The 61,726-nt window shown below is 51.4% G+C and overlaps 27 protein-coding genes across 27 annotated transcripts in view; 16 read left to right on the top strand and 11 right to left on the bottom strand.

Annotated features, from left to right (window-relative positions):
* The window catches only part of BDZ99DRAFT_550233 (acyl-CoA dehydrogenase/oxidase C-terminal), a 1,372-nt gene extending 7 nt beyond the window's left edge, over positions 1 to 1,365 (bottom strand). Inside the window, exons 1-3 of the mRNA XM_033726979.1 lie at positions 1,297 to 1,365; positions 653 to 1,248; positions 1 to 583 (exon numbers count right to left, since the gene is read on the bottom strand). The exon at positions 1 to 583 is cut by the window's left edge and continues 7 nt beyond it. Coding sequence (XP_033582395.1) covers positions 59 to 583; positions 653 to 871 — 744 coding nt within the window. The 5' untranslated portion in view covers positions 872 to 1,248; positions 1,297 to 1,365 and the 3' untranslated portion in view covers positions 1 to 58. The remainder of the gene's footprint in view (positions 584 to 652; positions 1,249 to 1,296) is intronic.
* A 313-nt stretch (positions 1,366 to 1,678) lies between these two features.
* On the bottom strand, positions 1,679 to 3,791 carry BDZ99DRAFT_459296 (uncharacterized protein). The gene is made up of 2 exons (XM_033719135.1): positions 2,820 to 3,791; positions 1,679 to 2,769 (listed from the first exon to the last, which is right to left on the bottom strand). The coding sequence occupies exons 1-2, from the start codon at positions 3,553 to 3,555 to the stop codon at positions 1,808 to 1,810; spliced, it is 1,698 nt and encodes a 565-aa protein (XP_033582394.1). The 5' UTR covers positions 3,556 to 3,791; the 3' UTR covers positions 1,679 to 1,807.
* A 785-nt stretch (positions 3,792 to 4,576) lies between these two features.
* On the top strand, positions 4,577 to 5,567 carry BDZ99DRAFT_567270 (uncharacterized protein; the record flags this gene model as incomplete). The annotated part of the gene is made up of 3 exons (XM_033727670.1): positions 4,577 to 4,926; positions 4,973 to 5,253; positions 5,497 to 5,567. The coding sequence occupies exons 1-3, from the start codon at positions 4,814 to 4,816 to the stop codon at positions 5,565 to 5,567; spliced, it is 465 nt and encodes a 154-aa protein (XP_033582393.1). The 5' UTR covers positions 4,577 to 4,813.
* Positions 5,289 to 6,256, bottom strand: BDZ99DRAFT_459295 (uncharacterized protein). The gene is made up of 3 exons (XM_033719134.1): positions 6,202 to 6,256; positions 5,814 to 6,148; positions 5,289 to 5,755 (listed from the first exon to the last, which is right to left on the bottom strand). Exons 1-3 carry the CDS (start codon positions 6,237 to 6,239, stop codon positions 5,598 to 5,600), a joined length of 531 nt encoding a protein of 176 aa, XP_033582392.1. The 5' UTR covers positions 6,240 to 6,256; the 3' UTR covers positions 5,289 to 5,597.
* A 230-nt stretch (positions 6,257 to 6,486) lies between these two features.
* BDZ99DRAFT_472700 (uncharacterized protein) lies at positions 6,487 to 7,086 on the bottom strand (the record flags this gene model as incomplete). The annotated part of the gene is made up of 1 exon (XM_033721793.1): positions 6,487 to 7,086. One exon carries the CDS (start codon positions 7,084 to 7,086, stop codon positions 6,487 to 6,489), a length of 600 nt encoding a protein of 199 aa, XP_033582391.1.
* A 2,810-nt stretch (positions 7,087 to 9,896) lies between these two features.
* On the top strand, positions 9,897 to 10,660 carry BDZ99DRAFT_378381 (uncharacterized protein; the record flags this gene model as incomplete). Its single annotated transcript, XM_033715108.1, has 2 exons — positions 9,897 to 10,116; positions 10,497 to 10,660. Coding segments are annotated over 2 exons (384 nt in total), but the record flags the coding sequence as incomplete, so codon positions are not given.
* A 624-nt stretch (positions 10,661 to 11,284) lies between these two features.
* BDZ99DRAFT_495187 (uncharacterized protein) lies at positions 11,285 to 12,452 on the top strand (the record flags this gene model as incomplete). Its single annotated transcript, XM_033723358.1, has 4 exons — positions 11,285 to 11,582; positions 11,701 to 11,857; positions 11,964 to 12,192; positions 12,279 to 12,452. 4 exons carry the CDS (start codon positions 11,285 to 11,287, stop codon positions 12,402 to 12,404), a joined length of 810 nt encoding a protein of 269 aa, XP_033582389.1. The 3' UTR covers positions 12,405 to 12,452.
* A 3,386-nt stretch (positions 12,453 to 15,838) lies between these two features.
* Positions 15,839 to 16,634, bottom strand: BDZ99DRAFT_356688 (uncharacterized protein; the record flags this gene model as incomplete). The annotated part of the gene is made up of 3 exons (XM_033714628.1): positions 15,839 to 15,945; positions 15,999 to 16,336; positions 16,399 to 16,634. Coding segments are annotated over 3 exons (681 nt in total), but the record flags the coding sequence as incomplete, so codon positions are not given.
* Positions 16,635 to 22,539: 5,905 nt separating this feature from the next.
* BDZ99DRAFT_567268 (uncharacterized protein) lies at positions 22,540 to 23,710 on the bottom strand (the record flags this gene model as incomplete). Its single annotated transcript, XM_033727669.1, has 4 exons — positions 22,540 to 22,587; positions 22,649 to 23,382; positions 23,435 to 23,588; positions 23,639 to 23,710. The coding sequence occupies 4 exons, from the start codon at positions 23,708 to 23,710 to the stop codon at positions 22,540 to 22,542; spliced, it is 1,008 nt and encodes a 335-aa protein (XP_033582387.1).
* Positions 23,711 to 25,021: 1,311 nt separating this feature from the next.
* On the bottom strand, positions 25,022 to 26,633 carry BDZ99DRAFT_195605 (WD40 repeat-like protein). Its single transcript, XM_033713195.1, has 3 exons — positions 26,519 to 26,633; positions 26,291 to 26,459; positions 25,022 to 26,225 (listed from the first exon to the last, which is right to left on the bottom strand). The coding sequence occupies exons 1-3, from the start codon at positions 26,576 to 26,578 to the stop codon at positions 25,033 to 25,035; spliced, it is 1,422 nt and encodes a 473-aa protein (XP_033582386.1). The 5' UTR covers positions 26,579 to 26,633; the 3' UTR covers positions 25,022 to 25,032.
* Positions 26,634 to 26,783: 150 nt separating this feature from the next.
* Positions 26,784 to 27,349, top strand: BDZ99DRAFT_516145 (uncharacterized protein; the record flags this gene model as incomplete). Its single annotated transcript, XM_033725047.1, has 2 exons — positions 26,784 to 26,888; positions 26,936 to 27,349. The coding sequence occupies 2 exons, from the start codon at positions 26,784 to 26,786 to the stop codon at positions 27,347 to 27,349; spliced, it is 519 nt and encodes a 172-aa protein (XP_033582385.1).
* A 229-nt stretch (positions 27,350 to 27,578) lies between these two features.
* BDZ99DRAFT_516144 (uncharacterized protein) lies at positions 27,579 to 28,996 on the top strand (the record flags this gene model as incomplete). The annotated part of the gene is made up of 2 exons (XM_033725046.1): positions 27,579 to 27,880; positions 27,976 to 28,996. 2 exons carry the CDS (start codon positions 27,579 to 27,581, stop codon positions 28,994 to 28,996), a joined length of 1,323 nt encoding a protein of 440 aa, XP_033582384.1.
* Positions 28,997 to 31,011: 2,015 nt separating this feature from the next.
* BDZ99DRAFT_435740 (general substrate transporter) lies at positions 31,012 to 32,966 on the top strand (the record flags this gene model as incomplete). The annotated part of the gene is made up of 4 exons (XM_033717496.1): positions 31,012 to 31,399; positions 31,450 to 31,603; positions 31,651 to 32,467; positions 32,520 to 32,966. The coding sequence occupies 4 exons, from the start codon at positions 31,012 to 31,014 to the stop codon at positions 32,844 to 32,846; spliced, it is 1,686 nt and encodes a 561-aa protein (XP_033582383.1). The 3' UTR covers positions 32,847 to 32,966.
* Positions 32,967 to 33,434: 468 nt separating this feature from the next.
* BDZ99DRAFT_459289 (uncharacterized protein) lies at positions 33,435 to 34,562 on the top strand. Its single transcript, XM_033719133.1, has 2 exons — positions 33,435 to 33,820; positions 33,976 to 34,562. Exons 1-2 carry the CDS (start codon positions 33,556 to 33,558, stop codon positions 34,551 to 34,553), a joined length of 843 nt encoding a protein of 280 aa, XP_033582382.1. The 5' UTR covers positions 33,435 to 33,555; the 3' UTR covers positions 34,554 to 34,562.
* Positions 34,563 to 35,656: 1,094 nt separating this feature from the next.
* On the top strand, positions 35,657 to 37,426 carry BDZ99DRAFT_459287 (PhyH-domain-containing protein). Its single transcript, XM_033719132.1, has 5 exons — positions 35,657 to 35,947; positions 36,006 to 36,094; positions 36,439 to 36,903; positions 36,972 to 37,312; positions 37,370 to 37,426. Exons 1-4 carry the CDS (start codon positions 35,749 to 35,751, stop codon positions 37,107 to 37,109), a joined length of 891 nt encoding a protein of 296 aa, XP_033582381.1. The 5' UTR covers positions 35,657 to 35,748; the 3' UTR covers positions 37,110 to 37,312; positions 37,370 to 37,426.
* A 572-nt stretch (positions 37,427 to 37,998) lies between these two features.
* Positions 37,999 to 38,656, top strand: BDZ99DRAFT_516140 (uncharacterized protein; the record flags this gene model as incomplete). Its single annotated transcript, XM_033725045.1, has 2 exons — positions 37,999 to 38,429; positions 38,503 to 38,656. 2 exons carry the CDS (start codon positions 37,999 to 38,001, stop codon positions 38,654 to 38,656), a joined length of 585 nt encoding a protein of 194 aa, XP_033582380.1.
* A 211-nt stretch (positions 38,657 to 38,867) lies between these two features.
* On the top strand, positions 38,868 to 40,678 carry BDZ99DRAFT_409298 (MFS general substrate transporter). Its single transcript, XM_033716540.1, has 5 exons — positions 38,868 to 38,983; positions 39,033 to 39,135; positions 39,196 to 39,263; positions 39,314 to 40,034; positions 40,091 to 40,678. The coding sequence occupies exons 1-5, from the start codon at positions 38,931 to 38,933 to the stop codon at positions 40,514 to 40,516; spliced, it is 1,371 nt and encodes a 456-aa protein (XP_033582379.1). The 5' UTR covers positions 38,868 to 38,930; the 3' UTR covers positions 40,517 to 40,678.
* A 348-nt stretch (positions 40,679 to 41,026) lies between these two features.
* BDZ99DRAFT_567260 (arylsulfatase) lies at positions 41,027 to 43,127 on the top strand. The gene is made up of 4 exons (XM_033727668.1): positions 41,027 to 41,394; positions 41,456 to 41,673; positions 41,749 to 41,818; positions 41,875 to 43,127. Exons 1-4 carry the CDS (start codon positions 41,193 to 41,195, stop codon positions 43,086 to 43,088), a joined length of 1,704 nt encoding a protein of 567 aa, XP_033582378.1. The 5' UTR covers positions 41,027 to 41,192; the 3' UTR covers positions 43,089 to 43,127.
* A 306-nt stretch (positions 43,128 to 43,433) lies between these two features.
* BDZ99DRAFT_495179 (uncharacterized protein) lies at positions 43,434 to 44,334 on the top strand. The gene has a single exon (XM_033723357.1). It carries the CDS (start codon positions 43,512 to 43,514, stop codon positions 44,220 to 44,222), a length of 711 nt encoding a protein of 236 aa, XP_033582377.1. The 5' UTR covers positions 43,434 to 43,511; the 3' UTR covers positions 44,223 to 44,334.
* Positions 44,335 to 44,984: 650 nt separating this feature from the next.
* On the top strand, positions 44,985 to 47,180 carry BDZ99DRAFT_516136 (Fox2 protein; the record flags this gene model as incomplete). The annotated part of the gene is made up of 6 exons (XM_033725044.1): positions 44,985 to 45,140; positions 45,214 to 45,550; positions 45,652 to 46,541; positions 46,605 to 46,916; positions 46,976 to 47,080; positions 47,142 to 47,180. The coding sequence occupies 6 exons, from the start codon at positions 44,985 to 44,987 to the stop codon at positions 47,178 to 47,180; spliced, it is 1,839 nt and encodes a 612-aa protein (XP_033582376.1).
* BDZ99DRAFT_459283 (GroES-like protein) lies at positions 47,144 to 48,785 on the bottom strand. The gene is made up of 4 exons (XM_033719131.1): positions 48,662 to 48,785; positions 48,224 to 48,559; positions 48,091 to 48,171; positions 47,144 to 48,042 (listed from the first exon to the last, which is right to left on the bottom strand). The coding sequence occupies exons 2-4, from the start codon at positions 48,470 to 48,472 to the stop codon at positions 47,281 to 47,283; spliced, it is 1,092 nt and encodes a 363-aa protein (XP_033582375.1). The 5' UTR covers positions 48,473 to 48,559; positions 48,662 to 48,785; the 3' UTR covers positions 47,144 to 47,280.
* Positions 48,786 to 49,569: 784 nt separating this feature from the next.
* BDZ99DRAFT_550197 (uncharacterized protein) lies at positions 49,570 to 51,318 on the top strand (the record flags this gene model as incomplete). Its single annotated transcript, XM_033726978.1, has 3 exons — positions 49,570 to 49,656; positions 49,969 to 50,701; positions 50,759 to 51,318. 3 exons carry the CDS (start codon positions 49,570 to 49,572, stop codon positions 51,202 to 51,204), a joined length of 1,266 nt encoding a protein of 421 aa, XP_033582374.1. The 3' UTR covers positions 51,205 to 51,318.
* Positions 51,319 to 51,432: 114 nt separating this feature from the next.
* Positions 51,433 to 53,277, bottom strand: BDZ99DRAFT_567255 (uncharacterized protein; the record flags this gene model as incomplete). Its single annotated transcript, XM_033727667.1, has 2 exons — positions 52,507 to 53,277; positions 51,433 to 52,458 (listed from the first exon to the last, which is right to left on the bottom strand). The coding sequence occupies exons 1-2, from the start codon at positions 53,140 to 53,142 to the stop codon at positions 51,433 to 51,435; spliced, it is 1,662 nt and encodes a 553-aa protein (XP_033582373.1). The 5' UTR covers positions 53,143 to 53,277.
* Positions 53,278 to 54,116: 839 nt separating this feature from the next.
* BDZ99DRAFT_495174 (uncharacterized protein) lies at positions 54,117 to 56,151 on the bottom strand (the record flags this gene model as incomplete). Its single annotated transcript, XM_033723356.1, has 4 exons — positions 55,975 to 56,151; positions 55,491 to 55,920; positions 55,172 to 55,334; positions 54,117 to 55,090 (listed from the first exon to the last, which is right to left on the bottom strand). Exons 2-4 carry the CDS (start codon positions 55,848 to 55,850, stop codon positions 54,117 to 54,119), a joined length of 1,497 nt encoding a protein of 498 aa, XP_033582372.1. The 5' UTR covers positions 55,851 to 55,920; positions 55,975 to 56,151.
* Positions 56,152 to 56,339: 188 nt separating this feature from the next.
* On the top strand, positions 56,340 to 57,839 carry BDZ99DRAFT_195361 (uncharacterized protein). The gene is made up of 4 exons (XM_033713194.1): positions 56,340 to 56,956; positions 57,122 to 57,565; positions 57,626 to 57,672; positions 57,724 to 57,839. Exons 1-2 carry the CDS (start codon positions 56,461 to 56,463, stop codon positions 57,355 to 57,357), a joined length of 732 nt encoding a protein of 243 aa, XP_033582371.1. The 5' UTR covers positions 56,340 to 56,460; the 3' UTR covers positions 57,358 to 57,565; positions 57,626 to 57,672; positions 57,724 to 57,839.
* On the top strand, positions 57,814 to 58,234 carry BDZ99DRAFT_377956 (uncharacterized protein; the record flags this gene model as incomplete). The annotated part of the gene is made up of 2 exons (XM_033715089.1): positions 57,814 to 57,875; positions 57,922 to 58,234. 2 exons carry the CDS (start codon positions 57,814 to 57,816, stop codon positions 58,232 to 58,234), a joined length of 375 nt encoding a protein of 124 aa, XP_033582370.1.
* Positions 58,235 to 58,896: 662 nt separating this feature from the next.
* Positions 58,897 to 61,335, bottom strand: BDZ99DRAFT_550193 (uncharacterized protein; the record flags this gene model as incomplete). The annotated part of the gene is made up of 1 exon (XM_033726977.1): positions 58,897 to 61,335. The coding sequence occupies exon 1, from the start codon at positions 61,015 to 61,017 to the stop codon at positions 58,897 to 58,899; it is 2,121 nt and encodes a 706-aa protein (XP_033582369.1). The 5' UTR covers positions 61,018 to 61,335.
* Positions 61,336 to 61,726: the final 391 nt, after the last annotated feature.

Here is a 61,726-nt window from a genome sequence, read left to right as displayed (position 1 = left end):
GACCTTCATTAGATGCCTAGGAAGCACGTAAGAGCATCATCTTAATTATCTGTGCACCCTACAACTTCGCCGGCATCATCTCTTTCATGTTCAGCGGCGTACATGGCTCCGACGGCGCCGTCCCATACCTCCTAAACAACTCATCTGTCTTATCCAGCTGCGCCTGGATCCTATCCGTTGCCTCCGCAGCCTTCTTGTTCTCCCGTCTCCCCAACTGCTCCAAATGCGACTCATCCGGCCCATCTGCAATCCTGATCGTTCGCACACTCGCCCACATCCCCGCCAGCGGCGTGTCCTGACATACTCCCTGTGCGCCGAAGGTCTGGACTGGGCGGTCGATGACTGTGAGCGCCATGTTAGGGACTAGAATCTTCGCCTGGGCGATCTCGACGAGGGCGGTCTTCGCGTCGCCAGTGTCGATGGCGGCTGCAGCATTGAGCACGATGAGGCGTGCGGCGTCGATTTCGATGCGCGATTTGGCGATCCAGTGAAGGATTACGCCTTGTTGGGAGAGGACCTTGCCGAAGGGCTTTTTGTGCTCGGCATTGGCGCGGGTTAGGAGCCAGCTCAGGGCCTCTTCGGCCTGGAAGGGGTTAGCATAAAAGTCCTTAGGCGTTTATAGCAGATATTGATCGAAAAATAATGCACATACGGCACCAATGGACCGCATAGCGTGATGGATACGCCCTGGACCCATCCGACCTTGCATCACCTCGAAACTACGGCCATCGCCAAGGACCATGTTCTTCGCAGGCACTCGAACGTTCTTGAATATGAGATGAGCATGTCCGTGCGGTGCATCATCGTAGCCGTAGACGGAGAGCATCCGCTTGACGGTAATACCGGGGGTGTTGGATGGTACGAGAATCATAGACTGCTGCTTGTATTTGTCCGGGTTGTTCGGATCGGTCTAGGCGGCGTAAGCCACTCCGCCTTTTGCTCTGTCGACCCATACTTTGCCAGAATTTCCATGTTACCGGTATCCGGTGCCGAGTTATTCGTCGCCTCGGACGCTGTCCTTGATCGTCCAAATTGTTCACATATCAACCCATATTCCAGATTGGTGAACCCAGCCCCCTCTTTGTAGTGGCCCTTTGCCAGAAACATGTTCCAAAGCCCTAGAGCTTTCGCCTTCTCCTTGAGTTCTTCCAATATGGGTGGCACACTCCACCTTGCCTCGCCTTGACCGAGTTGGGCGGCATAGACGGCGTCGGCGGGGATGCATTCTTCATTGACAAATGTCTCGACCTAACCTATGTCAGATATGAACTTATGGAAATAATATTAGGAACCTACTATATCGAGCGTCTTCTTTGCATGATCGCTGACTTTGTCTCTGACAAGAGGAGGGATTCTAGCTGAAGCTGGTGGCATAGCGTATGTTGATAAAATTGTTGAGTGGTGAATGTAAGATCATTCGTCCAGTCAGGGAGCCCTATGTATCACCAGGGTGTACCTCCCTTGCCCACCACAGCTCCACCGAGGGAACGATACATAAAGCTGCATAGCCTCGGCGTGGAAGAGCAGCCCCGAGTATTGGTTTGATGTTGATGTATGAGAGACCGGCGTCGCAATTCCGAGGCCCCGGATCTACAGAGCCTAGCTTTTCCCCGCATTTTCTAGCCTTCTTTGAGAATAGTGTCTTTCACCAGCAGACTCAACACCAAGCCGCTTCATTATCGATCATAGGGACAAGGATTAGAATATACCATATGAGCCAATACTATGGAGATGCTATTAAAACATGCTAGAATCATTCCCTGAAGTCAAAAATTACATACTTTTACAGCAATTAACGCAACGCTTCCTAAGTCCTCCTCTCCAGCTTCTTGGGTTTCTTTTTCGGCTTCTGCTCTTCCTCAGTCCCCTTTCCATCCCCAGAGGAGGGCGAAGCTGCACCGCCCTTTTCTTCAGCATCACGCTCTTGCTTCTGCTTCATGATAGCCTGGATCTTAGCCGGGCCGCCCTTGGGCTTAGGCATTGGCTTCCCTCCCGCAGCTTCCTCACTCTTTTCCTCTGGTATCTTCTCTTCGTCTTTCTCTTTCTTAGCCTTCTGGGCTGTTTGAAGCTTGGCGGGCTTGCCTTTCTGATTCGGCGTAGCTTTTTCGCTCTTAGGCGAGCCTGTCTTCTCTTCCTCCTCTCCTACCTCAACAACAAAATTGGCCGCCATACACTTCCCACCATTCTGACTGCCCACATCCATCGGACAAGCACTCATAACAACCACTACATCTCTCTCAGCACGAAATCTCACGAATGTGCGCTTCTTTCCGGCCGGCTCCGCGATCTTGAATGTCACACCCTTCGCGCCTGATCCCTCTTCCGCGGAATCGACCTCAATCGGAGCGTTCATGAATAGATGGAGTGGTGTCGGCGCAATGTTGACCGTAACGTCTGCGCCAACCGCTTTCTCACCCTGTAGCCCAGCCTTTTCGTTGAGTTCTTTGAGCGCAAGGACGAGATTCTCGGCGCATGAACCGTGCTCGGCAGCCTTTTCGACGCCCAGGGTCGCGTAGAGGCTTGCATCACAAGCGGCCGTGAGAGTGTCGTGGGCGCCAGTAGTGGTGTCCTCGATCAGGGTCAGGATTGGGGTGCGGAGATTTGTTAGGAGTGTGTCCTCGGCTTGTGGAACGAGGCGGTGGGACGAGGCGCGAGTGTGTGGGAGAGAGAGGTATTCCATCGGTGGCAGGTTGGAAGATTTGGGACTCAACTTGGTGTAGGCAGAGTACGCGGCGTAGAGAGAAGATGCTGTGCCTGAACCAGATGCGGCTAAAGGATGTTAGCTTGACCGAAGATCAATGAAGAGTAAGACAACGTACCAGCTATACCTCCTGCACCGACTGGTGTCTTTGAAAACTCGTATAACTGCTCGGCATAGCTCTTATTGGGATCTCTGTAGTGGCTTCCAGCAAATGCGCTGAGGCTCTCCTTCGACGGCATCTGCACATTGGGGATGTAGCTCGAGAAGCCTTGGCCGGTTGGGATATATGAAGACCACTTCTTGGACGTGGCTTCATTCTCGCTTTTCTCTGCTTCGGCATCCTTATTTAATGCAGCCGGGGCCTTGGAGCGGTAGGGGATAGAAGGTAGGTATGACGACCAAGTTTTGGCGGCCTTCGCTGTATCTGCCTTTTTCACATCGACCTTTTTAGTCGTATCATCAGGCGCTTCATCTGGAGGATCGTCTGCATTCTCTTCGGCCTTCTTGGTCGTCTTCTCCGCATCATCAGGTGCTTCCTCTGGAGGATCTTCTGCACTCTCTTCAGCATCTTTAGCCTCCTCTTTCGGCTTCTCCACTTCCTCTTCAACCTTCTCGCTCTCCTGCACCTTCCCATCGCCGTCCGCCTTTTCCTCTACGACCTCTTCCCCAGCCGCCTCCTTAGCATTCGCCTCATCATTCGCCTTCTTATCCTTCTCCGGCGGCTGATGCAGCGCAAACGCCCACGTACTGACCACCTGCTTGCCATACGTATTGATAATCTTAATCGTCCGCCCGCGCGGCACAAATGTCGCTACGCCATGGCGCGCGGGTATGGTCTGTAGCTCCCCCGACATATCGTTCTTCGCGATTTCCTCGTCGTCCTGTTTCGGTCTCGGCTGCACGGAGGAGAGGAGCGTGAGGAGCGCGATGGAGGCGACGGCCCGTTTCGACGGGAGCTTGGAGGGTTTTTGGGACGACGTTTTGAACGATGTGGAGGGAACTCAGATTAAAAAGGGTTTATTAAAAAAAGGGTTTATTGTAGGAGCAAAAAACTAGATTGAGAGAATCGAGTATGAGAGCTATGGAGAAGTGGGACTCGGAGTCGTTACGTCGACTCCGTTACATAGCCTGCCTGATGAACGCCTGGGGTGACGTACTTGCTCGATACCGCCTGCCTTGTTGGCTGGCCCCCGGGCGTTTGCTGGTGGCTGAAACTTGTCGACCAACGGCGATCCGCAGATGGCTCCCGCGACCGTTGCGCGTGCTGTCGAGGTTCCCGTGTGGCGGAGAGAGAGTGGAGGCGACGTCATGTCGCAGATGTGCAAGGATGTGAACCGCGATCAAGGACGACGCGAAGATCCTGGTAATTCTAGCGAGGGCATGGATTACTACATCGGGTGGCTGTAATTTTATTTGGGCATCGTTTGGATGATTCAAATACAATGCGAAGAGGGATTTGACTGAACTGGTAAGCTAGCTGTCTAAATTCTACTCACAGCAATATGAGATAGGCGCGAGGAAAAGTTTCAATATACAAGCAAGGATGTTTAAAACCCTAGCAGCTAGCGGCGTAACACGTTACTTCACGTTACTGTAGTACCTATATAAAACCTTCTATGTATGCCCTTCTTCCTACATAGCAGTATGCTAGGGATCTTACCACTTTTACTAGCTACCAAAGGACAGGTTCCTCAGGTGCCACAGGATACTTGACAAGTTACAGCGGAGAACGGTCTGACCCTACCACCTACTGAAGAAATGTCTGAGCCAAGGAGGTCGCCTGTCACATGTCCTGACTCCCCGAAATGATTGGTTTCGCCAAGGCATAAGGTTTCTGGGGAATCGCACGTGCCTCACAAGTCTGGGGCAGATAGGTTCGCCTTGCCGCATTTCATCTCACCCTCCGGGGCTGTGATGATGGTGCCACATGCTCGTTATAAACGCCTTTAACTTTGCCAGCCAGAGCACGCCACAAGGTTTCTTTTCTTCAATTCTCACACACCACTAGCACGAGCATTCTCCGTCTTCGAAAGATCCAATATTTCCAATGAAAAGCATCGTTTTCCGCTTCGTGGTTCCTACGATGGTCAAAGTGTATTAGAAGAGGATGCCATGGCTCGAGAAAGGGTCCCAGGCGACAATCCTGCATACTACACCGGCCCAAAGAAGGCAAACCAGCTCTTCGACATCTCGAACTTCCAGATGGCCCCGAATCCCCCGACAAGGTAAAATACGCAATACTCAACTCAGTGCCATCACTAACCGTTACAGAAACAAACGTGTGTTTTTCTGGCTAGAAAGCTATATTCCTGCCCTACCGGGGCTCGAGAACGCGACTCTTTTGACCAAAATGAAAGCACCGGACCGCCCGGACATAATCGAGACCGAAGCCAAGATCAGCAATTTCAAAGCCGTGGTGGTGAGGAGAGACCTAGTATATGGCGGGCCGTTGAAAGAGGACGGGAATGAGATGTTGGCGGATTTTTGGCTTTGGGGTCCTGCAATCCACACGGGGAATCACATGTGCGAGGCTGTTGCCAAGCTTCCAAATGGTAGGGTCTTGTTTAGCTTTGCGGCGCACTGTATGGCTAGAGGGAGGACTGGTAGTATTGATTTAGTCTGGGGGATTTCTAGGCTAGTTTCCGTTTAGTTACGGCCCGGTCCATCCTTTAGTACCGAGCTATGATTCTCACCAATCCCCTAGATGCTTTTCAGCGCTTCGAGATATCGGATACCTGATGATTAGTTGTACAGGCCCTCACCATCCTCCATATTCGACTGAAGCACAGAGGCAGATTGCCAGGATGCACTATCGGTCCTCATCCTCCGAATCGTCATCGTCCTCCGAATCGCCATCGTCTTCTGAATCGTCATCATCCTCCGAATCATCATCATGCTACGAATCATCATCATCCTCTACGCCCGACTGTTGTACCGAGCGCAAATTGTCAGGGTGCCATCTGTAGGTCGGATTGTGACGGCGATTGTCATTCCGGATAATTATATTCCAGTCCGCCAGACAATCCCAGCAGAATTGAGAATTGCAGACTGTGCCTAAAGCGCAGATTAGGATTTCTTGCGTTGATGACCATGGCGGCAAGGTGCTTCTTACATGTCATGTGGTCACAGCCCTTGTCCTTCTGAATGAGAATCTCGCACTTTGGGCACCTCTTCGTGAGCTTTTCTCTCAAGAACTCAGCCATGGCGGCCTCTTGCTTCTTCTGCTCCTCGGTGAGACCCGCTTGCCGCTTGTACTCTGCACAGCTGAGTCCGTCGTGGTATGGTACTTCGCAGAGGATGCAGTATTTAGCATGGCAACCCTCGCAGGTAAAGATGGGCTCTTCTTCGGGATGGGGATGCAAATGGCCGCCTGAGCAGTCAGAATTTGGGCAGCTTATGAGACCTTCCATCTCGCGAATGAAGTTGAAGCTCTCTTGCTCGCTCAGCCTACGCCAGCACATTAACTAAGTGCCATATACGGAGGGTAACGGAAAGTCTACCGATCGAAGACATCTTTCTCAGCAACAGCTTCAACCATGTCGCGTGGCAATTGTTCATGGCACTCAGGGCAACCAATCTGCACAATTTCTTCGGAGACCTTGGTAGCGATCCATGCTTGGAGGCAGTCCCGGCACGTCTCTATCGGATGTTTATGCGGGATTCCAGCGCGTAGATAGGGAAATTCTTCATTGACCTTCTTGTAATCACAACTCGTGCAAGTGTGTTCGTCATGCAAGGGAGTCTCAGAGGTGCCGTCCGCTCGAATAAGCATAGAGTCTTCGCGTTCAAGGTTGATATCGGAGGCTGTACTTTTGACAGGCGTGACAATGGACGATTCGATTTTCTGCACCTACGGCCGGAGGAGCGCCAGATACGCTGAAGCTCTTCGCGGTACCTGGAACATTCTGCTTGGGCTGAATCTTTGCGGTTGACCCTGCTTTATTAGTCGAGTCGCCCGGGACCTTCTTGATCTCGCGTCCATCGTCTAAGCTAGTGTGACTGCTCTTGCTCTTGGACTTCGTTGGAGTAGGTTTGTGTGTAGGCTCTTTCCCCGTCTTAGCACTCTCTGCTTTCGTCAAAGATTTGGGAAGTGTCTTGGATTTAGCTGCCGCATAATACTTGGATGAGGATGAAGCTGCGGTTGGCTTTGGGGCTTTCTGTGCACGGGCTTTCTCAACTGGAGCGACCTTCTTGGATTGAGGGACAACAGTTTTCCGCTTTTTCACAGTGGAAACTTCCCTTGCTTCTGCTTCTTTTCCTAGGTCAGGGCGCTCGCGCTTGCGCAAGTTGTACATCGTTTCGGCTTGTGGGTTCTTAGGGGGAGTCTGCTTTGCTTTGCTTTTGGCCGCTTTGTCGGTGGCCTTGATGCGAGGCTTAGGTGCCATTATGGCTGGTTGTGAGAAGATGGCCGACGGTCGAGTGTTGTTGTAGAACGCAGGCGTCTGTGCGGCCACTAGCGTGGCCAGTAATCCGGCCAACGGAGTTTGAGGACCTTGAATTGATTGGATTGGGCCGGCTAAAGTTGGAGATTGATTGGACGGATCAAAAAGGATTTATCAATTTGGATCAATTCACCTAGATGTACCGCCAAGCCTGACCCGACAGGTACAGAAAAGTGGACATAAGTGGACCGTAGGGGTGGCACAAGTCCAAGTGTGGCTCATTCCATCAAAACTAAGTTGTCAATCCAATCAAGAATTGGACGTTCTCTGGATCGATTCGATTGGGTTTGAATGGGTGTCGATTAACTGACCGGCCGATGGACGGATTGAAAATTGGGTGGAGTATTGGCCACGCTGGCGGCCACGAGCTTATATGTCCGGGCTGCAGATGGCCATGCCGTGAGTGTGGCACGTTCTACGCCTAGCTGAAAACATTTTTTCGGCGCATAGTTTCGTAAATGCCGCTGGATGTCTCTGAACGTCGTTCTCTAGATGGATACAAAGGCTGAGAGAGGGAAGATAGTTGCCACCCCTGCATCAGATGTCTGTAGAACCACAGCCTTCGACCTTAGACTACGCATGAGGCCTCTTCTTAGCTCTAGTACTCAAAAGCGATGAATGGCACGCTTGAGTCAATATGCGTGATAGAAATAACTTTAAGGAACGACGGACGACGCACCTTAATTCGAAATGAAATTACCGGACTTGCAGTCTCCTTGCTTTTATAAAAATGCGCCATGGTGACAGCTCTCGTGTATGACAATCCCCTTTACAAGCTGAGGATTGCTGCGATGAAGTCTGACAAAATACTGAGTTGGAGATGTTGGTCGACAGCGTGCCCGACATCGGCGCCGCACGGCCATCGGAAACCTGCCCAGTTTGATCTCCTTCGTTCCTCCACTCGACGCTTGAATGCCACTGTCTTTGAACTTTAGCATCTGAAATCTCTCTACGAAAAGAGTCCGAATTGTACGATACACTTTTGATTAGATCGATGTGACATGTTCTTCGAACGAGGAGAACCATACTGCATGCAATCGTTACGGATCCACTGGTATTCATCACGACGATGGTCCGCCGGCGCTGAGATGCCTTAACGCTGGGACGAGCTCTAGGATCTGTATAGCGAATGGGTATTTGCTGCAACCCTCTGCGGAGATGAAGACAACGATGCTGCTTCATTACCATGTCAAATTAAAAGCAATCACGTGACAGTATTCCGGCCAGCACTCACTTGTGCCCACTCCACTGCCACTGCTGGAGTGCGCACAAGCGTTTCATATTCATCTGGATGAATTGTAAAGATTCACGGTTGGAAACTAAGCTGAACAAAAAGGTCTTTGATTGACCCCACCTCACAGGTCTACTCTTGCCAATGGTGTCTAGCTACCAAAAGCCGCACTCAAACTGTGTGCCATTCAGCTGTGCAGGCTTCAAATCTAATAATGTAGGTCCTTACTTGAATGCTCCGCGGTAATGGACTGATATGGAGCAGTTCAAGAAACTCAAGAGATCAGACAACACCTTTTAAGAGCTCCGACAACAGACTGCTACAAAGCCAGTCTTCAAGATCGGCTATACTAGTCACTCGGGTTGCAGCACTACAACCTAGGGTCAGCAACTCATATGCAGTAACGTATCAGGATAGCATGCTGATACAGGAGGAAGTAACAGGTAGTGCAACAGCAGTGCTGCAGCACGGTATCAGTACTGTATCAGGAAACAGGATGAATCAAGTAACGCGTCAGGAAGAGATACCACGTTATGCCCCCGGGGCTGGCCCCCCTCCTTCCCCTAGTATATAAACAACGAGCTAGACACCCATAGAAATCAGAGTTCACATCAATTTCAACCTGAGTTAGTCTGAGGCCTTTTCACCTTACTTCCGTCTAGCTATTTCTTACCTCATACTTCTCGCCTTTACGAGTCATTCGCTCAATCCCAGAACGAATTGGTGTCAAGGTTGGTGCAAAGGGTGCTCTTAGTCTCACTGGGGCTTCCGATATTCTTGATATCTTGAAGCTCGACCGAACTCTCTCTCCCTCACTACCATTTCATCTCGAGGCTTGCTTCAAAGGCAACCCGAATACCCTAGTCTGAATCTTTATCCTTCCGAAGCCCATCTATATTACGCCCTTGTACTTCACTCATCATTGGACGAAAGTGTTAGACTGCTGACAGGGACTGGCGAGACAGACACCCCTTCCACTTCAGCCAGAGTCAGACTCCTCTCCGAGCAGGCCGAATGGGGTTCTAAGATTTCATTGCGTACACGTCGCCAAATAGCTCTTCTATTCGCAGAGAAACAGTTCAAATTCGAGCGTACACCAAAGCGCCCTTCTATTGCCAATCATCAGTCAAATTCGTTCCGTTCGCTATCCGATATGGAGAACCCAATGAAGCAGAGAGCTGAAGAAGAGCTCACACCAACGCAGACGCCTCTCAAAGTCCTCAAGCAGGGGATACATGACCACTTTCCAGAATCCGATACTACGTTTGTCGAATGCCAGGTCTGTGCCGAAGACAAGCCCACGGAAGAATTTCCTACCGGAATCACGGACAGCTGCGAGCATCCTCAGACATTCTGCCGCGAATGCACCTAGGGAACCATCGCCGCTGCAATCGCCGACAACATTACCAAGATCGCTTGTCCTGACTCTCGCTGCTCGGAGTTCTTCAGCTATCTCAATGTTCAGCAGCATAGTGCCCCGGAAACCTTCTCACGGTATGATGCCTTGGTGAACTTTGAGGGCCTTCGAACGATGGAGTCTTTCATGCCGTGCCCCAATGCCTCGTGCGTAGGTGGTCACTTCCACGAAGCGGGCGTGGCAGAGCCGATCTTCACCTGCGAAGTGTGCAAATCGAAGTATTGCGTAGCTTGCAATGCGCCCTGGCACAAGGATATGACTTGCAAGGAGTTCGCCCGTAAAAGAGTAGTCGACGAGAAGAAGAAAGTACAGGAAGCAAAGAAACGTGCCACAGAGGCAAGGAAGCTCAGCACAGAAGCAAGAAAAGCCGCAAGCGAGTCCGTGAAGTTGGACAAGCTCGCCAACAAGCTGACCAACGAAGCCAACAGAGCCCAAGTACTAGACAAGAAAAGATTGAGAAGAGAGGCTAGGAATGCAGCAAAAGTTGCCGCAACAGCCTTGAAAAGGGCTGATTCTTTGAGCGCAGCACTAGGAGTTACACCAGAAATGGCCACAGAGAAGCTCCTCATAAAGGTGACGAAGAAATGCCCGGGGAAAACCTGTGGTTGGTTGATTGAGAAGAACGAAGGTTGCGACCACATGACATGTAAGCCAGCTCTCTCGCACAGGCAGCCCTGGGGTTGAACTAACGCACTTCCAATCAAGGCTCTCGATGCTACCACCAGTTTTGCTGGGTCTGCTTGTGGAGCTGGACCCGCATCGTCCAGCATGACAACCATTTCCACGAACCTCTTTGCAAGCAGTACCGACCGCGTCGTGACCTCCAGCTTCCGCCCATAGTCACCGATCCGCCTGTAGTCACCGACTGAACAGACTGCTGTCGATTCGCTTGCCAATCACGATAGCTTCGTGCGACCCTTGCGACTTTGGTAAGAGTCTGCACTGATTTCGGCCATGATTGCCACTGCCTGGGGTCCGTCAGCACCACAGTAAGAGTTCAGATGACTATAGCGAGCTTGCCGCTCCATATGAACTGCTTGTTTTCAGCTGGAAGCTCTTACTCACTCAAGACGGAGGTAAAGCGGTGGTTCCTTTGGGGTCCATCATTCAAAAGCTTGATGCGCCTTGGTTCCGCAAACCCGGTCTCTTTCATTACGGAACCCGAAGACCCTCGGCCTCTCATTACATGTCCCCAATACCCCAGTCTACATCCACTTTCATTCTCTATATCTTCATTTTCAAAGCGGCTCCTTCAAAAGTTCTCTTATCATTCCACAATCTCTTCATGAATCCTTCTTTGCGGCGGTAGAATCTCAAAAATCAACCCCATGATCACAGTGCCTTGTCGGAAGTATATGAGCCTAGTCCAATTCCATTAGCTAACTAAGCCTCGGCCAACCCCTACATACTCCCAGCTCCGCTCAAGCTCGCCCACTATTCAACAATCCCAACTCTGAAGAGGCTTCGATGTCCAGCACAAGGCCAGAAAACCAATGCCCCCTCTTTCTTCTAGAAGCCGCCGCCCTGCCGACAAGCCCCCAGGCATAAATGAAAATAGTGTGAGAGAAAAGCTCGAAAAACTCTCTGTGAAAAATATGGAGGAAAACCCCGTAGGATGTAAAACCTCCGACCACACCATCCGTCCATCTCCGCCAACCCCAAGATTCCCCGTGCCCGTTGTCCTTGCCTTCCGTCCATGTCCCTCTTGGAGGCCTGATATCTCCGACATGATACCTTGGACCGGCGATGAGATGGGCCCAACCTCCCATCTCTGGCAATCCCCATTAATGGGTAAGGACTGCCTCCACCCGATTCGGAGGCCTTGGATTGTTGATGCGAAGAAAAACTTCATTGGAGAAAGATTGTTCTTGCTCCTCTGAAAATGGAGCTCTACCTGTCGGTAAATTAGGTGGGAAGGCCGCCAGCCTCCGATTTCTGGGCGAAACGGGATGCTCCCACCGAGTCCGAAGGCCTTGTTGTGTTGTAAAGGGGAGAAGGAGGAGGAAGTTAGGGTGGTGGTGTTGGTGGTGGTGTAAAGACGGGGTCGGTGCGAGTGAGAAAAAAATGTGGGCTGGGCTCTCTAGCGATACTTAAAGACGTGGTACATCGTTAAAGTCTAAGTAAGCAAGAACGGTGAATATGTGAGTCAACTTCTCTGACTGGTGAATATAGTTGGGAAAGATGCACGCCTCCGAAATGGCGCCCACCTGCACTCGAAGAGGCGAGGTGGGTGGCAAGGCCGCCAGCCTCTCCTTGCCTGGGCACCCCCGATCAATGGGCACAAGGTGCCCCACACCAGGTCCGGAAGATTATATGCGAGTGGGCGAGGAGATCTGTTGGAGAAGATGATGTCGAAGAAAGATTAGTCGAAGCGAGTGTGGTCGCGGTCTTACGGAGGAGGGTGTGTTGTGGTGTTGTGGGCGCCTGTCCTTTTTGGAGACCTGATATCTTCGACATGACATCTTGGGCCGGTGAATTACGTCATAGAGGCCGTCCACGATCTGGAAGCTTCGAGAAGCCGTCGAAGAGATGGGCCCAGCCTCCACATCCCGTGGCATTGCCCGATTAGAGGGCGTCGCAATGCCGCCACCGAATCTAGACCAAGCGATGTAAGAGATAGGAAGGAGGAGACAGGACTGAGGAAAGCGGATTCGAAGAAAGCCTCGAGGTAGCTGGAGGAGTAGACTGCGCGCCCCATAGAGGGCGCGGAAATGGTGGTGGTGGTGGTGGTGGTGGTGGTAAATAACAAGGAAGGCCTGTGTGATGGGCGGAAAGAGTGGGCGAGGCCTATTGCAAGCAAGGTTGGTCGAGGACGCCGTGACGAAGCAAAAAATGATGGTGTGGTGGTGTGGTGGTGTGGAAGAAAGAAGAGAACCGTGGATGGTTGGAGGAAGGAAAGTCCTCGGGGAGGTGGACTTTATATAGGTCTGTCAGGCCGTTTGCGCGGGTGGCCCGTGCGCGCTATTGAACGGTTCAAGGTGAATAAAAACAGTCGGGCCAGCCGCGAAAGGCATGAATCCCACCAGATTTTTGCTGGGCCACAACAATACGAGCGCTTAATCTCGGCATATGTCGGCGCTGACTACGTGGCCTCCCACTGTGATGGCGAGGCTGGCAGAAATTATGGTGTGAAGAAGGTCGGGCGTGCAGGGCCTCAATTTTTCGAACACTGTGCAGCAACAGTAGAACGAGTCAACTTAAGAACCACGTGGAGGCAAAGATGATGAAGCAGCGTGTCTCGGTGATGTGTGTGAGGGCATTGTTGAGGTCCCTTAGGGAAACGATGGGGAGTGACGGGCAGATACACTTGTTGGAGGCGCTGCGTCTCCGAAGAAGCACACATGGGAAAATGCACCAACAGCGGAGGATAAAGTCACAGCAGTGCGTAGACAGATCAAAAGATTGAAGCGAACTGGACTTGAAATTTGCTATTCTGAGACCGTGACTTCATCCACTAATCCACTCCAAGCCGTTACCCCAGCCCAGTCCACGTGAGTCACTCAGGATTTCGGGCCTAAACGCCCAGCCAATTACAACTTCTACAGAGAAGCTTTCAGCTGTGCAAGGCTCTATTCAGCTGCGCAGGGTTCTATTCAGCTGGTCTCTACTCAGCTGAGCTGGTAAGACCTAGGGGGTGTGCCCCCTTTCCTCCCTGTATATATTCTGCCCGTACGGCACCACAATACAACAGAGTTCACGTCAATTTGCAACCTGAGTGAGTCTAACCTGAGCTCCCTAAAACCCCACCACACACACACGCAAACACATACAAAATAAAATTGAAAAATGGGTTACGATGGGGGCCCCAACAACGCTCCCCATCCGTGACGGCCATCCAGGTGGATGGTGCCGCCTCCGCCCAGCGGGGGTAACTGACTGACTATTGCTCGGTAGATAAGACATAAATGGTTATAGATAGTAAAAGATAGTTAGAGATGGGAGAGGTGGTATGTGGTTATTATATGGCAAGTAAATGAGTATATGCAAGGAGTAGATGGCAAAAAGATGAGGGTAAAGATGGGGGCCCCAGCAACGCCGCCCACCCGTGTCGGCCATCCAAGTGACAGCGCCGACTCCGCCCAGCGGGGGTAAATGATTTACTATTGCTCGGTAGATAAGATATAGATGGTTAGGAAGGGGAGAGATGGTGTTTATATGGTTATTAGATGGTAAGTAGATGAGTAGATGGAGGGAGTAAATGGCAAAAGATGAGGGTAAAGATGGGGGCCCCAGCAACGCCACCCACCCGTGTCGGCCATCCAAGTGACAGCGCCGACTCCGCCCAGCGAGGGTAAGTGGCAGTAAATGGGAAGTAAAGGACAGATATATGAAAACCATAGACGGCAAAAAAATGCGAGAGGGGTAAAGATGGGACTCCGTCCAGTGGGGGTGAATGGCAGTAGATGGGGAGTAAAGGACAGATATACAAAAAAGGTAGAGGGCAAAAAAATGAGAGAGAGGTAAAGATGGGGGCCCCAACACCGCACCCCATCCGTGACGGCCATCCAGGTGACAGCGCCGCCTCCGCCCCATGGGGGTAAATGGCAAAATTATGGCAAAGGTGGTAAGTAATTGGTAAATACATGGCAAGTAGATGGTAAAAGGAAATAGGAAAGGAAATAGGAAAGGAAACGGGAAAGGAAACGGCAAAGGAAATGGCAAATGCAGATGGCAAAAGTGGATGACACGTACATGGAAAAAGCTCGCGAACGCAGCAGTAGATGGCAAGAAGATGAAGAAAAAGCCGAATCGGCAGAGATGAGAAACGAAATACCAAGTCGATGACAAGTAGATGGAAAGTATATAGCAGATATATGGCAGATAGATTAGCTGGAGGTGTTAGCATCTAGATGGTTAGCAGGTTAGCAAGCCCGAAGGCTGCAGGAGAGAGAGAGGCAGGAGGAAGCCATTCTCTTATACTCTGGCGAACTGGGCATGACTCAGCCATGACTCAGCCACACGTGATCGGACAACGGAATATCGGAGGCATTGTTGCGCCGTGAAATTCTCGTTGAACCAAAGAATCGTTGGGTTGCCAGCGCGGTTGGGCGAATCAACAGCCGCCCCTTTTCCCCCTGTGCATTTTCTCATCGCTCAACCATGAATGAAGCCGCAAAACGATAAAATTTCCCATGCACGAGGAAGAACGATAAGTTTTTTTCATGCACGAGGAAGAAAAATCCTTCTAAATGACGAATGAGATAAAATAAATTGCGTAAGTGTTACGTGCCAAAATCCAGTCGAGCTTCCGAAATGTCAGTAGCCTGCGAAATCGCACTGTGCGGGTGGGCGTAAGTGTTGGCCAGAATAGAATAGAGTACCTTGATGGGTAAATGAGAAGTTCGTTACTGATCTATTCATATGTTCGAGAGGTCTCCATGGTGTTGCGCAGCTGTGATGGCTCCTGTAAAGCACTGAGCGAGATTAGCGGCGATTCAATTCATCTTTTCGCGATGTTGAGGTCTTTTAGCAGGCTCGCAGCAACTTCATTAGAGCAAAGCAAGCAAAGGAAAATATGATATCGCTAAGCTAAGTGCAAAATGGAAGTACACGATGATAAAAAATCATTGAGTAGAAGATGCGTTCCTGCGAATCCCCAGACAAACCACTTTTTTACTGATGCGACCATATTCATGCTCCACATCGGATACGCCGAAGATGATACACCTTGCTCCGCAATAGACATCTTACGCGTGTACTCCGATGCGAGGCTCCCCTCCCAAAGTGCGCACATGAATGGGCGGAGTACCAGGTGGGGTGTTGGTGAGCTCCAATTCTCGCCGAATTTGCATACGGATCGCCGTATAAGGAGGAGGCTCGTTCGGCTCATCGTCTTCTTGCTGGAGCTGGGTATCCATCGGCTGCGTCTCAGGTGCAAGAGCATTGGCAGTCGCGGCATCGTCTCGAGTTGAGGAGCCTTCACCAAGAGCCGGCAAATCATCCTCATCGTCAAATTCATCGTTGAAGTCCTGAAGCATACGATCTTCCAGATCATCAAGTTCGCTGTTGTATCCGTCACTGTTGTACTGCTCAGGGTCGTATGGAGCGTAGTATTTGCAGTGCGGATTATGAAGCGCGTTGCTCCCTCCCCGAGCAACTATCGGAGCCCAAGGGGCGAAGCATATCCAGCAGAATTCGTGGCCACACCTCCGGCCTGCATGAAAGTCAGTATACTCCGCCGTTCGATGCTTCACCGCAGCGACTCACATGTCATATGATCGCAGCCCTCGCTCTTCTCAATGTTCCAACCGCAATTTTCCCCAGGACATTTCTTTGTGGTCTTCTCAATGTAGGCCTTCGATTTCGCCTCTTCTTCTCTCCGCTGGGGCGCGGCGCTGACAAACTCGGCGTACTCCACGCAGGTCCGACCGGTGTGGAAAGGTACGTTGCAGAGGACGCAGTATTTTGTCTTGCAGACTTCGCAGGTGAAGATATTCTCAGCCTCGGGACTCTCGTGGAAGTGGCCGCCGGCACATTTGGCCTTAGGGCAGGGAGTGAAGCCGGGCATTGCACGAATTGCCTCGCGGTTGATAATGGTGTCATAGCTATCGCAAAAAATTAGCAGGCAATGAGAGAGTTGAAGTACTGATGTTACGTAGAAACATACCGGGCGAAGGTCTCGTAGGTCGCATGCTTCCTTATATCCTCGTGGGTTAGCTGCAGATGGCAATCTGCATTTGGGCAGGTGATGCGGGTATTTGTGTCAGAAACCTGAGCTGATAGGGATCCCTGGACGCATTCAATGCAGATAAGCGATGGATGATTGCACTCTGCAGTAATCTTGGTGGGAAAAGCGGAAGGCATTTGGTGCTCGTAGCAAGCTAGGCATTGCACCTTGCGCACGAAGAAACCCAAAAGCTTAGTCTGCTTGAGCTCAGGCTTTGGCTCTTTGGCTTCGACTACGGCTTGAATTGCAGGTCTCTTGGGCGCCGGTTTGGACGTATTGCGTGTCGCTTTTCGCTTGCCGCTGGGTATGATAACCTCTCTGAAGTCGCCCGAAGTATCTTTGTCCTCCTCATCGGAAGAACTGTCCGAGTCAACATCCGATGAAATCACCACTAGGTGAGGCGTCTCGGGATTCTCGTCGGAACTGTTCCCCACGTCCGTGTCTGCAGTCAAGTCGATTTCAACATCCCCAGTTAAGTCAACGATGTGGGAATCCTTTTTATGAGGCTTCTTTCCGCGAGATTCGGTCTCCGCCATCATGCGTCATGGATCTGAACCGTGGTCGTCGTCTGGAACGGTCTGGGAGGTGAAGTGTGTTTAAAGTTTGATGGATGGAGATTGAAAGTGAGGTCATGTCTGTCACCCTGGCCGCACTTGCCTAAGATGAGAAGCGAATGGAGCGAACGACGGCAGGTTGTTTCAACGTCACCCAAGCAAGCACCTGCTGTCGAAAACCGTGAATGGTTGCTCAGACTGTGATGGCTGCTGTTGCCCTTTTTCCATTTGCACCCACATGCTCGATAGTGCAAGCGCCGTGATTTTCGTCATCAACACCATTGCGGTCATCGTTCCAGAATAGGACTTCAGAGGGCTTACTAGAACAATAACGCACCTGGAGACCTGACTGCAAAGTATGTGAGAGCGTTGTTTCATCTACCATGTGTGGGTATACATTGGGTGCCGGTATTTGGGGTGACTTAGCGAGGTTACGGGCTGTGAGGAGTGATGAGTTGACATCCAACTTGGCTTTTTCTGACATGGATTGAGAGATCTCTAATAGTAGTAGACGGCAGTGCGTAGACTTATAGCTAGCTTATTCAACTTGACTCGGAGAATGAGATAAGATGCTGATGTCGTCCTGCCCAGAGATAAACACGTGAGCAAGGACGCATGGCCGAACTCGAGCGCAAAGCTCTTGACGAGGCTTTCTGAGAGTCAGAGAGGAGAAAGGTCATATGGCAGCTAGCGGCAATGAGAAGCCAAATTACCCCTCTGATGCTCTGAACTTGGACGCATGTGGAGGCATGTTCGCTGAAGTCCACTGCTGGTATACCAGGTCTAAATCACTAGCGCAGCAGCCAGTATCACCTTGTACTCTTAGATTATCCTATTACTATCATAATGAGACGTTCCATCGTGCTGGAACGCTTGAGTACATCACCTTGCTCCTGGATTTGGAAGTGACAGGATTCGCAGGTACCGTTGAGGGGTGGCTACTACCACCAAGCCTGATATCCAGTAGCTACCGTCATAAACTCCATCCTCAGTCTCATCAAAGTTTGTTCCTTCTGCGCATGATTTGATGCCAATCTGCAAGATGCTAAGAAGCGCATATCGCAATGATCTTTGGAATTATTGCTCCGCAAACACAGACTCCAAGCTCGTCCATGCATTGGTCCGAACAGAGAGGGCATGGACTCCTCGCCGGATCGTCTTGTACTCAGGTTGAAAATTGACTGTCTGATTTCTATAGGTGTCTAGCTCGTTGTTTATATACTAGGGGAAGGAGGGGGGTTATCCCCGGGAGCTTTAACGTGGCAGCTCTCTTGATACGTTGCTGGTTACATGCTATTACTTGACGCAGTGCTGATACCGTGCTGCAACACTGCTGCTGCACTACCTGTTACTTCCTCCTGTATCAGCATGCTATCCTGCTACGTTACTGGCATATGAGTTGTTGATCCTAGGTTGTAGTGCTGCAACCCAAGTCTTGTACATACACAACTCTCATTCTGAACGCTTCTGCCAGAAATTATATTGATCACATTCATTGGTAGGGGCATTGAGTGCCCCGTCTCGAGGCAGTCACGTGCTCTCCTAGTGATGCGGTGCCCTTGTGCGATGCGGCCGCAAGAGACGGTCCGAATGCGGGAACTAGTGGATAGGTACATCCGTAGGGAGGGGTAATGGCGAAGCTTAATCTTAAGTACGATGTCGGTCGACAGCAAGGCATAAAGCTCAAGCACTTCAACTAGGAAAATATCCATGACTGTGCAATAGCTTGAGCTTGGTGAGATTGCAGGTGATGAAAGCGGGCTGTGAGGTTGCGGGCTACTAGCCCCATCGCCGATAGAGTGAGACACAACGACAAGTCAGAGCAGGACGAAGTAGCTGACTCACCCCTCTCTGAGAACACTGCCATTCTGAGCACCTTGCATCCCCCACATCCCGAATCTCCTCACGTTCGGAGAACCCCGTTCAGTTGTCAATAGTAAAAGACCAGAAGCAAATAGCCTACCAGTCCCGCACACCAATCCCACGCCTGCCCTCCCTGAAACCTGTTTTCCCTGCCAGTGGTTGTCAAGTTAGGAAAGCTGACCAAACCCGGCCCCCGCGTGCCAATCTCCGGGTCCTTCCTAGCGAACTTTCCAGACCACCGGGTCCCATCCCAAAACTCACCCTTGACGGCTGCCGGCGGCCGACGTTGTGCTATCTGTGCAACCTGCGCCTCGCCGTAAGAATAAGAGCATGGATGCAAGCGGGGGGCGTACGTGCGTGCGGCGTGGCCAGGCAAGCCAGCGGCGCAGTAGCACATCGATTTTGCGCGTAATTGGACATAGGATAACTGGCGACTGTGCCGTATCGTTCATGGTTGATCTCCATCGGATTCCGGGGCACTCGCCAGGCCGAGAGCGCGGGATGCCGCAAGGGATGCCAAAAGTTCGGCAGGGCAAGAGCGAGTTGCGCGTGCATAACGACAGAGTACCAAAATCTGTCAGGGCGAGGTACCGGGCGGATGCTGTTCGTCATTGGATAGTAAAGAGCCTGGTATCCCCCACCAAGCAGCACGATCGAGACTGATGCTCGGGCGTCACTGACACGGTTTAAGGGCCACACGCATCATTGTCAACCAAGGGAGCTGCCGTCGGCGAAGCTCGAACCACTGGCTGGGCAAGTTCGGTCCGTAGTAATGGCCCGAAGAAGTGGCTACTGGCCCGGCCCACGGCGCCTTGCAGAAGTGGTCGTGTCGATCCTGCGATCGATTCGGCATCAGCTCCAACACAGGTCACTCTCCGCAGCCAATTTCGCTAACCCTCGTTTTTCGTTAGCTCTAGGTCCCGCTACCTTGATGTGGGAGCTTCCTATCCATGCAATGAACCAATTTTGTAGCTCTGCGTGCAAGAGCTAGCTCATCGACGCAAGAATGGGACCATCGTCGCATGGGATCGACATTGCAGACCTCCTATCCTCTCCATCGCGTGCTTGAGATCTCGTGCATTTTCCTCTTGCAGATCCGTGGGAAAGTATGTCCCAACGCGTCTCGACGTGCATTCTTGAGCCGCCCATGGCTTGCAATAGAGCGTGCTATGGATGGGAAAACCCCCAATGTTAGGCGACGGAACCGATTCCCCGCTGTCTAGCTGCCTGGGAGGCGCAGGGCGTAAACTTCGCGTCTAGGCACGGCGGGCGAGGAGGCTAGCTGAGTGGGCTAAGGCGAAGTGTCGGCTGACGGTCGGTTCGCGAGTGTAGAGACTTGACAGCTGATGATGACGAGGCGCGCGTACAATCGGCGGAAAGAATAGTAAGATAGCAAACAAAGGGATGAAGGGGCTAGAATAGGAAAATAGCTCCCGTGTGGTGATGTTGAGGGACGTAAGGAGTCTTGGTTCGTCTTTGGGCTTGTAAGGCATAGGTGCCTTATACGGCGGTTGGGAAGTGGAAAGGAATCTCGTAGATCTTGAGGGCTTCTTGTAAAGTGGTTCTTAGGTATTCTCCATATCTTAATAAGGGTCTGAAACCAAGGTCGGATGGCTTCAGTCGTCAGGGTGTCGAGGTACGGTACAACATGGTCCTTGCAAGTCCCTCGATGTACTTCGGTTACTAGAAAATAGAGCTAATTAGTTGATAGAGAGGTCTGGCACTGCCCTTCCTATGCAAAGTCTGACACAGTGAGGCAACGCCAGGTCATGTTTTCGGAGGCGGGCGACCCTCCGCCGACTGAAATATGCGGTACGAGAGAGACACGGCACAGTAGGCCAATCCCCTTCTCGTATTTAGCAAAGGAGTCGGCATACTGGTGGTATTGGCATGGAGTGGGGTCTGGGGCAAGTCGCACGGCGTCGAACTCGCTTGTTATTCAGCTGCTCACCTCAGGACATGGCGTGGTTTGACAGCAAGACAGCACAGATGAGGCAGCCAGTTTTGGCCTAAAATATTGTGGCGTCATAACGATATAGCCTCCTTCTGGTGCCATGATCCAGTAGCGGGAAGAAGGCCGGAATTGCTCCTTTGAAGTGGTCCAACATGTACTAAACAGCAAGCACACAGTGATTGGACGGTGGAAGCACTGGAGAGGCCCCCGCCCGTGAATGAATAGAGGAGATTCCGTTCTGTCCCAGTGTTTTAGCGAGGGGTTGGGGATGGAGGCTAAGAAGTCACCTTTCTAGAAGGGCTTACGGCACGGGGGGGTGCACCCTGCCAGTGATGACAGCAGAAAGCGCGTGTTGGGTGCAGGTCCACGCGGGCAGGGTCCGGCAGTTCGAGTGGACATCGGGAGGCTTGGAGGACATGATGGGGACACGGCAAGAAGCCGATGTGGTGAGACATTCCGGGTTTTGATAGGTCGGCGTGCCGAGACGGGAGGCGGTGCCCGGCTCCTCTAGCCTCGCTGGCCCCTCAGATCTCAGATGGAATCTCGTGGAGTTCCCGGGGTCGAGGCCCGAGCATCTCCGAGCGTTTGAATCTGGTGGCGGCTGCGAGTCATCTCTGTTGGCCACTGAGAGGAGAGTAAACGCCCTGGGCCTTCCAAGAGCGTGCTGACTGCGACCAGTGCCTCGGGTCCCGCCCGCTGTCACTAGGAAGATGTGACAGCTGCAGCGCCCAATTGGAGCTGTTTGGAAGGGGGACATGTGCCGGTAGCGCTGTCTCGAGGGCTCTAGCAGATGCGGATATGTAGTGACAAGGCGGAGACACTAGACTGCGACCGGTGTTGCTGTTATGCACGTGCTGCCGGGCCTGTACGCCAGAGAGAAATTCGTCGACCTTCGTCTCCCCGCGGCCGGGACTCCGCAACGATCGCTGCGGGGGAGCGACGGAGCACAGACGCATGGCAAGTCTGGCGACAGTGCGGCTTTGGAACGCCCACCGTGCTGCCAACGGGGACAAGCGATGCCGTGCAAGACAGCGGGTGGTCCGGCTGGCTGGGAGACCACGGCTGAAACAGCCCGCGAAAGAAGCTGACGACATGCTGTTAATTGGAGCAGCCTGCGTGGCTGCAAAGAGCGCCTAGTCAATCGGATGCTTCCGCGAAAGCCTTTTCGGGCTGGTGGTGTAGAGGCGCCTGCGAGGCTAGCACTCCCGAGGAGTGTTGGCCGCAGGCGCGAGCAGCCGTTGGACAGCCACAATGGAGGTCATGGAGGGTGGAGCAAAAGCAGATGTTCTGCAGGGAACGGCCCTGGTCGCAAAAGCACGTTGTTGGACACCATCACGGCCATGGACCTCGTTGGCCCTTATTTCTGGCGTCACAAGGCAGCTTTCGCCGGCAGCAGATCGGCACAAGGACAGAAATGCAGAGCACGATAAGATGATTATTGTAGACCGAAGACCGAGCAATAGACTCCACCAGGCCGAGAACGGCAGCCCGAAATCCTGGATCTGGCATGCAAGACGGCGAACCGTCTGCAGAGGCCTGCCGCTAATCGCTGGCGGCTGCGGGAGTACCTGACACGGCCATGCTGACACGGCCATGCTGACACGGCCATGCTGACACGGCCATGCTGGCACAGCCATGGCACTGCCAGCGTGCCCTCGGCACATCGGACACCTGCAGACGTCACTGCCATTCACGCGTCGTCACGCTGCCTCACCAGCGATGCCCCCTGTGCCAGATGCTGCCAGTGCCGCCGCCCATCTACGACTAGGTACTGTCAGTGTCGCGCTCGGCCTACCGGATCCCGCCATGCTGCACTTACTATGTATCCCGTTGACCCATTGGCGATCACGGGCCCCTGCGGCTGGCCCACTGACGTCGCGTCCTTGTCGTGCCGCACCGTGATGGTCTTGCCCATGTGCTGCGCTTTGTCGAGCTTCTTGACCGCATCTTGAGCCTCTGCGGCGCTCGCAAACTGCACCGTCGCACAGCCTTTGAGCTTGCCAGTCGCCTGGTCCCGCGGTAGGACACTGTGTGTGGGAGTCACACCATAGCTCCTTAGAAGCGCTCGCAAGTCCGCCTCGGAGCACGAGAAGCTCAAACCAGTGATGAAGATCCCTCGAAATTCAGTGCGAACGACGCCATTGCTGATGTTCACAGGGAGGCCGTTGGGGGTTATCGAGTACGCTGGCGTCTGGGGCATCATGGCGTGTCGTGGTACTCCAGTGACTGGCGCCGTGGGAGCCGCATAGCCGTACTGTGCTGTTTGCGTGGTATAGGCCGTGTAGTAGCCTGCAGGCGCCGCGGGGTATACATATGAGACTGCCATGGGCGCTGAAGTGACGGGAATGTTCATGGCCGTTGTGCTCATCATGGTCCGAGTGATGACGTTTAGGTCTATACCGCTTCGTCGGGGGCTATGCGAGCCCGGTTGCATTTCACGGTGCCGGGATGAACAATTGCATCGGACCAGATTCGGCTGGGCGCCGTCTCGGGAGAGCTCCCACTCGTGCACCAGCATTATGTTGGCATTGACGCCTGGATCTGCAAATCGATCTGCATTGGTTGTTAGTTGAGGCACCTCGCTACAAGACTACCAGTGACTTGCTGTAGGCCAGGTCGGCATCTTTCCTACCGACCACTCTGAAGTATCCCTCACGCAGTCCCGGTCGCGCTTCAATGACTTCGGTCCACTTGGGCTGGTTCACGATGGAACCGCGGACATAGTCTTTCAAGTGCTGCCATGTCCAATTGGGTGGAAGCTTGATCGTCGGTTAGTAAAGCCGAGGGCGTTGGGGGTGGTCAACTTTACTCCTGACACCCAGATGAAATGCTCCTCATTCTCGGAACCTCTCGAATGTGACTGCGATCCGGATCGAGGCATATTTATAGATCGATGATAACGCTGTGCGAGGCAATCGGGAATATAGCCGACGAGTAGTGTGTGTTGTGAGGGATCGAGTATAACGGTCTGTAAACTCTGAGACAAAAGTGTGCTGATAGAAATAATCCGCCAACGGAAAGAACAATGATTTAAAGGGACCCCGGGAAGGAAAATCAGGAACTTGTAAGGTAGGCTCGACAGTAAACAAGCATCGTGATAAATGTCGGTACTTATATACCTGACCAGGGGAGCATTCAGCCCAGCTAGGGAGAGCATCGACTAGCCCACACCATATCGCAAAGCTATTGTGGCTACGGCGGCATTCTCCATCCGAGTAGGCTTGCATGTCAGCATGCCGGATGCGTAGGCCAACCACGCATCTGGCCTGCCCATCAAAGCATCATTGAATTGCACATTGTGATAAAACCGTCTTTTCCAAGCGACATGTACTAGGCGCTTCTGCCAAGAACCAATCTGAGGTGTATCGGAGCAAGTCTAGATCAGAAAAGGTGGAGACAGGGAGGCGATCAACTAGCTGCGCGCCGCAATGTTTGCTTCCGTCTGGACATCTGACATGGCATGGTGTTGCGCGCAGCAAGATAAGAGTTTTCGCGCACGGCACAGTGCAAGGTGTTTCGAGTCCTGAGTAGGAGTGCAAAAGCCACCACGCAACCACAGCGCCTCTTACCATACTGACGGAATAAAAGCCACTGCCAACCACCTCGGCTTACGTTTTAGGAATGAGAATCCCAGAAAAAGCCTTCTCATTAGAACAGGGAAGATGCCTCACAGACGATGACATCAACATGCCGCGTTCTAAAAGTAGAGACAAAAGCTATGATCAGCTCTGCTCCTAATTTACATTTAGGCAACTGTTATGAAGCTGCATGTGTGGCATGGATTTTAGCGACGGATTGGGTTAACTGAAGTGCCAGTGTCGAAGTCAGTCTGTTGCTGAGGGCTGAGATATGGATGGATACCACCTGCAACGATACCATAGCTTGCCTCGAATATGCGGAGTAGAGGTGCAGGAAAAAAACGCAAGAGGGACCATGTCCGATTACGCTGCAACGCTTGACCAAGCGGTCGGGGTCTGCGGACCCTCCCTTAGCTATCAGAGTTCATCTCAATGTAACTCAGGAGGTAGACAGCCAGCACGACTAAAACGGCATGCAGTATGCTCCATATCACGTGAGCGTGACACCATACCCGAAAGCTTGGCTCAGCCCTCTCTCTCGTGGAAAGCGTACTCCGTGCCACAGAAGTACACGTTAAACCCTGTGGTAATGGCGAGATTGTGAGACGCGCGGTTTTGACATGGTCTACGTTTTCCAAACTATGAGCTTCCGGTCAAATCCGCCACTGACAACCCATTCCTCCTCTTTCTCCTGGCCGTCAGCGCCTGGTCGACGAAGTTTTCCCGCCCAGAGACAACGGATCTTTGAGCCGGCTTCGTGGCCTTCTAGGGTGACAATGACCTTTCCTGTTGAAGCCTCAATGCCGCGGATGACACCGTCATCGCTATTTACCCACACGCCACTTCCATCGGGTCGCCACACGAGTGCTGGCGTTGAGTACTGAGTCTGGGGTGATAAGGTGGTACACTGCACAAGAATTGCAGCTTCTTCACGGTCTTGTACAACCAGAGCAGCTCGGGCTTGAGAAGCTTGCGTCGTATGCGCTTCCTGCAGGCCCAGGCGAGACTCTGGGGAACGCTCTCCAGCCACAGTAGACGAGTCAGTGAAAGGAGGCAGAAGAAGCCTGACGATAATGAGCTTCATGTGAGGGACAGCCGAGGTAGCAACAGCCAGAATGGAAGGGTCCGTAGGGCAGATGGCAAGTGCTGCAGGAGTGAATGCCACCCAAGCATTTGAATGCGGTGCGAGGTTTTGCTTGCCGATTAGAACTAGCTTACGGGAATCGTCCTCGGGTCTAGGTACAGAATAGTAGTAGATAAACGTTGAATCTCGTCTCGAGAGAAGCAGCAGAGGCCTAGATGACTCTGGATGCTCAACAAACAGAAGTGCTTCTGGGTTGCTGGGTAGGTCTAGAGTCGCAATGGGCTTTCCGATTTTAAGATCTTGATCTTCTGCAACCTCTATGTGGTACACGAAGACCTTTGTGTCCCAACCAGCACTGGCTACATAGGCCTCGCCAGCACGTTGCCAGCTGGTCAGTCGAACGACATATTTGGTATGGTCTCGCCGTTCATCCAGCACAGCCTCGGACTTAAGGTTGAATAGTTTGATTCGTCCAGACATGCTTGAAATTAGGATATGATGGGCGTCTAGAACAACGCAATCTAGAATGGGGGCGTCTTGCAAGTGTGTGTAGGATCGAAGCACGTCAAATGTCTCAGAGTCTGGCCTTATCACGTTCAATCGTCGATCTGCAGTGCTGGACAGGAGGACAGAGGTAGGAGAAGAGGTTTCGGGAAGAGCGAGTTGGTGCACGGTCGCGTGTAGGATGTTCGAATTAGACGGGAGGGTTGTGACTACGGTGGGTGTGGATGGAGCTGATAAATGTCAGAATCGAGTGTCTTTATCCTAGACCGTCCTAGATACGAATGGGGAATCTCACAAGGTTGTCGCCATCCCGTCTCCTCGTCTCCGACGCCTAGCTTCTCGAAGTTGACGCTTAGGTCATACGTCTTCTTCTCCTCGAGGATCTTCTCAATCGTCAGGCCATCTGTAGCATTCGCGCCAGTTTCTGGTGGAAGTCCTGCTTCATTCAGGAACGCCGTCAGTGTCTGTATGCAGCCACTTTTGTCAGTTAGTGAATGTTAAGGGTCTATCGGAGGCTGCGCACATCACGGTAGTCATTGGCTCGGAGATAGCGAGCAACGAGGGCGGCCGCAGAAAGAGACATGCTAGTATAGGTGGCGACTGGGTCTGAATGGCCTCGGGGTGGTGAGATATGGAGTGAGAGGTGGGAGGAAGACTCGACGACTGAGAGCAGCGATGATGTCGGAGATGGATCGGCGCACGGGTCCCAAAGCGCGGCGGAAAATCCCGCCTTCGACAATTTTTGAACTTTTCCACATCACACATCCCCAAATTCACACAACGCCAGCATGGGCAAGGACATCGACGAGCTAGCCGAGGATGTAGAGTCAAAATTGTTTGTACCAGATCAAGATCGGCACAGTATTCAGGCATCTGTTAGCAAACAGGATACAGTTGGTGATGATTTTCCTCGAAGTCTCGTACGCTGACCTGAAAGCAGGGAGTAAATGGAAAAGGTCCCCATGATGCCTATCGTCATAGATTGACAGACATAGAAGAGCTTCAACAAGTTCTTTCCGAAGCTCCATACGACGTAGATGTTCGCATCCGACTAGCACACGCCTACAAGCGTCTTGGATATCCCGATCTTGCAGTTGGCGAAGCTTACAAAGCCTTGCTTCTCATAGATGAAGTTTTAGAGGAAGGCGGCGAGTACCATGAAGAAGCATTAGAAGCCGCATCCTCGAGCATCAGAAGCTTAATCAAACATGGTATAACTCCGGATTCTAGTCACAGCAATGGCCACCAGCATGGCCTGTCTGGTGCCCAGGCGTTACAATCATCAGATAATCCTGTAGTCACTGATGAAGACGTCGTAGTTTGGGCGAAAACCTATTGGTCTAGAGCTTCGTAAGGCAACTTTTCTTCTACCGCTCGTCCCTGTCAGTCTCTTCGAGGCGATATTTCAATTTTTACAGATGACCCAGGAGAACGCAATTGGAGATCAAGATTCAGCCAGCTCATTCACACTCGCTGCTCCTGAATGGAATCCTGAAAGCTTGCTAAGTAACTGTAGATACCCTCTTCTGGTAGAATGCTTGATGCTTTGTGGCTGTCTGAAGAGCGCTTCGAACTATTGTTCGATGGCTTTGAAATCATTCCCAGACGACCAGAACATCTTAGCTTTTCGAAAGAAATTGGCCCTAGAAGTATCCTCATACTTGCATTCCAAAAATATAGACGTAAATGAGTTCGGCAAAGAGGACTACCCGGACCGCGGACTCGTTCGTAGAGAGCTTTACCCATGGAATGATCACGAGCCCGATCGATACTCTCCTACCAGCATAGATTTTCTAAATCATGAGATGAGTAAGGTCGCCCCTAAGTTAGAAGTTCTCGCAGTAAAGCTTCCTGTTCTTTCTATTCCGAAAACATCACTCAAAGGGTATGTGAAATGAATTTACCAAAGCCTCCTGTTTTGAAGGCCATAACAGTCCACCCGTAAGTACCTGAAGATCCCAAGCTTAGTAGTGCGAGTAGGGACAAATCTCCAGATGCTTCGACCGAGTTTGACCAGCAGCTTGGCATCTTTGCTAAAGAAGATATATCTCCCGGCGAGATAATTCTCAATGAAAAGTCGATGGTAACCGGAATTACGCGGCTGCATGATTCCTTTTGCGACGCTTGTAGCATCAAGTTACCAAAGATCACGACAACCGCGCTAGATTCAGATAACACTTCCAATCCCGAGCAATCGATATGCTGCGAGGAATGCGACGACGTATTCTTTTGCAGCCAGGAGTGTCACGATCTGGCCCAAGAGTCCTATCATCCCGCAGTTTGTGGCGCCGTAGTGGATATCATCTCCAAAAATGTCCCTCCTACCGAAGCGGCAGATTTTCTTTACTCTTTGCTTCTACTACGTGTCCTCTCCATGGCAGAGACACAGGATATACACCCCCTCGATGTAAAAGAGATCAAGTACATATGGGGAGACTACCACGGACTACCACTTAACCGACTGTACCAAATTGGCACAGACGAAAAGCCACTCGATAATTTTGGAGGCGTTCCTCAGACTCTTCCATTCTCATTTGAAATGAACGTACAAACGCCCCTTCACCTCCTAGAAAAGATGGACGTCAACATTTTCACTCAGAGTCCGCGATACGACACTTGGGTATTCAACACCCTGTATGCGAAGTTCCGAGGGACCGCATCTGCTCGACAGGGTCTAGATGGAAAGCCGGAAACTGGTGCAGTCCACCCTATGTGGTGTCTCGCCAACCACAGCTGCGATCCAAATGTAGCGTGGGAGTGGGAGGGTAGTATCAAGTTTTGGACAAAAGAGAAACGAGTGGGTTGGAAGGGGAAAGAGGCACGAACAGTGACTGGCATCAAAAAGGGTGAAGAACTGCTTAGTCATTACTGTGACATCCGATTGCCGGTCAAGGAGAGGCGAGAGTGGGCTGCTGGTGCCCTCGGCGGCGACTGTCGCTGTGAGAGATGCGTATGGGAAGCCGGCGAGCCTCGCGATGGGGATGAGGAAAGCCGTTCGTGAAAGCCCCACACTCGCTCTGGGCTTGTGCACTGTCGCTTAGCACCGCTTGTGGTCCTCTAATACGTTATCAAAAGGTTTAAACCTACAGCTTTGAGAAGCCTGATAGCTTGCCGGCCTACCTCCGACAGTGTTACAATGCTCATTTTGTTCCCCTTCTTCCTTAATCGACGTCGCACCAATCTCTCAGTGCGACCCGGGAATGACATACCTACTAATATGTAGACGAGGGGCTATGGGATCATCAAGTCTTCATCCTTGCCGGTCGAATAATATCTCATATAAAATATCGAGGAGCCTTCCGTACGCTCTGTTGAAACCAGTTAGCTTTCGTGAGACAGGCGGATCTAGCAGCTACATAACGCTTTAATTGCTACATAAACCTGCGGCGTGATCGGAACGCCAGCTCCGCTGTATATTTTAATTCCTAGTAGCGATGCGACTGCTCGATCCGGAAACCTTTGGATACAAGCAATGTAGACCTGGGGTGATACGTGCAGGGATTGAGGGCGACCAAATATAAACGACACAACTCACTTCCACAAGGTCTCGATATCAAGCCTCTATTGAAGGCCCCAAGCTCTGTCAAAGTGTACTCTCTCAAACCCCGAAATGGCCCCCAGATTCTCCCCCTCGTACACGTGTAAAGGAGTGGTGGGTACCTCAAGGATAGATGTTTGAAATCAGAACTAGGAACTTGTGGACTGCACGATATATTTTTTGAATCCGTGTAATGACGAGATAGTCAGGGTATCAGGGTGCTTATCGGCATCCTGTGTAGTTAAAGTCCGCTTGCAAGGATTGGTGATCCCATCGTCTCTCGTCCATGACCGACGCTCAGCTCGATCAAGTGATATTTCACCATTATTCCCGTCATATCCTTTGGTAGGGTCAAAACCACTCCCGAGAATAGACATGTTCGAGAAGCCAATTCATACCGTTTCCCAGTCTGTTAGTTCTATGCAGGTCAAGGCGGTTGTGCTGCAGGTCATGGACATTCAATACGGACCCGGAGCAACGGGGTACTAGTCAAATTTGTGTACACTTCTCTATCTCAACCCGAGGTGTCTCGGTGAGCTTCCCTGCCGGTCAAAAGGATAGATTTGAACGCGTTTCAGATAGGCGAGAGTTCATTAGATTACCACAAGCGGTGTGAAAACGGTGTAAACAGCTGTGTCACAGGACTGCATGATGCTTCATTCGCGAAAGCAGTAGAGTAGCCTACTGAACCATGACTTGCATTCAACGCAGGCCGAAGTGTGTTCGAAACTTCGAAGGTTAGTGAGAAGTGAAGAAGTCACGATGTGGCCGCTAACATGCTCGGCGTTCGGGGAAACGTCCACCGAGTGCTTCCGAACGGGACGGTGTCGTATCGACTCCTTGTTCTTGAGGCACAACAATCTCTACTTCATCCCTCGTCATCACGCCAAACAGAGTCTATAGTCAGACCATGCAACATACCAGGCTTTCCTGCGCAATGCGAACCTAGCCAAGTCCCAGGATCTGCCTTGAAGATACGGAGAAATCTCCACCGAACCACGCTCCATCCAGCGTGCCTTTCCCACGGGGCGTCCCCGAGTTTTCTCCACTCTCGCCTCATCCATGGGCCAAAACACCACTCACGGTCATGGACGTCGCCTCTGTTCTCGGGTTGCACCGGCAGGCGGCCCTTCCTGTAAGAACTTCGCGGAGAAATACCACGCCGTGCGTGTCAGGGACCAGATAGCTACTCCCGATCAGGCATCCCGTTAGCATACCATGACTCGATGCGGAATTCCCATGAAGACTACCGAGTGGCATCGTGAGTAAAACCGGTCGACTTGTCAACACATGGGAAGTGTTGATGATTCGGTGTGCTAGCTTGTGTGGAGCCAGCGGTCCCGTGTCGTAGTCCATCCATGGGCGACTTCACGAACTGGGTGGGCCTATAAAACCCCGCATCCCAGTTTCACAGGAAATTTTTCGCGCTAAATATCAACTTCTTCTCATTTCTGCACTGCTCTAAAGACTCCTGTGCCATGGCCCGGGGAAAACGATGGAACGTCGCGGACGTTCTCGAGAAGAAGCAGTTGCTCATCGCCGTCAACTGCATTGCGGCACTGTCTATCTTCTTCTTTGGATATGATCAGGGAATGATGGGCGGCGTGAACAACGCCGAGGACTACATCAATCTCATGGGATTCGGATACATCGACCCCGTTACAAAAGACCCTGTGATCACGGACAGCCTTCTGCAAGGTGGTATCGTGTCTGTGTATTATCTCGGGACTCTCTTCGGATGTTTATTGGGGGGATGGGTTGGCGACAAGGTCGGAAGAATCAAGACAATCGGATTGGGTGCTGCTTGGGCTATCCTCGGAGCGTCGTTGCAATGCTCAGCTCAGAATGCTAACTGGATGATCTGCGGTATGAGACTCCCGCAAAAAAGTTGCTGCTTAAATACTGATTGAGTGTAGCGCGTGCTGTGAATGGTATTGGTACAGGTATTCTGAACGCCATTGTCCCTGTTTGGGCGACTGAAACTGCCGAGCACACCTCTCGCGGCAAATTCATTGCCATTGAGTTTACTCTCAACATCTTTGGTGTTGTGGTAGCGTATTGGCTAGAATTGTGAGCATTTTTATGGTATATCTAAACTTAGACTAACATGAAGATAGCGGATTGTCTTATGTTGATGGCGGCCGCTCAGCTATCCGTTGGAGGTTCCCCATTGCTTTCCAGATCATTCCACTGTTGTTCCTCCTGGCCGCAGTTTGGTACTTCCCTGAGAGTCCTCGATGGCTCGTCAAGGTCGGCCGCGATGATGAAGCTCGCTACATTCTTGAGAGACTCCGAGGAAAGACTGGAGATGACGAAGGCAAAGCTGAGGCCGAGTTCCAGGATATCAAGGCTGTTTCCGAGCTTGAGAAGAAGACAGCGAACCGGAGTTCCTACTATGCCATGTTTTTCGGCTTTGGATCCGGCAAACTTCACACCGGCCGCCGAGTACAGCTTGTTATTTGGCTTCAGATCATCCAAGAGTGGGTGGGCATTGCCGGAGTTACAGTCTATGCTCCAACAATCTTCCGTATCGCTGGGTTCGATTCGAATAAATCGCAGTGGATATCCGGATTGAACAACATCTTCTACATGTTTGCCACTCTAGTTTGCGTGTTCACGCTTGACCGTATAGGCCGCCGCTGGACGCTGTACTGGGGCGCTATTGGTCAGGGGATTGCTATGTTCCTAGCGGGCGGCATGTCTCGTCTCGGTATCAATGCCCGTGACGCCGGCAATATTGACTTTGCAAATAGCTACGGTGCTGCAGCGGCTAGCTTCGTCTTCATCTTCACATCTGTTTTTGGTGCGACCTGGCTCACGGTCCCATGGCTCTATCCCGCTGAAATTTTTCCCCTGGAGGTGCGTGCGAAGGGCAACGCATGGGGCGTCGTCGGATGGAGCATTGGTAACGGCTGGCTCACCCTCCTCTGCCCAGTATTTCCCCTTGCCCTAATAAATACTTGTATAACATGGCTAATAAAATTAGGTCATGTTCAATGCCATCGGAGAGAAGACGCTGTATATATTCGGCGCGAGTAACATCCTCGCGCTGCCGATGGTCTGGGCGCTATATCCCGAGAGTAACCAGCGAACTCTCGAAGAGATGGACCTTCTTTTTGCTGCTGAAACGCCGTGGGTGTGGGATGCGGAGAAGAATTTCGCGCTATTGAAGGAGCAAAACCCGGGGTTGGTAAACGCAGCAAGGAGAGGAAGCAGTGTGGTAGATCCGGAGACTGGATTACGGAGGGTAAGTGTCATTGGTGTGAAGACATTGGATACGAGGGAGGTTGGAGACATGAAGGAGGAACTTTGAAAGGTTTTATCTTTCGATAAGTATAGATGAAAGCCCCTGGTGAGGAAAAGCTTCTTCATTCGCCTCGAACGGGAGCAGAACCAGAGGCATTACGTGTTAGATGGTATGAGCCTACGAAATAGATCTATAATTACCCGCTTGATGCATGCTGAACTGTGACTGTCTCCATGAATCTTCATCATTCACAAAATGTGAAGTTTTGAGCATGGAAATCCGGTCTTCGGGTTTCGCGTTTAAGCACTCGCGAAATCAAGGGCACCAGAGTAAAATGGCCTGTTCGAGGTACACCTGGCCAAACTCGCATTATGGGTTCAATATGTAATGATTTCGAGCGCGCACATCGGGCGCCTGGATTTTACGTATCAATACTTGAATCGACCGCCCATGATGATCGTTTAGACAATCGTCGGATCAACTCGAGGCACTCCTGGCCCTACACACTTCGTAAACCACAAGATGTCAAGCTCTAAGAGCGTAAATCGGGGTACGAACCGTCTCAACGCCACACCCCGCGGTTCGGCTCGCCGCATTGTGGCGTGAAAGAGGAGACATGGCGTCATCGTGAAGACATTTTATATTACCAATATCACGCCCTAATACTCAGTCTCTCATATAAGCCCCGCAGTATATACGAATACTCATCACAATCCATCACACTCCTAAGAAAATTCCATTCTCTAACCCGAAAACAACGCAATAGCCCTTCAAAATGCCTCACATCCTACTTATCGGCGGCCACGGCAAGATCGCGCAGCTGCTTACGCCGCTTCTGCTCGCGAAGTCTTGGTCCGTTACCTCGCTCATCCGGGCCCAGGAGCAGGTCTCTGCGATTGAGAAGCTTGGAGCCGGGAAGCCCGGGAAGCTGAGCGTGCTAGTCGACAGCATAGAGGAGGTGAAGAGCGAGGCGGATGCGAAGGGGGTTATCGAGAAAGCCGGCACGAATGAGCAGATTGATTGGGTTGTTTGGAGTGCTGGTAAGTGTATTCGTTCTCTCGTTTTGAGTTGATCATACGTCAAGTGCTGTCACACTTCTATCACGTGATAATTTCCAATTCCCACAATTCGGAGCTCCTGTTTCCACATAATCTATAACAAAGCTACCTAGCATCATCTTCCTAACATACCATAGGCGCCGGAGGCCGCGGAGGCCCCTCCCGCACCCTAGCCGTGGACCGTGACGCCGCCATCGCGTTCACTCGCGCTAGCATTGCGAATCCCCACATCACCAAGTTCCTGACCGTATCTTACATCGCATCGCGCCGCAATCGGCCATCCTGGTGGACCGATGCCGACTGGGAATCAGCTCAAAATGTCAACAACAATGTTTTGCCAACATACTTCCAGGCGAAAGTCGCCGCCGATGAAGTCTTGACTGCGGGCGCGAAGCTCCGGTACGACGAGGAGGCAAAGAAAGGCGTCGAAGAAGGAAAGCGGTTCCACGGGATCTCTCTTCGTCCAGGTCAGCTGACGGATGAGCCTGCTGGGGGTGTTACTATTGGGAAGGTGCCGTCTAGAGGCACGACGAGCCGGGCGTCTGTTGCGGAGGTCGTGGCAAAGGTTTTGGAAACTCCAGGAGCAAAAGGATGGCTCGATGTTCTGGATGGCGATGATTCGGTTGATGCGGCGGTCGAAAAAGCTGTGAAAGAAGGGATTGATTCCGTTGAGGGTGAGGATTTGGCTGCGCAGAAGGAGCGGGCCGGGTTGTGATTAACTAGGTATTAGGAAAATTGATGAGTAAGAGTGCGATGAAAGTCCACAGTTGAAGTGAAGAAGTATCACGTCGGCCTCCTAAACCAGATCTCAGAAGCAGCTATCGCGAAATGGTACCAATTTCGACTTTACATGATCTCAGTATTATGGATCAGAAGCAGAATAAAGTGCTTAATTGAGTCCGTCTCGACTGGCAGAACGGGCTCACTCCATCGTCGTCTCTTTCACTATAAAACGCAGGATTGCTAGTCACTCCATTCGCCTGAAGAATATTAGCCATACAGAATGGCTATCAAGCTTCAGAATATTCTCGGGGGTCTCGAAGTCTCTTAGCCGGCCCTTTCCTTACATCCTATATCCTTTTCCTAGATCTATTCCCACGCTCCCCTTCAATCATTACAGATTAAGGCGCTTCCCCATTCAGCACTGCTTTTCGACGTTCATACTCTTCCAGGAGGTCTCTTAGATTCTCACGAAACAGCAGATTGCAGACGTCCTTTATTTCCTGTGGCAAGTTCATCGCGAGCAACTTTCGGTGGGCTGCATCGGCATTGGGGTAGCGTCGTCTTTCTATGGTCCATGTTGGTAACAGGATTTGGGTGAGTCGTACGGCTTCGGCTTGGGTATCCTGGTTCATTTTGTTTCGTTCTTGTAGGGTGAGACAAGAATAGGGAAAGCGGTTGGCGGGCCGGTATGGCGTATGAACAGGAGCTAGGCTAGATGAGAGTGGGTGTTTGGTTAATGAATCTATATATTTAGCGTTCAATGGAAAAAAAGAAAATAACAGAGTGCTCAAGTGAGCCACCATGCCCATAGTAACGATCTCTTGCTCAGCCGTGGGTCGGTTCCCTTCTTTGAGAGCTGCGCCCCGGATTTCGTCGGCATAATGAATCAGAGCACTTCGAGGTGAAGACGTAGCACCCAGCGAGCTTACAGGCCATTCGTCACCGTTTATGTTTATTTGCTTAAGGAGGACGGACGAGGCGTGGAGGCGTACTGAAGAGAGGCCTCTGGTATCGCATCTACTCGTCGTCTACGCACATTGGGTACTGGGGAAAATCCTGAAGACATCCGACGGGAATAATCCCTCCACTCCACCTAGCAAAGGTGGGGAGGGAATTATCAGCCCTCATCTCACAATCATGCTCTCACTTAAACCTTGCGCTCTCTCCAAAACCAATTTCTCCTTGTCATGACTTCAGGCCGTAAACCGCGCGACCCGGTCCTCCGGCGCATTCCATACGACTCTCCGCGATCCGCCTTCATCGAGGCTCTCGAGAAGAACGGATGCGTAATCGTGCAGAATTTTACTAACCCCGAGGCCTTGGCAAAGGCGAAAGAAGAGGTACAGCCGTACCTAGATGTTGAAGAACCGGCTAGCTCCGTTGGAGGTAAGATCGATCGGAAATTTATGACCCTTGTGTGTGCATCTAATACCGAGTAATCAAGCGCTGCAGGGGAGCACGAAAACATGCACGCGTCTAATAGGTCGAAGTGCTACTGTTCGAGAGAAATTCTTCGCGGATGAGCTATACCAGGTATTCAACTTTCTAGTAAACCGTTCTCCACATCTCTTCTGTATCATCCTTCCTTAGCGCCCCATTACAGGCCTCTGTAGACTGTTATACCACTGCTCGTGCTGTTCCAACGTTTTTCGGGATAGCGGTATAGCATGTATGCCTCTTATATTGAAAGCATGGATCTTTCGTCAAATCACCACTGAAACCCCAACACCGGCATCTTAAAATGCACGAGCGTACGGGTTGCTGATTTCGAACATTTACCGAAGGGCTTTAAGCAGTGGTAGACTAGTTTATACAGGGTCATCATGCGGCTTTCTAAAACATTAGTCGTAAACAAACCCACTGAACCTCATTTCTAGGACATCGTCGAACACTTCCTCGCAATAGAAAGCACCTGCTACTACGGTGCTAACGCCACCACCACAACATGTCACCCCCTGCTTTCCGTCTCCATCACCATGGACATCAGACCAGGCACACTCGCCCAGCAGCTTCATCGCGACGACAAAAACCACCACGCGCGCCACACCGCGGTCCCATCCTACCCAAGGAATCGCGACGTCCTTCTGGGTCTCTTCGTCCCCGACTGCGCTACGCGGCGTGAAAACGGCGCAACGCGTGTCGTGCCGGGGAGCCATCTGTGGGGCGACGCGAAGCCGGATTTCGGGGACGGCAGCAAGGGCGTTGTGGATGTAGAGATGGAGGCTGGAGATGCGTTTTTGATGTTAGGAAGCCTGTATCATGGCGGTGGGCAGTTTATGTTGGAAGAGGGGAATCGGATGATGCATATCATGTTTTGCTGTGCGGGGAACATGCGCCAGGAGGTGAGTTTAATTGTCACGATTCGGAGCAGGAAGTCGAGGCCATGGTGCTAATGCGTTTCGGCGCTTAGGAAATTTCGTTTCTCTCGTACCCCGTTGAGGAGGTGAAGAAGTACTCGAAAGTGGTGCAGGATAGACTTGGGTGGACGCAGTCAGAACCGAATTTGGGGTGGGTGGATTTGAAGTCGCCTGAGTTCATGCTGCAGTAGAACAGGGAATTGAGTTGAACATGTGAGTATAACATGAGAGCCCTTCAGAGTTCTGCTTCCACCCCTGCGTTTGTCTACTTGCTGTGTGAATAGAATCATACACGGGCGCAAGGACCGCGTTCACGGGGTTCTTCTTTCAGCCCGCTTCGCACTCCCATGCTTGCGGGGGACGTGAAGCCTCAGGGATGCGGAATGTGTAGAAAGTGAGAAGAGGAATCTCAAGTTCGGTACTTTCTATCTACTGATCTGTTGTCTGCTAGCGTAATACGCCACTATACGCCACTAGCGTACCTCTCTGGAAACCCTATATATACCCCTCTTCCTACATATATAATACACAAGAGTTCTCTACTTTACATGGCTTTTCGCCAGCAATCATCTGTTCTACGTTATGTAGGACAGAGTGGTTTGCTATCTAATAATGAAACGGAATGTTTTAGGCACGAACAAAGATAGTATACAAACATAGAACAATGATGGGGCTTCCAGAAACAAGCAGAATGACAGACATGATGGATCAAGGATAAGGAATTGTTCCAATTGGTCGCCTCAATCTCGTCTTTCTTAACCGAACGCCTCCACAAGATTGAACTCGAAGGCGGAGTGGTCCTCGTTCAAATTGATCGTGTGAGGATTATAAAAGAAGAGCGTCCAGGTAGTAGGTGCGAATGTCCTGATTTCAAAAACGTGATGAGAGCGGAGCCCAAGTTTCCTGAGAAACATTTAAGCGCTTGTGTGGACGTACGTTCATATTACTGATCACGTGGCTTGATACGACGCTACAAGGCTACTCAAATATTCGGAGAGTAGAGACTGACTCAGGTACAGAGCTACGATTGGGTGAATGCTCGCTTATGTAAGTCGGCCGGGCTCAACTTAATAGCACGTAATGACCAGGATCATTCACGACAACAACGTCTCCCTCCGCGAAGCACGTCTTCACCCGCTTCGGCGATTATCCGCGGCTACTCCGCCTCTTCATTGGAGGCTCTTTTGCAAAGCTTTGGCCCAGAGCTTGAGCGAAGATAAGATCACGGCACATGAGCACGGCGCCTCCGAATGTAACGACGCACGTGAGAACGCGAAAGAGGTGGCCCGACTTCAGTTGCTATGGCCTCAACTCTTCAATCTGACAGTTAGACTATCCAAATTAGGTATTGACGAGAACGCTCGATTTGTATGCTTCATGCTGCTCATTTCCACGTGTACGCTCGGGGATCCCTTCCGACGCAGAAAGGATGCCGGCATCGACAGCAAGTGCAAGGAAGCACCCGTGGCAACAACAGAGTTTGACCTGCGTCAACAAGCGGGCTTTACCATGTATCCATTACTTCGGCGATTAGTCTCAGACCAACTATCACTCCACGCTACACAAATTTTAATCCACCCGTAGGGAATATCAATATCTGACCGCGTGTTTTACCGCGTTAGGCCAACGGGCCAAGTCCGGAATGATCCCCACGGGCCACCGGTACATCGTCGACCTACCCAGGCGCCATAATGTCGGAACAGATCTGCTGCCGGGGTTCGCGTTACTACCTACTTGAAGGTTTGATTTCCGCATCTTTTGGAGCCCCTCCTGCCTACACTCCGGAAAACTTTTCAGGCATTATTTCAAACCCAGAGTCCGATATGGCAAGCGATCTCGGTCCCATACCCCACGAGGGATATGGCGCCGTGTCCAAAGAGCACGATGAGCATGACGCGAAGGCGTACACGTCTCAAGGCTCGAGCTCTGATCTGGGGTATCATGATGGTGCTGCAATCGACTGGACCGAAGCGGAGGAGAGGAAGCTGGTTCGCAAGATTGACTCGATTCTCATGCCGCTTCTTATTCTTGGCTTCTTTGCTCTTCAATTCGATCGTGGGAACATGTACGTCTCCTCCTGTATTTTAATCACTTGCGTGTCTAATGACTTCAAGCGGAAACGCGCTCACGGACCACTTTCTCAAAGATGTGGGCATAAAGCAGAACCAGTTCAACGTAGGACAACAACTGCTTTCAGTTGGTATAGTTCTACTAGAGGTAAGTACAACAATCCCATGCTGTTCGAAAAGTCAATGTTGTATACTGACGTAGGACTAGATACCCAGCAATATCATACTATACCGCGTTGGACCGCGAGTTTGGATCACTGGCCAGATATTCTGCTGGTAAGACGGATCGTTTGCTCCTCTTTCGGCCGCATCTGACCCAATCGCAGGGGCCTCGTAGCGACATTTCAAGCATTCCAGAAGGGACTCGGCGCGTTCCTGGTCACTCGCCTCCTACTAGGCTTTTGCGAATCTGGCTTCATCCCCGCGTCTCTCTACACGATGACAACGTGGTATAAGCGCGACGAAACCAGCGCCCGCTTTGGTGCTTTCTTCATTGGCAACTTCGCGGCGCAGGCCACCTCCGGGCTGATCGCATATGGAGTGTTACATATGCGCGGAGTCTGCAACCTTGCAGGATGGCAGTGGCTCTTCATCATTGAAGGACTCTTCACAATCACAGTCTCGTTCATCCTCATGGCATTCTTACCTAAGAACCCGTTCGATCCAGTGCCATTTACCAGGATTCAGTACTTCAGCCAGCGCGAGAAGGACATCATCCGCCGGCGTGTCTTCCTCGATGATCCGACTAAGGAGAAGAAGTCTAAGAACATCACCCGCGCAGAGCTACTTGATACCCTTGGAGACTGGAAGCTGTATCCCCATGTGCTGATGACCATCGCCGGACTTGCACCCAGCAACACGATGACATCGTATGCGCCGACGCTGGTAACCAGCTTTGGATATGGTCGATTAAAGTCGAATGCGATCACGAGCATCGGAATGTGGATCTTGACGGTTTTAGCAGTGCTCTGGGGCGTAATGGCGGATAAGTTTCACAGGCGGGGACCGCTGGTATTTGGTGGCATCGTTCCATGGGCGGCGTTTGCGGTATGTCAAGTTCCTTTCATTCCGATGATCAATAGAGGTACTGATTATTGCAATAGATTGGCAGCGTCATCGGATCTTACCACCCCAAGCAGAAGAAGGCCAGGCTCGCAACCTTACTTCTCGGAATCGGCTTCAGTAACGTCTGGCACCCTTGCAACGCGTCCTGGGTTGCTCTCAATGCCAAAACACCCGGCGAGCGCAGTATCCGCATGGCGATGATGATCATGGGGGCCAACGCAGGCGGCATCATTGGGTCGCAGCTCTTCCAATCATCGGATGCGCCCTTGTATCATACGGGATGGGCTGCGATTGCTGGTATCATTTGCTTTGGTGTTCTCATGGCGATAGTCTGCAACGTCCAATACTGGGTCCTGAACCGGAGGATTGATAAAGGGTTAGCCACTGGTCTCGTCACGGGCGAGGCGGCGGCGGAGGTCGCACAGGGAGCAGTTGTGGGCGAGAAGTTCCGGTATCGACTATGAACAATGGCTTTCGATAGGGAAAACCATCTACTCAAAGTTGTATCCGTAGCTCGGTAGTCCGAACAGTGGAGGAAGCTATGTTGGCGCTACTCTACTAAAAAATATTTATTGTGGTATGAGCAACTCACGGGTCTGAAGGCGTGCTCATATCTTATTTTGTCCCTGAATATCATTTGGTACTATACTTGATGTAGCGTTAGCAGTTCTCTCTACACGAAACATCATGAGCATAGTTAGTGTTTCTTTCCCCTGTTCCTTTACCTCGTACTACCCCACCAACACCATCGCCCCTCTATCGCACGTCATCCTGTCCCACCTTCACGCTTATCTTCATCAGACTTGAGAATTATCACACAGTCAAAGCCTCCTCCGCGGCCAAGGCATGCCGCATATCACGCAGTCCGGTAGGTTAGCGCGACAGCAGGTGCACCGAGTCGCGTGGGCTGCGATTTTCGGGCTCACGACGTGGTACCGCTTTTGCACGGCGCTCAATAGTAGCTAGCTGATCTACTCTATCATACCGTCTACACTTCTCTTAGGTCCTCTTTCCTTCGAATCTCTTAATCTAAATCTGCTCTTCGTGAAGTAACGCGTCCCAACTCAACGCGACTGGACGCGTCTGTTCCGCATTTGTTCCGTTTCTATTAATATCCAATTCGTCCACTTCGTCTTCAAAATGGCCGAGAGCTCTAAACGCCCCAACTTCCTGGTCATTATCGCGGATGATCTAGGCTACTCCGACGTCGTTGCCTTCGGCAGCGAAATCAAGACGCCGAATATCGACAGCCTGGCGAAAGATGGTCTACGCTTCACAGATTTCCACGCCGCGAGCGCGTGTTCGCCTACGCGGTCGATGCTATTAAGTGGGACTGATAATCGTATGTCACCTATACGCGTCTTCACTCAATTGGTGCGATTCTGATGCATCCTACATCGTAGATATTGCCGGTGTCGGCGCAATGATAGAGTCAATTCCAGAGCACAAGAAGGGCAAGCCGGGATACGAGGGGTACTTGAATGATCGAGTGGCACCATTACCGGAGTTGTTGAGGGATGCGGGTTACCTGACGCTAATGTCGGGGAAGTGGCATTTGGGCCTTACGGAGGATAGATGGCCCGGGAAGAGGGGGTTTGAAAGGAGCTTTTCGTTGCTGCCGGTGAGTTTGGGGATGTGAATTCAAGGGTAAAAGGGTTGAGGAAGTAATTGAGTGATGCTGACGGGTAGTGAATAGGGAGGTGCAAATCATTATGGCTGGGAACCGCAATTGGAAGAGCAGGATAAGCTACCACTACTGCTCGAACGTGAGGTCCCCAGGCATACTTGTTTTGCGAAATATTCAAGAAGCTCACTGGATTAGGCACAAACGTTTTCTACGTCGAAGACTCCACGCTTATCAAACCGTCAGAACTAGGGCCCAATTTCTACTCCACCGACGCTTTCGCAGACAAACTCCTCCAATACTTCTCCGAGCGCACAGAAGACGATGCAGCAAAACCCTTCTTCGCATATCTTCCCTTTTCAGCTCCGCATTGGCCTCTCCAAGCCCCAGAAGAAGAAATACTCCCCTATCGCGGTCGATATGACTCAGGACCAGAAGTCCTCCGCCAGGAACGCATCGCCGCCCTCAAGAAAGCAGGTCTCGTCCCTTCACACGCAGTTCCCCACGATGTCGTAGCACCCCACTCTGGCATGCTGTCGCAAGCTTGGGACACCCTCTCTCCCGCTGATCAGGCTTTTTCTGCCCGGACAATGGAAACCTATGCCGGTATGGTTACCCGGATGGACACGGCCGTCGGGCGTGTAGTCGACTACCTCCGCGAGACTGGCGAACTAGACAACACGGTTGTGTTATTCATGTCAGACAACGGCGCCGAAGGACTTCTTCTTGAAAGCGCACCGGTGGTCAAAGGAAACGTCTTTGACCATATAAAGAAGTACTGCGATAATAGCCTGGACAATGTCGGCAAAGAGAATAGCTATGTATGGTATGGCCCACACTGGGCATCTGCGGCGACAGCCCCAGGGTGGCTGTATAGGGTGTTTACAGCGGAAGGTGGGATTCGCGTGCCGCTTATACTACGGTCTCCACCTCTTACCGGTGAGAAGAAAGAGGGCATCGAACATGTTTTTGCGACGGTGATGGATATCGCGCCCACGATACTTGAGTTAGCGGGCGTAGCGCATCCGGGAAAAGGAGAGTGGAAGGGGAAGCAGATTGAAGCAGTGAAAGGCAAGAGCTGGGTACCGTATTTGACTCACAAAGACGGAGCCGGCGCGATTCACGACGAAGATACAGTGACTGGATGGGAATTGTTCGATCGCATGGCAGTAAGAAAGGGGAAATGGAAGGCGGTATTTATCCCGAAGCCGTATGGGCCGCAGCGGTGGCAACTGTTTGATCTAGAGGCTGATCCCGGGGAGACTAGAGATTTGGCAGACGAGGGGGATCAGCAGAGGGAGAAGTTGAATGAGTTGCTGCAGCACTGGGATGAGTATGCCGATGAGGTAGGAGTGGTTGGAGCGGTGCCGGAGTATGGCGTCTTGCTTGTGGATGGAGGCGGGAAAGAGTAGGTTCCTGATACATCAATGAAAACGCCCCTTCGCATATCCAATACCCCTTGTTTTCACTCTACATACAGTTGCTTGTCTGTTAGCCATTCACTAACCGCGTTCACTTTATTCGCTGATGTCTAGAACTCCTCTCTCTCTTGCCATCTCATATCCCTCATTCACAAGACGCGTTGTTCAAGAGCATGGCGAAGATGTGTCCCGTCAAACCCGCAGGCCTATACCTACATTTTGTCCAAAATCACCAACAATGGCCAACATACATGCACAGTGTTTTAATATATATCTCCCAGCAGATACTTTGCGTTCGCTATTCGAAATCTCTCCATCATACTCGACTTCTCAAATCACAATTTAAAAACAACCCCGAAACCCATAATTTCAACACCAATCTCAACCTTCAACGTTCCCCAACCCGCGTCCACAATGCCTTGTCACACCAATACCCCCAACGCCACTCAATCCCGAGGCGACCACCCCTCCCGCGACCAGCCGCTCTATTCAACTAATGCAGCTGGGTATCCTCGACCCGCGCCCCTAAGGCCATCTCGTCCCGTTCCACAGCCAATATGCGCCTATTCCTCACGCGAACGACCAACCCGCTCCACCGGTACGGTACGGGAACCTATGCAGGCGCCCCCTAGACAGCCCCGTATCGTCTTCCAACCCACGGCAGCACAACCTCCAAATGAGCGGCCACTCAATTCAACCGGTGCAGCCGAAGAGCCCCTACTAGTGCCCCATAGGCCATCCCCTACCGCTCCCCAACCCACGGCAGCCCGTCCCTCACGTGGACCACCGTCCTCCTCAACCAACTCAGCCCAGAATCTCCAGCACGCCCCTCCTGAATACGGCACTACTGCTGTCGACTGGAACGAGCGAGGCCCAATGAACAATGTGTGGGATGCTCTCTACGCGGAGCGCGATGCCACAAGGGCCGCAGAGAAAGCCGCCTTTAGGGCGCGATGGGCGGCCCGCTTTCAGCTACTACATCCTACGAGGCTGCTCAAGAGGTTCGCTGGGATCTCGTCGCCAGAGTGGAGTGAGGTGCCTTTGCTGTCTGCGGGATCTTTGGCTGGGCTGTTGCCGGAGATTCGGGTGGGGGAGGCGTTTGGTGAGGAGTTCGGAGATGGTTAGGTACGGGGTCTTTCTCTACTTTCTTGATGTAGGAGAGGGGGAAAGTTTAGGAAGGGATGCGGTTCTTGAAGTTGTTTGAGTTGGATGTTTGAACTGGGGCGGTTGGATAGTCTAATGTCCTGACTATCTTATTCTAGAATACCTCCCACCATCGATCATCACGCTACCCGCACCATAGGAAGTGCTTCCTATACACTCACATATCGTGGCTCCGTTACCGTTATTACAAGTCCCCATAACAATATCGCAAGTCCGGCTCAAGAACATGGTGTATCTGGCATGGTACATGTCCGAGCAGAAAGTGACGGAGTACGTATTCTTAGCCAGCTAGCCTACGGAGTATGGTACGGTTAGCTCGGCTACTTTGATATAGAACACGGTTCCTATACTTAGCCCTCACAGTTCTACGGTACGGTTACGTAAGCCTCCACACACACACAGAGTATATATACGGCGTACGTAGCCTAGATAGATGCTCATCCAATACATCACTTACCTCGTTCAATGCATTGTTTCATCTCCATCCTCAGAAAGAGGTACGAAGTGGAATTGGCGAGTCATGAATTTCCCCGCAAACGGCACCCCGCAATCCACGATCCACCCCTGTATCCACAAGAATGCCGAGGCAGTACCTTAGTATAGTTTTTCTCGATTTCTTGATCTTCTTTTGCTCTTTTCCTGCAACTCCATATGTCATACATCAAAACGTTCTCTCAAATTTAGCACTCCTACTCGCTCCTTGCATCCAATTCCAAAGTCAAAATGTCTGAATTACGCTACGACAACCAAGTCGTCGTAGTCACAGGCGGCGGCGCCGGCCTCGGCCGCGCATACGCCCTCTTCTTCGCCTCCCGCGGCGCAAAAGTCGTCGTGAACGACCTCGGAGGATCAGGAAAAGGCGAAGGAAATGACACAAAGGTACTCCATTCCCTTCACCTACCATAAAACACCACTACAAACCAAACCCATACTTACCTTTCCACGTCCCCAGCCCGCCGACACCGTCGTCTCCGAAATCTGCGCCGCCGGCGGCGTCGCAGTCGCAGACCACCACTCCGTGACCTCCGGGGATCTCATCATCGAGACCGCTATCAAAGAATTCGGCCGTGTTGATGTGTTGATTAATAATGCGGGTATTCTGCGTGATGTCAGTTTTAGGAATATGACGCAGAGGGACTGGGACCTGATCATGGATGTGCACGTGAGGGGGGCGTATAAGTGTACTAGAGCGGCGTGGCCGTATTTCAGGAAGCAGAAGTACGGGAGGGTGGTTAATACGAGTAGTGCGAGTGGGCTGTTTGGGAATTTTGGGCAGACGAATTATGCGGGTGAGAGTCTTTCTTCTTTCCCTGAGGGGTTGATGGAAGTGTGAGAACTGGCGTGAGAGGGTCGATGTCAAGAATTTGCGGCTGACTTTGGATGGTGATAGCTGCTAAATTTGCGTTGATCGGGTTCACTAAGACGCTCGCGCTTGAGGGGAAGAAGTATAACATCTTCGCAAACGTCCTCGCTCCCGGCGCTGGTTCGCGCCTCACAGCAACCGTCATGACCCCGGAGGTGCTATCCGCCATGTCGCCAGCGTACGTGGTACCGCTCGTCGCAGTTCTAGTCCACTCCTCGAACACGGAGACCGGCTCCATATTCGAAGCAGCAGCGGGCCATTTCTCGAAGATCCGGTGGGAGCGGTCGAAGGGCGCGCTCTTTCGACCCGATGACAGCTTCACGGCTGGGGCGGTGGTGAAAAGGTGGAGAGACGTGGGAGATTTTGAGAGGGGGAGGCCGGAGCATGCGAGTGGATCGGCGGATATGATTACGAAGCTTGAAGAGGCGAAGAAAGCACCGAGGGGTGACGGAGGCGAGAAGGTGGACTTCGGAGGAAAGGTGGTGCTGGTCACGGGCGGTGCGGCGGGGCTGGGGAAAGAGTATTGCACGGCCTTTGCGGCGCTCGGTGCTAAGGTGGTTGTTAATGACGCTATGAGTACCGCGAGCGTGGTTGAAGAGATTAAGAAAGCGGGTGGAGAGGCCATTGGAGTGACGCTGTCGGTGGAGAAGGGAGAACAAGTCGTAAAAGCTGTGGTTGACGCTTACGGACGGATCGACATCATCGTTAATAATGCGGGTATCTTGCGCGACAAGGCGTTCTCGAATATGACAGACGAGGCCTGGGAGTCGGTCGTCGCAGTTCATCTAGGAGGGACCTACAGAGTTACGAAAGCGGCCTGGCCCTACATGCTGAAGCAGAAATATGGGCGTATCGTCAACATCACATCCACTACTGGAATATACGGAAATTTTGGCCAATCCAACTACGCTGCAGCAGTAAGTTAGTCCATTCGCTTGAAGAAAATTAAGTGCAAAAGCTTACGAGGTTCAATCACCCAGAAAGCTGGAATTCTTGGATTTGGTCGCTCCTTGGCCCTCGAAGGTGCGAAGTATAATATATATGTCAACACAGTAGCTCCAACTGCCGGAACAGCCATGACACGGACGATAATGCCAGAGGACGTAGTACAGGCTTTGAGGCCTGAGTACGTTGCTCCGCTGGTAATGGCTCTATGCAGTGATAAGCTATCAAATCCGACCGGAGGGCTGTATGAAGCGGGCGTTGGATGGATCGCAAAGACGAGGTGGCAGCGAGCTCGTGGCGCTGATTTTCCCCTTGACAAGTCATTGACGCCCGAAGATGTGCTGAAAGTAAGTTTCCCGTGGTTTTCTCGTCCGTATGCCGATAAGGACTTACTAACAGCGTGCAGGAATTTGCATCGATAGTGAATTTTGACGATGGGAGAGCGGATCATCCGGAAAATCAAGCGGACGGCTCAAAGTACAGTAACATAAACATGGCCAAATATTTGAAGGTATGGCAAGGTTTGAACGCGGTCTGGGGTAAAGAGCATCTACTAATAGATTCTTTGCTAGGTCAATACAGCAAGAAAATCGAAACCTTCGCGGCTGTAGGAGGGAGGAGACGGAACAGGACCCCAATCAGCCAAATAGCATTTACGAAGCATCTATCTGTACATTTGAAACATCAAGGACAGAGAAATTTCTCTCCGTTTTACTCCGAGACTCGCCAAACTAGTCTCTCACCACTCTGCTCTTTCCTCCTCATGATATCCATCGCTTTCTGTGCTCTTTCTAACAAGGTATTACCCTCGATGATACGTTGTTTGTTCGGGGTCACGATACCTTCCTTGAGCATGGTCGGCATGACCTCCGTTTGCAAATGGTCGCGGAAGAATTCGTTGTTCGCGTAGAAATGCGTCCGGACACCACGAACGTCCACGCCGGCTTCCCACTTGGCAGCCGTTTGCACATCCATGGAGTACTCGGGTGCCGTAGTTTCGCTCGAGTCTTTCACGACGACTGGTAGCAGAATCGCGACCTTAGTATCCTTTTGAGCAATCTTAGCAATAGGTCGAATGCTTCCGTCCTGAGATCCTATGCAGTCTAGAATGAATGAGATGGCAGGTCCGGACGAGCCCTTCGTAGCCGAATTCAGAATGGCAGAAGACACGTCAGCATCGTTGTAGTCGAAGGTTTCGGATGCTCCGAGGCTCTTTAGGAACTCATGATGACGCTTCGAGGATGTCGTGATGAGTTTTTGATAGCCATAGTACTTCAGAATCTGGAGTGCGAACTGTCCGACCGACGAAGATCCTCCCCATATCAAGATGGGATCTTGGGAATGTGGTGGGACGTAGCCGGCAGGCTTAGGCCAAGGAAGTGGTAGCTCAAAATCAGTGGTGACAGCGTGGAATACGGTAACGAAGTTATTAGGGAGGGTAATCGCTTCCTGCAACGTGAAGCCTTCCGGAACCTTCAAAGTTTCAGTAAGACATTACAGAGTGCACTATTTCCCTCGTACCTTTCCGAAATTGGTTTCCAGGGAAGTGCAGAATTCCTGGTGCGCTTTCTCTTTCTGCTCACGAAACGTGAAGCCGAAGACCTGCAAAGTGAGATTAGCTCAGATGTCTACGTCGTCAATCCTACACACGTGCCTTATCTCCCACTTTGAGATTATTTACTCCCGGTCCAATTTCTACGACCGTCCCAGCAGTGCCGTCACCCAAGATCTGGGGATGCTTGACAAGAAGACCTCCATCGTTTTGGTGAAGATCCAATGGTGTTGAAGCGGTCCACTCGACTCTTACTCGCACTTCCCCTTTGGTCGGAGGTGTCGTAGGGACTTGGCGGATTTCGAGTGGTGCTTTCAATCCAACAGTAACGACTGCATTATGAGTTGCCATGGTGTGCTAGTGCGAAGTTGTGGTAGTTGCGAGCTCTAACAGGTAGAGCAATAAATTGTTTGCTGTTGTGGGAGGAGGTAAAACGTTCTTGGTTACATCGTTAATTAAGCTCTCAGGGGACTCTATATAGCTAGAACATAACGTGGCACTGTAACTATAGGCGTCCATGCTTTGTAAGACGAGGCTTACAAATTGTTGCTAGTGAGATCATCTCGGTGGTACTACGTAAATACGTGGAGAATTTGAGGGAGCGGGGGTGCGGTCTACTACTACTATAGCATGTTACTCCAATTGTACTATGTGTCCGACCGATCACTAATCACTCTTATAAGGATCTGAGCGGAGTGCTGTGAAACCAGAACGGTGATGGGATCAACAATTATAGGGCCGTCAGCATTCGTTGCAAGGGCGCGATGCGGTTTGTTCGAGGATTTTGAATTGACGTTCCTCGTAGAAGGCGAAGATAAACATTCGCTGTGATCGTGATGTAGGATGGAGGGATGGAGGAAACGGAGCTTTGGGAAGAATTCGTCCGTGTCGTCGAATCACGTGATATTATCATCATCACCACACTACTTCGTATTTAAATCAATACTAGATCAACGACGCTTAACACTCCCGACACTTAGCACTCGTATACAGATCCACAGACTTTCGTTTCCGCATAATTCAGGCAGCAAGTGGAGCTTTCATATCACGTGACCCATGTGTTAGCTCTCCGCTTTTTTCACGTTGAGCCGCAACGACCGTCATCCCTTCTTTACCTAGTAGTGGAAGACTTGTCTGGTGTCCGCATTTTGACAGCTAACACACATATTAACTCTCCGATAGACCAGGCCTTGCTTGCGGCCGACGAGGCTTCTCCTAAGTGATTTCACGCTCCGTCGCTTCTAGTCATTCATCTTTTCTCGTCATCTTACCCATTGTTTTCATCAAGATATTCGCCCAATTATCAAACAGAATTCGTTCTACTCTGGGTTTAATCTATCACCTTTGTCACTTCATGGTCGAGTCTGAGCCTCTTTGAAGGCGCCTTTTGCTGCGGGGTGTGCTATCTTGAACTACCAGCATCCTGCAGGTTTCCGCACTCCGCCACCATGAGCCTGCCCAATATCCCAACGAAAAGTACAAAGTCGCCCGATTTGCCCGGCTTCCCCTCACCCGAAGACGGTGGTGGTGCAAAAGTACGCAAAATGGGGCGTTTGCACTTTATTGATGGAGATACAAGTGCAAGGCTGGCCCGCACAGCCTTATTGGGCCTTCACAAGTGTGACTTGGCCTGCATTACAGGTAGGCATCTGGCCTGACCAGGTTGGACAGCGGATGTTCATGATAAGTTCGGTCAGGTCTCATTTTCCGCGCGTTTCTCCAGACACTTCGCTTCCCTTGCATCCGTCTGGTGCTGTCGCTCGCTTCCCACACATGTTCTATCTCATTTCGTTACTCTTAGTTTGATAACATTTAACGACTACATGTCTTTATATTACATACGTCAGGCTTTCGAGCCTTCTTGCCCGAGCGAGGGAATATGGTATGCCTGTGCCCAAGGCTCCGGCTCCCAATTCGCAGGATGCTGTACACAGGAAGCATGCGACGGAAATGGCTGTCCGCTTGGGGCCCTCCAGCCAGCGACATTCAATCCAGCATACTTTGCGAGCTTCAAAGACTTGGGTTGTCCTTCCGACAGCCAGTTTTACACTTGCAATGCGACCACCCCCCCATTTTGGGGGTGCTGCAAGTCTGATCCGTGTGTACAAGGACATTGTCCGAGCGGTGATCTCCGAGCGGCGTATTTTGCTACACCGGAAGAGTTCTCCGAATATTCTGCTACTGGCGGACCGTCATCCGCCGTAGCTACGTCAACATCCAGTCCTAACTCTTCTGCAAAAGTATCCGTAGAAGCGTCAAGCGCAAGCACATCCATCAGCTCCTCATCATCTAGCTCCGCATCGGCAAGCTCCGGCTCTATCACCAATGCTTTGACAGCACCGACAAGCGTTCCGACGGTGGTAGTCACAAGCCATAAGAGTAACACGGGCGCTATAGCAGGTGGAGCGGCTGGTGGTGTAGCAGTCCTTGCCATCATCATTGGTCTAGTCATCTACTTCGCTAGACACGCAAAGAAATCCCGCAAAGAGAGCAACAACACCCTCCAAACACGGCTATCTTTCCCTCCTGGCGCTGGGCAACCTGATATCATTGAAACTCCTAAGTCGAGTAATCCACAAGGTAAGCATTCCGAATCTACATGGTAATTCGAATGATGCCGTTGACACATCTGAATAGATTCCATCCCTCCAGCCTACACCTCCCCCGCCCCGTCTTACCAAAAATACCACCATGCCGCATCACCAAAGCCGACTGCTTACGAACTGCCGTCTAATCCCGCGATGTCCCCCGGATTATACAGCCCAACGGCATCTTCGCCTCTATCACAAGGCGATGGCCTGTCTCGAAAAGGGGTTTCACCTACTGGAGGTACCCCGAGCGATCCTTTTATGCCTCATAGGCTCTCAGAAGCCCCGGGTGATGTCAAGTATCCGGTTGAATTGGATAGTGCACATCACATTCCCACCGCCCAGACGCCTCAGAGTCCATCGAGTGTGAGGTCGAGCGGTGCGAATTGGACGGGTCATGCGTGGCAGTCTGGACCGGACCGAGGGCTTGCGATCAAGGAGGTAGATGAGGGCCAGAAGACGGGAGGACCTGGTCCAGCGAATGAGGGGACATGATTGTGCGAATGAAGTAATGTTTGCATTGTCAATTTGTTCTCATTATGTAGTTTCTTAGATAGTCTTCAGAATGATACTGAACGCAACGAACTCCTAGCTACGAAAGTCGCGATAACGGAGATGCGTAAATGACGGTGTTATCCCCAGGGCCCGCCTTATGACATAGTGTCCTCTCATCACCACTCTCAACACCTCTTAATAGTGAGATGAAATCTATTAAGGTGCGCCTTAAAGTATCGTATCAAGTTCATTGGCGAGCGCCATTTCGTATGGAGGAAATCTGGCGCGCGCCATTTCGTGTGGAGCAACTCTGGCGCGAACCATGTCGTACGTAGCAAAACTTGAAGAATGCTTGTAAGCTGAGTGATGGCTACCGTGGGGCTGTAATTGGTGTGATTCCATGTAACTCCGAGGCTGGAGAGGTGGCATTTCTGCTGAGAAGAAGCTGGACTTTGGGTGCGGATCTGGCTCCGTAAGGTAGAGATCATCCAGAGGGTTCTTATGTCTCGGACTGAAGAGGCGTTTTAGACTGTTTTTGGCTGAACTCTGCTCCTTACGTCCGGCTTTTTGGAGGTCCTTCGGTTTGTCCGCATGATCTGCTTTGCTGTTCGCTGGACTAGACTTTCGGAACAATTTAACAGAGAGGGCCGAGAGTTTGGATGGACTTTTTGACGATTTAATGTTGCTATTCACGATGGGTAATTGTGAAACCGGCTCTGCATCAAGCTCGGCAGGGGAAATGAACTGGGGTAATCCAGGTGATAATGCCTCATTTTGGAGATATGCTTGATGTGGCTTTTTAATTGCATCTGTTCTTGGGATGTTGATATTATGGTCGATTCGTATCGGGCTAGCTGGCTCTGGATATCTTAGATCCACAACGGGGTGGTGTGGCGCAGGAAGATGTGCTGGTTGAAGTGGTGGAGGTGACTTTGTGCATCCTAGTGCATTTATGGACGAGTCAATCTCAGTGAACCCATCTATTACACCTAGTATCCAAGCGTTGGAATCGAATTTGCTATCATGTGCTGATAAAGTCTGTTGGGTGTTGACTAGTGGCTTTTCTGTGCGCTCGTCCCCGCGATTCTCATTGGAATCAACCTGTGTGGCTTCACTTTGGCATACGGAAGCATGATTCTGTTGCACATCTCGGGCTGAAGCCTCCGGCGCTTCAGATGTAGAAATTGCTTGCGGCTTCGATGTCTTTACTCCCACGTCAGGAGGGCTTGCTGGAGGTCGATCGCCATGATTACACTAAATATCATCAGTATGAGCCTTGAATTATTCAAGGTGCCAAATTACCTTGCGCTTCTTTGCTTTACAAACTTTACACGCTCCGATAACCCTCCGGAGCCGGTATTGCTCCAACTCTTCGTCAGTCATGATACGCTTAACCCTTGCATTTCGCGCCAGACCGTCGACAGAGCTCCAGACGATTGTTAGATCGTTTACTGCAACCCTTGTAGCAGCCAAGGACTGCACAGCGATTGATCTTTCTTGACTCGTCTGCTTCGATGGTTTTGCGACTCCATCGTCCAACGAGCGTGTGGTAGCTGGGGTCGGGTCAGGTCTCGTAATAGCCGCAGTACTTTCCTTCTTGCTACCTTGCGTATCGAAATCTCGAGATATTTTATCTGATACAACAGCTCCATTGGGTCCTTCTATTACATGCTCAATATCCCCCCTGCGGTCACTGTCACGTGTCGAGGCCACCGGACTTCCACTTCGCGACCTCGATGCCTCTCGCTCAGTGACTAGGAATTCGATAATTGCTTCTCTGATTCGCGCCTTGTGAGTTCTCCGACGAGGATAAGCGGCTTTCAAGGCATCGAATAGCTCGTCCGAGTCACGTGGAGGATCGAATTCAATCCCGGCGCAGGGATCATAGGAATCGGTGATTGCAGGGTTTCGTTTTATTTGGAAGCCTCGCAAAGACATGGAGGTTGATGGCGGCGTAGTTGACTCGGAGGTTGCAAGCTCGAGATGATTGAGACTCCGGAAGTTGAGCTGAGGGCTAGAAAGGCTGAGAATGCCAGGATGTCGAAGCTTTTTCTATCTTTCAAAGATGATAGCCTTGAATGCAAAGGTCATTTGAAAACAACAATGAGGTACGTGGGCGCCTGAAAAAGTCTTATTTGCATGCGTGACGAGAGTATTGAAGTATGATAGCTCCGGTGAGAGACATTAAGGGTCTCGCTTCCAATTCCCTATTTGGTCGCCGCAAGCGGTGCCCAGAAAGTCGCCGCACTCCGCAACACGTGATGTTCACTTCCAAGTATTGCGTCACGCAAGACATCAAAGTGAATTGTGCTGGGTACTGCTACTTAGACGTCGTTCGATGACTTCTCGCTTTCATCGTTCGGGCGTCAGGTTCAAGGGGATCATATATTCTAAGTAGCATTTCTACGATCCCGTTCCCTGACAACTCATCTACGCACCTGAACGTTGGTCTCATCTTACGAGCGTTATGCTCCCAAATTATTCTACAAAATACACCTGTCTATGTTTCTATAGAGCGAGATTCATTACACCATGAAGTGTACCACACACATCACGTGTTTCAACTCACTGCAGAAGGCCTTAGATTTGTTTGAGAGAATAGAAACTACAAGTCTGCCCTTCGATCGCACTTGTGCGACTCAGAAATTCTCATTCACACAACGCGTTTACCCTCCAATTCTGGGACGTGACTCTGCCTCATGTTCCGTCCACCTTGACCGCCTTCGGGATTCGGAGGTGTTCTCCATGTCGAGGAGCATTAATAAGAGCTTGGCTGTCCAGAAAGGAATAATCTTCGACGGTGACGCTATCGGAGAGGTACCAGATTTATGAGAGTCGACAAGGGGAGTAGATTTGAGAAGTGTTCATCCAATCGAACTGGAAACGACCGAGAGAACTCGTTTTGAGTAGGGCTATGGAAGCGCCCTGGAGGCCTTCAACAAAGGTTGGAGTATTTCTGTTTGCACGCAATCCAAAAGTACAGGTGGGTCAGATGCTAAATCCATGTCTATTCCAGAAAAGGGACAGTGAAGACATCCACTGACGACTTTCCTCCAGAAAGGTAGCTCTTTGCTGCATACGACGTGCTCAAGCCTCCAGGCAGTCGCAATTTCCGTTTCGTTTGCCGTCCGCCTGGATGCAAGTGATGTCCCCATGAGTATCTCGAGAAGGATCATTCCCAAGGCAAAGAGGGAACTGTTTCGAACGCCGAATGAGGGTGCACTCGACCCGGTGTTCATCAAGCTATCACGTTGGAGTGGTATCGTAATTCGTGGCCTTTGCAGAGAGGTGCGAGTGATACCTCCTGATGAAGGCAAGAACTCGATGTTGTTACTCGTCCAAGCGCTGGAGAGCCAAGGGGTTGAGTGGAGACCGAGAACAGAGCATATAAGAGTAATCGCCATGCTGATTCTATCTCGCTCGAAGAAGTTACCGTTCTGAAAGCATGGCAGTGACAGATCCCCAAACAACGATTGCAAAGACATGGGAGAGTTGTGTGTTGAGGCTTGCTTGCGGCTTATGTCTATACGCAGTGACCCTTGACTAGAAATAGGGTAGTCAGCTTTCGCCCCTACCACGCAATTCCGTAGTGTCTGTTCCATGCTCTGTGCTAAGCAGTGCATCGGGGTTTGCTGTAAAGATCCCTGCTGCGTGTGCTGCAAATATAGTTCTCGACCAACGGTAAAGAACAATTCCAGCTTCATGGGTACTGGTATGGTACCGTTTATCCCAGGCTTGTATATCATTTCCATCTCCAAAGGTGAATTTGGCGCAGCAGTATATCCGCCCGAGCTTTCCGCGAGAGAGCGAGCAACAGCAATGGATTGAAGCTCTACTGTGATAGCATGTGTTGAGGTACACGTGCAGCCAAGAGACAATGCAACAGCTTGACAGAAATCTAGCGCGGCGGATCGCAGACTTCGAAAATAAGCTGCGTGGCTCCTAATATGATTCCGTTGTTGCTTACGCAATATCTTTTGCTGCCGGACAAGTGCATCTAGTGCTGTATTGGAATCTCGTAGCTTGTTAAGCAGATCGCATCGACTAGGGTCATTAATGGCATATCGGATTCGCTCTAACATCTCGTTTGTTTTATCGATCCAGTTGAAGACTAGTCGTCCAGCCGGAGGCTGAAATCCCAATGAGAGTTAGCAAAGCGCTCTAATGCATCAGAATATTGAATCAACATGAAAAATAGAGGGTGATATGTGCGGTTCATTGTGGATGATAGGCTTGTAGTGCGAGTTTCATGACAACCGTTTTACCGGTTCGCATTAACAACATACCTTTACAATATGGGAGCTAAGCGCTTTCCAACAGTCATAGATAGACTTTATGAGCTCACCATATGTCTTCCAATGGTCGTCGTTCTCAAGCTTGCTCTTGATCGAGTCCGAGATAGATTGCCAATCACAATTTGGGCCTCGTAGGGCTGAAGTGTCTCGATGTCCCATCAAGATGCGATATGAGCCCTCGAATAACGCATTCTGCACCCGTAAATCAAGGAGAAGAGCCTGAACTTGGTCTTCGTGGTAGCTCGATCGCGTCTTTAGGGCTCCTTTGTAAAGCTGCAACACCTCAATTACAGCAGGACATGCACCAATGACCCCCAGCACCAGTCCCCCTATCTCTACTGCCGTCGGCATAGCCGTAGATTGTGCCGAACAGTTTCGAGGGGTAGATTTAGAAACGCCTAAGATCTCGATTTGACAAGCCCTAGCATTAAAATCAACTAGCTACTCTGTTCTGGCGCCCTTTGAATAGATTTACCTTACTGAGCTTTCGAAACTCTAACATGCTTGACGGAGTTGTGTTGAACCTGCACTCTTTACTTTCCAATCGGAACCCGGCACCGCACTGTGAGCGGACGTCTCAAGTGCTGGAAACCGCACGCTGACAGACTGGAACAGAATCAGATCTTGGAAGTAGACAACTGTAAAAGCGTACTGTTACATTAGTTCAAAGAGGGCGAAAGAAGTTCTTATCGAGGAAATAGAGTTGCCTCGTTGCCAAGATGCGTTGACCGGTGAACTATGCAAGGCTAGGCTTCAAGAGCGAATGATTAACGCCACTTCCACTTACCCCGCACCTTCTTCTTACGTTGAAAGTCAAAAGGCTACATATAGGGTCTAATTTTTATCTTCGTAATGGATAACAATGCAGTAGTATCGACCTACGTTGTGGTATTTCGAATGCACTTCTACATACAACCTATCCACTCCGTCGTCGGCTCGAAAGAACATTCAACGGCCAGCAATGGCGGAACCCAATCGCTGGACTTGGAGTGCGCAGCATTTAGATCACTACCGGGTTGTATGGGATCCTGATGGACAGCCGGAATATATTTGGAGTAAAACTCACGTTGGCTCCCAAAGACGTGATGAGAGTTATGACTCCGCGGTTGGCACGAGTCCTCTCAGAAGCGGCCCAGGCGCAGTGGACACGACAAGCAATGCCTCGAACATTAACAGAGAGCAAGACGGGAGGGCAAGCGCATATCCACCTCTGCCAACTAACTCAGCCGAGAAATCAGCCCGATGCACGGCCAGTTTCAAGGATATTTCAAGCAGCCTTAGAAACGCACCGGAGCAAGGTCGAACATTGAAATCTTACTTTTCAAATGAGAACGATAGATTTCAGCTGTGGAATTCGAGTTTCGACGTGGACGCTGGCGGCCTTGATCGTCTGAGTCCCGAGGACTCTGACCTCGTTGATAGCATTCTAGAAAGCCTAGAGTCGTATCTGACAAGATGTAAGTGTCATTATCCCTATCTATAGAAAACTTTCCGAAATCGCCTTCCAGGTGATACCTCAAGAGGCATTTCTGAGCGTTGCCTATAGTGAGTAGAACTATCGCCAGGATCTATAAGCTGCCACTTGTGAAAAGCAGTTAGGGATCTATCTGACTGGTGTATAGATAAGGCGCTATTAGACGATGATATACACACCGCACTGCAGGACGAGCATTTCATCACCCACGTCAGACACACGCTGAGAACTTTGTTTGAACTTTCTCCGGTCCTTGAATATTCAAGGGACTTCAACCTCATTGAAGAGATGAACCTTCTGAATATTGCTGAGCCCAAGAAAGTTCAACCTGGAGAAGCTGGTGCCGATGAGTTGATCCCACCTGTGAAAGACGATGGGGACTGAGACGAAAGATTCTTCCCTAGTCGTGGTAGGTATGATCAACCCAGTACGGGAGGTTCTTCGGCCGTTTCGGTGGGGTCCTCGATCAGTCGCAGTGTGTCGACAGCCCCTACAGAAGATTCATCAGCTCCCCATATGGAAGTATGGATGGGGGTAGGGGTAGCTGATCCCGTGAGGGGAAGTCCTGGGACGCATGAGAAACTAGATCCTTGTAAGTACCTTCTCTCACTTGTCCAAATGCCTCCACATACTGAGCTCAAATTTTCAATAGCGTACTGTGTTCGAGCGGACGCAAAAAACTTCTTCAAACGTGGAAGAGTAAGTTAATGTTAATATTCCAAAGTGTTGTCTAACTAACGCCTGAACCAGATGTTTTCGGTGCTATTCTCGGAGGCCATGGGACATATCCCGCCACGACAAGATTCAGATAACGTCACATTTATTGTTCACTCAGGGAGGATGTATAGCCAAATAATACGATTCGTCGCTGTAGAAAATAAAGCCGGGTTCTGCTATGCGTGGTATGTGCAAATCCAGCTCGGAGCGTATGGATCTGATCAGAGATAGTCCAATTTTCACCTATGGGGGTCGAGGAACGTTGAAACCAGGGTGTCGACCTGCAGAACATGCCATCATATACTACACAACGCTGCAGTCCCCTACTCTTCTACCGGGGGAAAACGAACTAAGGTATGAACCGATTGGAGTTCTTCCACCCGCAGCGGAGAGGCAGCCTCTAAATGTAGCGTGTCGCATACGCTTCGGAAAACTATACCCCATAGAGTGGAATGTGAAGGTTAAAGATCTTGGGAGAGTGGCTGATGAGGATATGGGCAGATTGATACACTACTACAAGAGCGAGCTCGACAAACCGAGATAGGACTCTCTATGTCATTGGAATAGGGATGCAAGGCCTCCAAGTCGTCTTTCTACCTAGACTTCTTCACGCTAGATTTGAAGTCTCTTCTGCTATGACGTTTGAGGCCACAGGATGCATACGTGACCATATCCCTCCTAAATTCAGAGACTATCTGAAAAGCTCTCCCCCATGGCCCTCCACGCAACCTACCCATCCCCACCACCACTAAAACCTACCCACCACCACCACCTCACCCTCTCGCACACCATTACCATCCCCCAGCCCACCACAACCATCATTCGTCAATCGTCATATCAATTTGCTCTCCCCCGAATCCACCGCCTCTCCACCAGCCATCAGCTAGCTCCTCCCGACGTTATTTTCACACTCCACAGCACACAAACTCCATCATCTTCTTTCTCTTGGAGATTTGCAGTCCCCAGTTCACCGAATTCTCTCCATGCGTCTCCGTGTCGCGCAGTTTCGAATTCCGACCACCTCCGCGATAAAGAAAAGAAGAGAAGACGCGGAAGATTTTATACCCCAAGCACGCCCCCAAAAACAAACAGCACGTGAAGATCACATGACAAAGAACCAACCGCAAGCCTCAGAGCATAGTCTCAATTCCAATCTCTATCCTACCTCACCCATTACCCCCATTCCACTCCATCCCCCTCACCCCCCTACTCCACAATCCTAACAACCCTGCCCTCCCCCCCTCCAACCATCTCCCCCGCCCTCGCCGTCGCCACCCGCACCTCCCCTCCTCCCAATCCCACCCCGCCGCCCTCACTCAAACTCTCCAACCTCCCCCTCCCCACCTCCCTCCTCCCCTTCATCCTCTTCCGCGCAATCGCCACACTACACCTCCCGCGAAACCTCTCCGGATCCACACCCCCAGCGCCCACCAGGCCCATGGCCTGCGAGTACTTCCGTTCCCACTTCGCGCGCGCCACCGCCAGACTATCCTTGTGCGTGCGGAAATGCAGGTTGTCGATGTGCGACAGCCTATGCGTGCTGGTGAGGTGCAGGTGCTCGTCCGAGGCGGAGGGGAAGAGAGAGTCTTTCTTCGCGCGGGGCCAGGAGGGGTGGTCGGCGGAGGGGGAGGGAGGTGGGGGGAGGAAGGCCGCCTGGTGGAGGTCTGAGGTAGTGGAGGAGAGGGAGGAGTCTGTGGTGGAGGTGGTGCGGCTGGGGCTGTTGCGGCCGGCGGAGGGGGAGCGGCGGGGGAGGAGGAGGCCGGAGGAGGAGGCGCTGTTGGGGGGCGGAGGGGGGTCGCGGCGGGGGAGGAGGGAGGAGGATTGGAGGGGTGCGGCGGATGGTTCTGCGTCTGAGGATGAGTCGAGGGTGGAGGAGGCCGTGTGGCGAAGGTAGGTGTGACGACCAGATGCGATAGCTGGGACGGTGTTTTGGTAGGAATCGTCTGGGAAGACGACGATATTCGGGACGAAGTGTGAGGGCTTCCGGTCTCGTCGAGTGGCTTGATCGAATGAGCCCAAGGTTCGCCAGCTCCAGTCGGAGAGCTTGGTGTCCACTCCTTCTAGGCCGGTGGAGCTAGCAGCTTCGAGAGCCTGACCGGCGTCTGATCCACGACGGCGGGTCTCATTGTCGGAAGAAGAGGTCGGAGGATCGTCCCAAACCACCCCATAGGCCCCGGCATCTGTTTGGACGATCTGCTTCGTCGGCGTTGCAGAGAGTTTGCGAGGTTTCTTGAGACTCGCGTCGTCTTCTGGAGCAGAGATGGCAACGACATGGACATCGGTACGCGTGACAGCTGAATCTGCGGCTTTGCTCTTCGACCGAGGTTTTATAAAAGAAACAGCTTTGGCTATCTCAATTTCAGGATCAGCCGTCATCGCGCTGTCCTTTTCCGCTACCCATGACTTCAGCTTTGAAACCGAAGACATGAACAGAGACGTCGGACTGTCGAAGTCAACAGCCTTCGTTCGTTGATGTCCGTGTTTACGCCTTTTGCCTGTGAGACCTGACGGCGGACTTCCTATCGCGCTATTCTTCACGATCGGTTTATGTGGAATGCTCGATGGGCTGCTCGTTCTATTCTTTGGCGATTGACTCAAGCATGCTCGTAACGGGGTGCTGCAGTCGTTTCCTGCACTCTTTTCGGAAGGAGTGACGTCCGCGGTCTGGCACGAAGTGTCCGCTCTCGACAGTGTGCTCGGGATCCAGACGAATCGTGGCTCCCCATGTATATTGCCATCCGTTATATGTTTCTCGCACAGTCCAGGGGCTGTGCTGACTCGCTTCAGCTTCCAAGGCCTGTGTGGGGGCGTTCCGGAGGGCGATATGCGGAGTTCGCGAACCTCTTGTTCGAGGACCTTAACTTCATCGACTTTTTGCTTGTATCTCGAGATGGACTCGATGCCAGAGTTGCTCGATGTACCACGTAGGCGTTGCCTGCCGGCCTTGCGTCTGGGAGCGTCTCTAGGAAGCGTACGGGGAATGAGGGTCCGGTGATCGTGATTTTGAATCGTGTGGTCGCTGATGTCACCCGAATCTATACGGTGTTCTGCGAGGCCTGCATCCGAGGACGAGGAACGGCCACTCTCATCGCTGTCCCCGATGATGGTGATTATAGGCGGCATGACGATGGGGCTACTGGGCTTGCTTTCCACGGTGACATCAGGTGACGTCCGATTTTCGTCCCTCTCTGCATTCTCGGGTGTGTGGTCTCGACTGTGTGAACTGGTAGTAGTCTCGATGCCAGGGGGAATAGGTGTCGCGTGGCGATCCAGGAGAGTGGGACTGATAGGCTTAGTCGCCGGCAAAAAGCGCTGCAAGACATCCATCACAAGTGTAATTATGTATGGAAGTGACAGCGCTTTGAGTAGCGGGAGAGGAAAGTATCCAGCTGAAAGCTAGGCAAAACGTGTCGTAAGGATGCAGTTTCGATAGTAGAATGAGTCGGCGTAAGACAGTAGAAAAGCTCGCCAGGATCAATGGGTGTAGGAATAGCGAGACAAAGGATTAAGGAAGCGAGATGCAGAACTGAGGATAATCTGCAATGAGAAAGGAAGAGAAGAGGATTGCGGCGTTGTTTTGCTACTATCCAGCTTGATAGGCGAGGGAGGAAGGCACGATAGAATACACTGCATAGACGAAGCAACAGGTCTCGTGCACCGCTCTGGGAGCAGCTCCCATGATTACTGCCAACGTCACGCAGGTCAGATATTTCGGATTGTTCTAGAGCGAAGTTGGATCTTTCACATGCTATGAGGGGTATCAGAGTCGTCGTGGTCCACACTTCTAGCCCGTCCAATTGTCGTTGAGATAAAGTAGTGTCGTTCTACCTTTGGTCGCCGAAAGCTATTGTTAGTGTTCCAACGCTGCTAGGGCGGCACCAGCAGCTCTAGATCCAGCGGCCGTTGATTGAAGCACGTGACTTGAACTAAATCTTACGTCCTCTCCGTACACCACCTGGGCATGCACACAGTGCCTTACAGCAATTTCAGGAAGCTAGGGCGGCGGACCACACTTCTAATCTGTACACATTCGTCT

The sequence above is a fragment of the Mytilinidion resinicola genome (genome assembly GCF_010093595.1).
Source record: "Mytilinidion resinicola strain CBS 304.34 unplaced genomic scaffold BDZ99scaffold_3, whole genome shotgun sequence".
Lineage (NCBI taxonomy): Eukaryota > Fungi > Ascomycota > Dothideomycetes > Mytilinidiales > Mytilinidiaceae > Mytilinidion > Mytilinidion resinicola.
The sequence above is the reverse complement of the archived record's forward strand: the minus strand, read 5'-3'. Positions and strand labels throughout refer to the sequence as shown.

What these genes read in the sequence shown, in the direction of transcription:
- BDZ99DRAFT_459289 (XM_033719133.1), top strand. Translation starts at nt 33,556, where the DNA reads ATGCCTCACATCCTACTTATCGGCGGCCACGGCAAGATCGCGCAGCTG. An exon ending in TTGGGTTGTTTGGAGTGCTG is followed by an intron (nt 33,821 to 33,975) that starts GTAAGTGTATTC and finishes AACATACCATAG; the next exon opens with GCGCCGGAGGCCGCGGAGGC.
- BDZ99DRAFT_459296 (XM_033719135.1), bottom strand. Translation starts at nt 3,555, where the DNA reads ATGTCGGGGGAGCTACAGACCATACCCGCGCGCCATGGCGTAGCGACA. An exon ending in CGGTGCAGGAGGTATAGCTG is followed by an intron (nt 2,770 to 2,819) that starts GTACGTTGTCTT and finishes AACATCCTTTAG; the next exon opens with CCGCATCTGGTTCAGGCACA.
- BDZ99DRAFT_459283 (XM_033719131.1), bottom strand. Translation starts at nt 48,472, where the DNA reads ATGGCAACTCATAATGCAGTCGTTACTGTTGGATTGAAAGCACCACTC. An exon ending in ATCTCAAAGTGGGAGATAAG is followed by an intron (nt 48,172 to 48,223) that starts GCACGTGTGTAG and finishes CTCACTTTGCAG; the next exon opens with GTCTTCGGCTTCACGTTTCG. An exon ending in TGGAAACCAATTTCGGAAAG is followed by an intron (nt 48,043 to 48,090) that starts GTACGAGGGAAA and finishes GAAACTTTGAAG; the next exon opens with GTTCCGGAAGGCTTCACGTT.
- BDZ99DRAFT_195605 (XM_033713195.1), bottom strand. Translation starts at nt 26,578, where the DNA reads ATGTCTCTTTCTGCGGCCGCCCTCGTTGCTCGCTATCTCCGAGCCAAT. An exon ending in GAGCCAATGACTACCGTGAT is followed by an intron (nt 26,460 to 26,518) that starts GTGCGCAGCCTC and finishes GGCTGCATACAG; the next exon opens with ACACTGACGGCGTTCCTGAA. An exon ending in GACGGGATGGCGACAACCTT is followed by an intron (nt 26,226 to 26,290) that starts GTGAGATTCCCC and finishes GACATTTATCAG; the next exon opens with CTCCATCCACACCCACCGTA.
- BDZ99DRAFT_409298 (XM_033716540.1), top strand. Translation starts at nt 38,931, where the DNA reads ATGCCGCTTCTTATTCTTGGCTTCTTTGCTCTTCAATTCGATCGTGGG. An exon ending in TTGGTATAGTTCTACTAGAG is followed by an intron (nt 39,136 to 39,195) that starts GTAAGTACAACA and finishes ACGTAGGACTAG; the next exon opens with ATACCCAGCAATATCATACT. An exon ending in TTCCATGGGCGGCGTTTGCG is followed by an intron (nt 40,035 to 40,090) that starts GTATGTCAAGTT and finishes TTATTGCAATAG; the next exon opens with ATTGGCAGCGTCATCGGATC.
- BDZ99DRAFT_567260 (XM_033727668.1), top strand. Translation starts at nt 41,193, where the DNA reads ATGGCCGAGAGCTCTAAACGCCCCAACTTCCTGGTCATTATCGCGGAT. An exon ending in ATTAAGTGGGACTGATAATC is followed by an intron (nt 41,395 to 41,455) that starts GTATGTCACCTA and finishes CCTACATCGTAG; the next exon opens with ATATTGCCGGTGTCGGCGCA. An exon ending in GCTACCACTACTGCTCGAAC is followed by an intron (nt 41,819 to 41,874) that starts GTGAGGTCCCCA and finishes TCACTGGATTAG; the next exon opens with GCACAAACGTTTTCTACGTC.
- BDZ99DRAFT_459295 (XM_033719134.1), bottom strand. Translation starts at nt 6,239, where the DNA reads ATGGTTGAAGCTGTTGCTGAGAAAGATGTCTTCGATCG. An exon ending in GAGAAAGATGTCTTCGATCG is followed by an intron (nt 6,149 to 6,201) that starts GTAGACTTTCCG and finishes GTGCTGGCGTAG; the next exon opens with GCTGAGCGAGCAAGAGAGCT. An exon ending in GGGCTGTGACCACATGACAT is followed by an intron (nt 5,756 to 5,813) that starts GTAAGAAGCACC and finishes TCTGCGCTTTAG; the next exon opens with GCACAGTCTGCAATTCTCAA.
- BDZ99DRAFT_195361 (XM_033713194.1), top strand. Translation starts at nt 56,461, where the DNA reads ATGGCGGAACCCAATCGCTGGACTTGGAGTGCGCAGCATTTAGATCAC. An exon ending in AGAGTCGTATCTGACAAGAT is followed by an intron (nt 56,957 to 57,121) that starts GTAAGTGTCATT and finishes ACTGGTGTATAG; the next exon opens with ATAAGGCGCTATTAGACGAT.
- BDZ99DRAFT_495179 (XM_033723357.1), top strand. Translation starts at nt 43,512, where the DNA reads ATGCCTTGTCACACCAATACCCCCAACGCCACTCAATCCCGAGGCGAC.
- BDZ99DRAFT_459287 (XM_033719132.1), top strand. Translation starts at nt 35,749, where the DNA reads ATGACTTCAGGCCGTAAACCGCGCGACCCGGTCCTCCGGCGCATTCCA. An exon ending in ACCGGCTAGCTCCGTTGGAG is followed by an intron (nt 35,948 to 36,005) that starts GTAAGATCGATC and finishes CGAGTAATCAAG; the next exon opens with CGCTGCAGGGGAGCACGAAA. An exon ending in TCGCGGATGAGCTATACCAG is followed by an intron (nt 36,095 to 36,438) that starts GTATTCAACTTT and finishes CCTCATTTCTAG; the next exon opens with GACATCGTCGAACACTTCCT.